The 72,089-nt window shown below is 36.6% G+C and overlaps 3 protein-coding genes across 3 annotated transcripts; 2 read left to right on the top strand and 1 right to left on the bottom strand.

Moving 5' to 3' along the window:
* The first annotated feature begins 32,214 nt into the window (after positions 1–32,214).
* LOC139867351 (double-stranded RNA-binding protein 2) lies at positions 32,215–35,969 on the top strand. Its single transcript, XM_071855722.1, has 3 exons — positions 32,215–32,646; positions 34,832–35,051; positions 35,130–35,969. Exons 1-3 carry the CDS (start codon positions 32,413–32,415, stop codon positions 35,729–35,731), a joined length of 1,056 nt encoding a protein of 351 aa, XP_071711823.1. The 5' UTR covers positions 32,215–32,412; the 3' UTR covers positions 35,732–35,969.
* Positions 35,970–38,624: 2,655 nt separating this feature from the next.
* Positions 38,625–47,882, bottom strand: LOC139892415 (uncharacterized). Its single transcript, XM_071875487.1, has 4 exons — positions 47,800–47,882; positions 46,969–47,059; positions 43,655–45,321; positions 38,625–38,757 (listed from the first exon to the last, which is right to left on the bottom strand). The coding sequence occupies exons 1-4, from the start codon at positions 47,880–47,882 to the stop codon at positions 38,625–38,627; spliced, it is 1,974 nt and encodes a 657-aa protein (XP_071731588.1).
* A 2,260-nt stretch (positions 47,883–50,142) lies between these two features.
* LOC139892406 (uncharacterized) lies at positions 50,143–51,546 on the top strand. Its single transcript, XM_071875473.1, has one exon. The coding sequence runs from the start codon at positions 50,143–50,145 to the stop codon at positions 51,544–51,546; it is 1,404 nt and encodes a 467-aa protein (XP_071731574.1).
* Positions 51,547–72,089: the final 20,543 nt, after the last annotated feature.

Below are 72,089 nucleotides of genomic sequence, written 5' to 3'. Positions count from 1 at the left end.
AGATCTACACTTCCTTCCGTACAATGCTTCGAAAGGTGCAACTTTAATGCTCGTATGGTAGCTGTTGTTATATGAGAACTCAGCTAATGGTAGATACCTATCCCATCCATTTCCGAAATCAACGACACATGCTCGCAACATGTCCTATAGAGTTTGAATAGTTCATTCACTTTGGCCATCTGTCTGGGGGTGATATGCTGTACTCATATCTAAGCGAGCCCCCATTGCTTTCTGTAATGTTTGCCAGAATCTAGAAGTGAATCTACTGTCACTTTGGGATATAATAGTTACAGGCACTCTATGCCTCGAGATGACTTCTTTGATGTAAACCTGTGCTAATTTCTCCATCTTATCAGTTTCTCTTATAGGTAAGAAGTGTGCAGATTAGTGAGACGATCCATGAAAACCCAAATGGTGTCGTAACCTCCCACAGTTTTCGGCAGTTTTGTGATGAAGTCCATTGTAATACATTCCCACTTCCATTGGGGAATCTCTGTTAGAGTCAGTAGTCCTAATGGCTTCTGGTGTTTAGCCTTGACCTTTGTGCAAGTCAAACACTTTCCGACATAAGTAGCAATGTCAGCTTTCAAATTTGGCCACCAATAAAAATGCCTTCAGATCTTGGTACATTTTATCTGATCCAGGATGAATTGAGTACCTCGACTTGTGTGCTTCTTCTAACACCAGTTCCCTCAAACCACCAAACTTTGGTACCCAGATTCTGTTAGCAAAATATCGTGTTCCATCCTCCTTTATGTCAAATTTCTTATCCAATCCTTTGATAAATTCTATATCGACATTCTCTTGGTTCACGGCCTCAATTTGTGCATCACAGATCTGTGATGTAAGGTTCGTACGTACAATTATGTTAAGAGCTTTAACTTTGAGAGGTTTCTCTCTCTCTTTTTTGCTCAAAGCATCCGCTACAACATTCACTTTGCTAGGATGGTATTGAAGTTCACAATCGTAATCATTAAGCAATTCCATCCATCGTCGCTATCTCATGTTGAGCTGCTTCTGATCAAATATGTGCTATAAACTCTTATGGTCGGTGAAGATAGTAAACTTGGTTCCATACAGATAATGTCTCCATATTTTGAGTGCAAAGACCACAGCTCCTAGTTCAAGATCGTGCGTTGTGTAGTTCTACTCGTGAATCTTTAACTGCCGCGATCCATAAGCAATAACCTTGTTTCGTTGCATAAGCGCGTAACCCATTCCTTGATGCAAGGTATCACAATAAATAACAAAATCTTTATTTCCTTCTGGTAGAGATAATACCGATTTAGTTGTTAGCTTCTCCTTCAACAACTGAAATGCAGTTTCTTGTGGTTCTGACCACTCATACTTCTTGCCTTTATGAGTCAATGCGGCTAATGGTTGGGCAATCTTAGCGAATCCTTCAATGAATCTCCTGTAGTAACCAGCTAGACCCAGAAATTGTCGGATCTGTGTTGGTGTCTTTGGGGTTTCTCAATTCTTAACCGTCTCAATCTGTAAGACCCGAATAATTGAAGTGTACATATGTGTATATAAGTGTAATGTGCGGTACTCGAATCGGGGTTGGTAGTATATATTTTAAAAAAAGGCAAAAGAAGCTGGACTGGGAGGATTGCGCGCCGCGCGGATTGGTGGCGCGCCGCGCCATATGACTGTGGCAGATTCTCCCTTTCTTTTAAATTAGATATTTTGTGGGTATTTTGGTAAATTCACCTTGGGGCCGGATTAAAGGCTTGGAGAGCAGATTTGGTAGAGCCATAACTCCACTTTTACCAACCTTATCTTCCCCAAATCAATTTTAGAGAGAGAGCTAAAACCTTGAGAGAGAAAGCTCATTGTGAAGGTGAAGGAGTTCGTTTCGGGTTTTATCGCAAGTCCTAAAGTTGTTCATCTCGTCATTATCTTCGTTTTGGTAGTTGTGGTATGTTCTAATCTTAATTCCTTTGTTTAATTTGATTTAGGGCTAGGGTTTGAGTCAAAGGTGAACATAAAACCCACTTTTGGTTAATTTTGGGTATTCTTGGGTAATTTGGGTCATATAGACTCAATATTGAGTTAACTAGGGTTTTGGAAGTGTTAATTGATGTTAGAGAACCCTAATTAGCTAGTAAGAGGGTTAGAACACCATGATTTATGTAAATGGGTGTAAAAGGGTTAGTGGTTGACCCAAAAATGGGTAGGTTGACTTTGAAAGTGCCAAATGGGTCAAATTGAACTTAAGCTAACTAATATGTGTAGTTGAAGCCTAAAACTAATGTTAAAATGTGTAAAGAACCTACTTTGGTTAATGATAGGGTTTTGTGATGAGTTAACCCGATTTTAGGGTTAAGGGTGCAAATGGGTCGGATTTGCACCATAGGTCAAATTGGCTCTAGGAGTGAGCTTTAGAGTGTTGACCAACTTGAGTTATGATTTTGATATTGTGATAAATGTAATAGGTGCGTTACATTGAAGTGTTCAAGCTCGGTTATCTTTCGACAAGAGATTTTGAGGTGAGTGGAATATCTATATATGTATGTATATGATTTATGTACCGTGTTGATGGTGTCACATAGCCGTTTTGTGACCAAGGTTGTGGGACTTAGCCGTATTAGTCCATGTTTTGTACTAAGGCACATAGCCGTGTTTGTGCATTTAGTGGCGAGTAATAGCCGTGTTTTACTCCCACGTTGTTATTTGAGTTACCCGTACACATAGCCGTGTTGGTGTACGAAAGCGTGAGTAATAGCCGTGTTCTACTCACATTGAGCAAGTGATGCCATAGCCGTTTTTGGAACACTTGAGGGGTGATGCCATAGCCGTTTTTGGAACACCTCGGGGGGTTAGCATGCCATAGCCGTTTTTGGAAGCTAACGAATGTTATGAACATCGATGACTTGTTTCGCGAAGTCGTTCCCTAGCGAAGAGATTGGTTAACCATGATTTATTGTTGTTCATACTAGCATTTGATTATTGTTATGAGTATTTATGCTATGATTATTGCTAGTGATACGTTTGGTGATACTAGCTTGCTTATCGAGATTTGTTATGTGTTATTTAATATCGTGGATGCGTGTGGGTAAGTTGTATATGCATGTATATATATGTTTTACTCACTAAGCTTTGCTTACCCTCTCGTTGTTTACTATTTTTATAGGTTCCGGTGTGGACAAGGGTAAGGGCATCCGGTTGGATTAGAGATCCCGTCTAGTTTAGTGACGCTTTTGGGATGTGATGATTTTGGAGTTTGACCGAGATTTGGGTAGTTTAACCCCAAACACCATGCTCGTTGTATCGTTTGGCAATTAAACTTTTCGTGGTCGAAACTCTAATTTGTATTAAACATTGTATTTTAAACTTAGTGGCGTTTTGGGCACGTGTGGGCCCCACCTTGTAAAACTTGTTCATACCTTAGTTATGTGCTAGTTTTACATATATGAATGTATGGTTGAAAGCGTTTTGGCTAAAAATGTCGAGAACTAGTCAAACATTTTCATTAAATTGACTTCCGGGGACAGCGGGCTGTCCAGGTGGTTTGGCGCGCCGCGCGGCCACCTGGCGCGCCGCGCAGATGGCCTGCACCAGAAATTTTTTTTTGTTGTTTGCAATTTCGTCGTGTTTGGTCGGTTACGGTTTGGGTTGTTACAAGTGGTATCAGAGCATGGTCTAAGGGATTTAGGTGACTTGAGATAGGCGCCTAGACTTAGACTTTGTGTGCGTGTTTATGCGGGACTTGTAGGACTTTGGGTCGGATCGGTATGATTAGTGCATAGGTTTATGTGAACTAATCATGCGCTATTTGTTTGTGTTGTGTTTAGCAATCATCAAGCGAGATGGACGTTGTACTAGCGAGTTAGCGCGACGTGCTTGCGTGGTAATGACTAGCTACCATTACTACGGGTGCAAATCGGGTCAAACAAGCAATGTACGACGATTGTTGAGCAAGATGGGGTAGTGTGGTGTATACGTATGTAATTGGGTATAATTGTCCTTTCGTTTCATGGTTTAACCTAATTCGTTTTATAGAATGAAGACGAGAAACGGTCCTGATCATGAAAACGGGAGTACAAGTGAAGACGCCGAGTTCTCGACCAAGGTCGAGGCCGTCTTTAAGAAGTTGAAATCGGATTTTCTTGCGGATGTCCGAAGGGTCTTCCAAGAGTCGGTCGATGGGCAAGTGACCGAAATGATAAATGAACGATTGAAGGCCACTATTGAAGAGGCCCTTGATGCTAGAAACGTTTATCCTCGAGGTGAAGGGGGTGATGGAAAGAGAGACTTCCACTACAAAAATTTTAAAGATACTCAACCTCCGACGTTTAATGGGGTGAGGGATCCGTTGAAAAGTACTTGTTGGATTTCGGACATCGAGGGGGCCTTCCGTACCGCGGAGTGTCCTCCCGAGAAGAAGGCGAGGTTTGGGTCTAGCATGTTACGTGAAGAAGGCAAGTTGTGGTGGGATGATAAAATCAATTTGTATGGCGAGGAGCAATGCATGGGCTTGACGTGGGAGGAGTTCAAGAAAGAGTTTTTCAAGGAATACCGAACTTCATCCGATCTTGATCGAATTCGGGACGAGTTGCATCATTTGCAACAAGGTTCCATGGATTTAGTTACCCTCAAGTCTACATTCTTGGCAAAGACTCGTTTTTGCCCGGAGTATGTGGGTGATGATCATAAGCTTATGAAAGATTTTTATCGTACTTTGAATGCCGACTACAAGAGCAAGATTAGCCGGGGTATGGCTAAGACTTTCGATGAATTGTTTGAGTTGGCTCGGGGTTTTGAGCCGGAGGTGCCTAGGAAGAGTGATTTTGTTTTCTCGAAAAGGAAGTTTGAAGGTTCGAGCTATTCGAATTTTTCAAACAAGAAGTCTAGGAAAGGCACCGAGAGCGTTAATAGTGTGAAGAAAGGTGGCACGGGTACTTTTGCGCCCACTTGTTTTAATTGTGGGAAGTCGGGTCATTACGCCCGTGAATGCACGGCCAAGACGGTTACGTGTTTTAATTGCGGTAAAGTGGGGCACAAGAGGCCGGAATGCCCCGAGTTGAATAATGATCATGTTAAGAAGATTGAGAAGGCGGCGGGGTCGGCTAGAGGGCGAAACTACTTGATGACGAACGATGAAGCCAAACAATCCAACGAAGTTGTTTCAGGTACTTTCATGGTTAATTCTAATCCGGCAAGGATTCTTTTTGATAGCGGTGCAAATTTGTCGTTTGTGTCTCCTAAATTTGTGCCTAAACTTGATAGTCCGCTAGCTAAGTTAAGTCGTCCGGTAGAAGTCGAAATAGCGGACGGCAAGACGGTGCTAGTGGTTGATGTGTGTAAAAATTGTGATGTTGTTTTTGGTGCCGAAACTTTTAAAATTGATCTTATTCCAATGACCTTGGGCGACTTTGATATCGTTGTTGGTATGGATTGGCTCGATCGTTATAGAGCCAATATTGCATGCCATGATAAGTGTATTCGTGTGAAGACCCCAAGTGGGGGAGAAATGATTATTCATGGCGATAAGAGAAGAAGACCGGTGCCGATATGCACTTTTGCACGGGCACGTCGTTCCGTTGTTACCGGTGGCATGGCTTTCCTTGCTTATGTTGTTGATACTCGTAATGAGCCACCACCTATTCGTGAAATTCCGGTAGTTAATGAGTTTGAAGACGTTTTTCCGGATGAGTTACCGGGTGTTCCGGCGGAAAGACAAGTCGAGTTTCGCATTGAGTTGGTTCCGGGGGCTACTCCCATTGCTAAAACTCCTTATCGTTTAGCACCAACGGAAATGCAAGAGCTATTGAATCAAATTCAAGAGTTGCTAGAGAAGGGTTTTATCCGACCGAGTGCTTCGCCGTGGGGCGCTCCGGTCTTATTCGTGAAAAAGAAAGACGGTAGTATGCGCATGTGCATCGATTACCGTGAGCTAAATAAAGTGACGATCAAGAATCGTTATCCGTTACCTAGGATTGACGATTTGTTTGATCAACTTCAAGGCGCGACGTATTTCTCCAAGATCGATCTACGGTCCGGCTATCATCAAATGCGGGTCCGTGAGGAAGACATTGAGAAAACGGCTTTCCGAACGCGTTATGGGCATTATGAGTTTGTGGTTATGCCTTTTGGTCTTACGAATGCACCGGCGGCATTCATGGATCTTATGAACCGGGTGTGCCAACCTATGTTGGACAAGTCGGTTATTGTGTTCATTGACGACATACTAGTCTACTCGAAAAGTATGCACGAACATGAACGTCACTTGCGCGAAGTTTTGAAGACGTTAAGAAAGGAGAAGTTGTATGCAATATTCTCTAAATGTGAATTTTGGCTAAGAGAGGTCCAATTTCTTGGCCACATTGTGAACGAAGGCGGTATCCAAGTGGATCCGGGGAAGATTGAGACGGTGAAGAGTTGGGGACGACCGACTACGCCTACGGAAATCCGGAGTTTTCTCGGATTGGCCGGTTATTATCGTCGGTTTATCCAAGATTTTTCTAAGATCGCTTCTTCGTTGACGAAATTGACGAGGAAGAATGCGAAGTTTGTTTGGGAGAACGAACAAGAAATTGCTTTTCAATTGTTAAAAGAGAAGTTATGTCAAGCTCCGGTGTTAGTGCTACCGGAAGGTGTTGAAGACATGGTGGTTTATTGTGATGCCTCCTTAAATGGGCTCGGGTGTGTTCTTATGCAAAGGGGTAAAGTCATTGCTTATGCCTCTCGACAACTAAAGGAACATGAAACGAGGTACCCGACTCACGATTTAGAGATGGCGGCGGTAGTGCATGCGTTAAAAATTTGGCGCCATTACTTGTATGGTGTCAAGAGTACGATTTATTCGGATCACAAGAGTTTGAAACACCTTTTCACTCAGAGGGATTTGAATTATCGTCAACGTAGATGGATGGATGTGGTGAAAGACTATGATTGTGAGATACTTTATCATCCGGGTAAGGCGAATGTGGTCGCGGATGCGTTAAGTCGAAAGACTCAACATCCGGCGATCCGTGTAGCAACGTTACGTTTGATTATCACTAACGACTTTCTTGAAAAGATGGGTGAAGACCAAATAGAGGCTTATGTTCACGATAAGCACGCGGAGCGAATTGTTGGCCAATCGGAGTTCATTACTATGGGCCCGCGGGGTTTATTGTCGTTTCAGGGAAGGGTGTGGGTGCCTAAGACGGGTGATTACCGACGGGTGCTACTCGATGAAGCACATAAGTCGAAATACTCCATTCATCCGGGCGCGACGAAAATGTATCATGACTTGAAGAAAGATTATTGGTGGCCGGGCATGAAACGCGATGTTGTAAAATATGTTGAGCGATGTGTTACTTGCTTACAAGTTAAAGCCGAGCACCAAAAGCCGTATGGTAAGTTGCAACCGCTAGAGATCCCGAAGTGGAAGTGGGAGCACATTTCCATGGATTTCATCACTAAGTTACCTAAGACGGCGAGGACTCAATATGATTCGATTTGGGTTATAGTGGATCGGTTGACGAAAAGCGCTTTGTTTCTTCCCATTAAAGAAGCAATATCGTCGGAGACCTTGGCTAAGTTGTTTATCAAGGAAGTGGTCGCTCGTCATGGGGTTCCTATATCTATTATCTCGGATCGAGATACCCGTTTTACATCTCGATTTTGGGAGAAGTTTCATGAAGATATGGGTACACAATTAAAGCTGAGCACGGCGTATCATCCCCAAACGGACGGTCAAACCGAACGTACGAACCAAACTTTGGAAGATATGTTACGGGCGTGCATTATTGATTTTGGTGGTAGTTGGGACGAGCATTTACCCTTGGTGGAATTCTCGTACAATAATAGCTTTCATACTAGTATCGGGATGCCACCTTATGAGATGCTATATGGGCGAAGATGTCGAACTCCCGTCTGTTGGGGAGAAGTGGGTCAAAGGGAAATCGGGAGCACCGATTTGGTTCTTGAAACGAATAACAAGATTGATACTATACGAGAACATTTGAAGAAGGCTCAAGATAGGCAAAAGTCGTATGCCGATAAGCGAAGACGAACGATCGAGTTTCAGGAAGGCGATATGGTGATGCTTAAGGTTTCGCCTTGGAAGGGTATTATTCGATTTCGAAAACGGGGAAAGTTAGCTCCTCGATTTATTGGGCCATTCAAGGTTTTAGCTCGTGTTGGCGAAGTTGCTTATCGATTGGAATTACCCGAAGAGCTTGTGGGGATCCATAATACATTCCATGTTTCCCACCTCCGTAAGTGTCTTGCGGATGATTCCTCATGGATGCCTTTAGACGAGATCGAACTAAACAACAAGTTGGAATATGTTGAAGAACCAGTCGCCATACTCGATGAGAAAGTTAAGAGGTTGAGACATAAAGAAGTGAGGACTTTTAAAGTCCAATGGCGGGGTAGCAAGGGTTCCGAGTTCACTTGGGAGCCCGAAGAGTTCGTATTGGTTTATCTTCCCTCGTGTCATGAAGCTTGGATTGCGAGGACGCAATCCGAATAAGTGGGGGAGAGTTGTAAGACCCGAATAATTGAAGTGTACATATGTGTATATAAGTGTACTGTGCGGTACTCGAATCGGGGTTGGTAGTATATATTTTAAAAAAAGGCAAAAGAAGCTGGACTGGGAGGATTGCGCGCCGCGCGGATTGGTGGCGCGCCGCGCCATATGACTGTGGCAGATTCTCCCTTTCTTTTAAATTAGATATTTTGTGGGTATTTTGGTAAATTCACCTTGGGGCCGGATTAAAGGCTTGGAGAGCAGATTTGGTAGAGCCATAACTCCACTTTTACCAACCTTATCTTCCCCAAATCAATTTTAGAGAGAGAGGTAAAACCTTGAGAGAGAAAGCTCATTGTGAAGGTGAAGGAGTTCGTTTCGGGTTTTATCGCAAGTCCTAAAGTTGTTCATCTCGTCATTATCTTCGTTTTGGTAGTTGTGGTATGCTCTAATCTTAATTCCTTTGTTTAATTTGATTTAGGGCTAGGGTTTGAGTCAAAGGTGAACATAAAACCCACTTTTGGTTAATTTTGGGTATTCTTGGGTAATTTGGGTCATATAGACTCAATATTGAGTTAACTAGGGTTTTGGAAGTGTTAATTGATGTTAGAGAACCCTAATTAGCTAGTAAGAGGGTTAGAACACCATGATTTATGTAAATGGGTGTAAAAGGGTTAGTGGTTGACCCAAAAATGGGTAGGTTGACTTTGAAAGTGCCAAATGGGTCAAATTGAACTTAAGCTAACTAATATGTGTAGTTGAAGCCTAAAACTAATGTTAAAATGTGTAAAGAACCTACTTTGGTTAATGATAGGGTTTTGTGATGAGTTAACCCGATTTTAGGGTTAAGGGTGCAAATGGGTCGGATTTGCACCATAGGTCAAATTGGCTCTAGGAGTGAGCTTTAGAGTGTTGACCAACTTGAGTTATGATTTTGATATTGTGATAAATGTAATAGGTGCGTTACATTGAAGTGTTCAAGCTCGGTTATCTTTCGACAAGAGATTTTGAGGTGAGTGGAATATCTATATATGTATGTATATGATTTATGTACCGTGTTGATGGTGTCACATAGCCGTTTTGTGACCAAGGTTGTGGGACTTAGCCGTATTAGTCCATGTTTTGTACTAAGGCACATAGCCGTGTTTGTGCATTTAGTGGCGAGTAATAGCCGTGTTTTACTCCCACGTTGTTATTTGAGTTACCCGTACACATAGCCGTGTTGGTGTACGAAAGCGTGAGTAATAGCCGTGTTCTACTCACATTGAGCAAGTGATGCCATAGCCGTTTTTGGAACACTTGAGGGGTGATGCCATAGCCGTTTTTGGAACACCTCGGGGGGTTAGCATGCCATAGCCGTTTTTGGAAGCTAACGAATGTTATGAACATCGATGACTTGTTTCGCGAAGTCGTTCCCTAGCGAAGAGATTGGTTAACCATGATTTATTGTTGTTCATACTAGCATTTGATTATTGTTATGAGTATTTATGCTATGATTATTGCTAGTGATACGTTTGGTGATACTAGCTTGCTTATCGAGATTTGTTATGTGTTATTTGATATCGTGGATGCGTGTGGGTAAGTTGTATATGCATGTATATATATGTTTTACTCACTAAGCTTTGCTTACCCTCTCGTTGTTTACTATTTTTATAGGTTCCGGTGTGGACAAGGGTAAGGGCATCCGGTTGGATTAGAGATCCCGTCTAGTTTAGTGACGCTTTTGGGATGTGATGATTTTGGAGTTTGACCGAGATTTGGGTAGTTTAACCCCAAACACCATGCTCGTTGTATCGTTTGGCAATTAAACTTTTCGTGGTCGAAACTCTAATTTGTATTAAACATTGTATTTTAAACTTAGTGGCGTTTTGGGCACGTGTGGGCCCCACCTTGTAAAACTTGTTCATACCTTAGTTATGTGCTAGTTTTACATATATGAATGTATGGTTGAAAGCGTTTTGGCTAAAAATGTCGAGAACTAGTCAAACATTTTCATTAAATTGACTTCCGGGGACAGCGGGCTGTCCAGGTGGTTTGGCGCGCCGCGCGGCCACCTGGCGCGCCGCGCAGATGGCCTGCACCAGAAATTTTTTTTTGTTGTTTGCAATTTCGTCGTGTTTGGTCGGTTACGGTTTGGGTTGTTACACAATCTTCACCGGATCAACTTGTATTCCATTGGCACCTACAACATGACCAAGGAATTGTACTTCTTGTAACTAAAAGTCACACTTTGAGAATTTTGTATACAGTTGCTCTTCTCTAAGCATTGTCAGTATCGAACGTAAATGATGCTCGTGCTCTTCTTTGTTCTTGGAGTACACCAATATATCATCAATGAATACAATGACTAATTTATCTAGGTATGGCTTACACACACGGTTCATGAGGTCCATGTACACTGCTGGTGCGTTTGTCAAACCAAACGGCATCGCTGTAAACTCATAATGTCCATAGCGTGTTCTAAACGCCGTCTTCGGGACATCAACTTCCTTGACCCTTAGTTGGTAATAACCCGATCTCAGGTCAATCTTCGAATAATAGCTAGATCCCTGTAATTGGTCAAATAGGTCATCAATCCTCAGCAGTGGGTACCGATTATTAATTGTCAACTTGTTCAATTCTCTATAGTCAATACATAATCATATCGACCCATCCTTCTTCTTAACGAACAAGACCGGAGCTCCCCAAGGTGAAGAAATCGGTCGTACAAATCTCTTGTCTAACAACTCTTGCAATTGACTACACAAATCTTGAAGCTCTGGGGGTGCAAGTCTATACGGTGCTCGAGCCACTGGTGCCGCTCCTGGCACTAGATCAATCTGAAACTCAACTTCCTGATGCGGTGGGAGACTAGGTAGTTCCTCATGCAAAACTTCAAGAAAATCCTTAACTATAGGAACATCTTCGAGTCTCCTTTCTTCATGTTCAACTTGGCTTACGTGGTCCATAAACGCGATACATCCCTTTCTTACATACTTCTAGACTTTCAAGCAGTTAATGAGATGTAGGTGTGAGCCACTCTTTTCTCCATACACCATCATAAGTTCACCGTTTGCAATAGGAATACGAATAGCCTTTTGGTCACAGACCACCTCGGCTTTGTTGTCAGCTAACCAGTCCATTCCAACCACAAGGTCAAAACTTCCAAGTTTAATAGGTATCACATCAATGTTAAAAGGCTTACCCTCTAACTTCAAAATACAATCACGAATAATCTTATCAGCTCTCATCAAGTTATTGTTCTCAGTTCTATCAAGTACACATTATCTAAGGGAGAGATAGGGTTCTTAACATTGTGACAAATATCCTTAGAGATAAAACTTCTATCAGCACCAGTGTCAAACACAACATAAACATGTTGATCATTGAGTGAAAACGCACCCGTAACTAGCTTCAGATCATCACGAGCTTCATCGGAGTTGATATTAAACACCCTGCCTCGAGCAGTTCCAGTGTTGTTGTTCTTGGGACAATCTTTCTTGAAATGACCCGGCTGTCCGCAACCAAAATGTAGCGACCCGACAAAATCATCATTGACGGCGCCGTCTACTTTGGTCCCATTACGTGGTCATAAGTCTTTAATATCATTTGACCAAAAGTATGTTGTATTCATTTCATAAGTAAAGATGTTTCAAGTTTACAAGTGGTACAATGACTAAATCTGTTACAACGTTTAACGTACAAATGAAACCTATGCTACACGGTTTAGTAAATCAAAAGACGCTTCACGTATGCATGTATACTCGACATCCAAGCAAGAATCAAAAAGTAGAGTGCGGAAGCATGTATCACTTAGCGTTCAAGGACCTGAGAAAACATATAGAAAACTGTCAACGAAAAAAGTTGGTGAAATCATAGGTGTTGTAGTAAACGTTATTTTTGAACCACAAGATTTTGTATTGCCATAACGTTGATTATCTAAACCGTTTCCATTCCAAAGTTGTTATACGTTTGTGGAGCACCCAATTATCAAGACTTAACTGTTCACAAACCACATTATCATAGTGTTAGAACCTACACTATATACTCGAAAATATATTTCATCCGCTAACGGTAGCGAACCGTTCGAATGAGGGCTTGTCAAGCCCATGTGATCACACAACATAAGTTCACGTTTACACCCTACAAGTGTAACTAATGATAATTGAATTGAGGCCTTTTTTTCTAACTCCACGTGGAATATTTGTTTTCGTACTTATGTTCAAAGTATAAAAGTATGATACGCATATGTTTCTCATCCCATAGTTTAAAGCATAAAAGTTGTTGAAAAGGTGGGACTATGATCTCACCTTGAGTGCACGAATGTAAATGTACTTCACAAAGTAAACGTGTGCAAGAATGAATGCTAGTCTTGACCTAAACAAGTAGGTCATATCAATAACGGTAAACACGATTGGTCAAAGTTGTTCAATTAGTCATATGGCTAGTTACGACTCGATTATATATAGCATGTGAATCACGTTTGTCAAGTTTCATGCATGATACAAATATAAAAGCATGTTAGAACAATTGCATAAGTATTCGATTAAGTTTGAACAAAAGTCAACTTTGGTCAAGTCAAAGTCAACGAAAAAGTCAACACATTCAGGTCGGGTCTCAGACAATTTTTATGAGTTTTATAATCATATATGAGCATGTTAGAACAAGTTACATGCTAATCGGAGGTACGTAGCATAGTTGGAATTAAACGAAAAATGACCAAGCAAAGCAGAATCTGGCAGTTCATTTGGACGGCGTCCAGATTGGCTGGACGACGTCCAGATGTGAAGGGTTAGACGGCGTCCAAAGGGTTGGACGGCGTCCAAAGGGTTGGATGGCGTCCAAAGGGTTGGACGCGGTCGAGCTTTCACTAGCTTCACTCGGATGGAGCGAGTCTATACGGTGCACGTGCTACGGGTGCGGCTCCCGAAATAAGATCGATTTGGAATTCTACCGGTCGATGAGGTGGAAGACCCGGAAATTCGTCGGGAAAAACATCGGAAAAGTCACTAAAAATTGGCACATCTTCGATATGCTTCTCATCGGTCTCGACTTTCTTAACGTGGGCTAGAATCGGGAAACAACCTTTGCGAAGCTATTTTTCAACTTTAAGGCACGAGACGAGGTTGAGTCCGGTGCAACTCTTATCGCCATAGAAAATCAAGGGTTCACCATTCTCGATAGGAATTTGAATCGCTTTAAGATCACAAAGGATGTGAGATTTCGTTTTGGCTAACCAATCCATACCAATTATTACATCGAAACTCCCTAGTTCTATAGGTATCAAGTCAATTTCAAACTCTTTACCCATTAAGTTTAACGTACACCCCCGATAAAATTTGTCGGCACTCAATAGTTTCCCGTTGGCTACTTCAATGGTGTAAGTAGTATCTAGTGAAAGTGGTGGAGTGAAAAAAGAATGAGTCAAGGTCTTGGATACAAAACTCTTATCGACACCCGAATCGAATAAGCGAGAGACATAAGAATTGTTGAGAAGAAACATACCCGTGACTAGTTCATTGTCATCTCGAGCTTCCTCGATATTGATGTTGAAATCTCGACCGCGTGTATTGGGGTAAGCTTTCTTCTTTAGGCATGCATTTCTAAAATGACCCGGTTGGCCACATTCGAAACAAACACCCGTCTTTGGTGCATTGGGCCCCTTTTGAGCAACGGGGGCGGCACTTCTACAATCATTGGCCACATGACCACTTCTTTGGCACCGGTGGCAAAATGGCTTGCCACATTCACCATAGTGATTCTTGTGGCATTTATTGTAAAAAGGTTGAGTTCCGGCATAACTCTTCTTGCCGTCGGAGGTGAAAGGCTTTTTGGTGAAGGTGTTGTTGTTGTAGTTGCTTGATTGAGTGGCTTCCCATTTTCTTTTGTTGCCACCCGACTTATCCTTGGCCTTAGGTGACGGTACTACGATTTCGTCCACCGTTTCTATCAATTGGGGGGCTATCTTTAAAGCGTCTTGTAGGTTAGTGGGTTTGGATGACATTACCCCGTGTTTGATGCTCTTAGGAAGGCCATCCATGTAAAGTTCAACTCGTAGAGGCTCGAGATTTACAAGATTGGGACACATTAGAGCTAACTCCGCAAACCATTGATTATAAGTGTTGAGGTCATTTCTGACCGCTTTCAAACTTCTTAGCTCGCTTTCGAGCCTTCGGGTCTCTTCGCGCGGAAAGTATTCGGTGATCATCTTATCTTTTAAATCGGACCAAGAGAGAGTGTGGGCTTCATCGGTACCCACTGTTTGTACATACGTGTTCCACCACGTGAAAGCGATACCGGCAAAAGTGTGGGTGGAGTATTTGACCTTGTCTTGGTCCCGACAACCGCTTATGCTAAAAACAGCTTCCGTTTGCTCAAACCATCGAGTGAGAGCAACCGGTCCTCCGGTCCCATCGAAAGTATGAGGTTTGCACCCCATGAAGGCTTTGTAGGAGCATCCCTCATTTGAATTTCCGGTTCCATTGTTGTTGTTGTTGTGGTTGTTGTTATTGTTGTTGTTGTTGGATGAGTGATCGGACATGGCCGCATCTACAGTGGTGGCTATCATTCGTTGAAGAGCTTGTTCGAGAGTTTCATTGCGTGAAACTCGGTGAGGAGGTATTGTTCCTTCAAGACACAAGAATATCGTTGATTAGTATTCTCAATAATACTAATCGTGATATGGAATAAAGATAGAGAGAAAATTTTCCTTGACTCGCCCTAAATTCTTTATGTTATAATGTCGGAACGACCATATGAGTCACCGTAATATAATCCCGGCAATTATATTACCCTAATTCATATGTGCATTCGACATTATCTCATAAAGTCAAGATGGCGTGTCAATCAAATTAAGCAACGTGAGATTAAGATGAAATAAGAGTTAGATACGAATAGAATAGTTTAAGTATAAATGCACAAGTAGTCAAGCAAGTCCTACTTCAAGTCTATATGCCGGTTGTAGTCTAGACTCACCAATGTACCCTATGAATCGGGGTTGACACCAATGAACTCTAAATCCCTACAACCAACACTCTGATACTATTTGTAGCAACCCGACAAAATCGTCATTGACGACGCCGTCTACTTAGGTCCCGTTACGTGGTCATAAGTCTTTAATATCGTTTGACTAAAGGTATGTCACATTCATTTCATAAGTAAAGATGTTTCAAATTTACAAGTGGTACAATGACTAAATCTGTTACAACATTTAACGTACAAATGAAACCTATGCGACACGGTTTAGTAAATCAAAAGACGCTTCACGTATGCATGTATACTCGACATCCAAGCAAGTACTAAAAAGTAGAGTGCGGAAGAATGTATCACTTAGCGTTCAAGGATCTGAGAAAACATATAGAAAACTGTCAACGAAAAACGTTGGTGAAATCATAGGTGTAGTAGTAAACGTTGTTTTTGAACCACAAGATTTTGTATTGCCATAACGTTGATTATCTAAATCATTTCCATTCCAAAGTTGTTATACGTTTGTGGAGCACCCAATTATCAAGACTTAACTATTCACGAACCCCATTATCATAGTGTTAGAGCCTACACTATATACTCGAAAATATATTTCATCCGCTAACGGTAGCGAACCGTCCGAATGAGGGCTTGTCAAGCCCATGTGATCACACAACATAAGTTCACGTTTACACCCTGCAAGTGTAACTAATAATAATTGAATTGAGGCCTTTTTGTTCTAACTCCACGTGGAATGTTTATTTTCGTACTTGTGTTCAAAGTATAAAAGAATGATATGTATATGTTTCTCATCTCATAGTTTAAAGCATAAAAGTTGTTGAAAAGGTGGGACTATGATCTCACCTTGAGTGCACGAATGTAAATGTACTTCAGAAATTAAACGTGTACAAGAACGAATACTAGTCTTGATCTAAACAATTAGGTCGTATCAATAACGGTAAACACGATTGGTCAAAGTTGTTCAATTAGTCCTATGGCTCGTTACGACTCTATTATATATAGCATGTGAATCACGTTTGTCAAGTTTCATGCATGATACAAATATAAAAGCATGTTAGAACAATTGCATAAGTATTCGGTTAAGTTTGAACAAAAGTCAACTTTGGTCAAGTCAAATTCAACGAAAAAGTCAACACTTTCGGGTCGGGTCTCGGACAATTTTTCTGAGTTTTATAATCATATATGAGCATGTTAGAACAAGTTACATGTTAATCGGAGGTGCGTAGCATAGTTGGAATTAAACAAAAAATGACCAAGCAAAGCAGAATCTGGCAGTTCATTTAGACGGCGTCCAGATTGGCTGGACAGCGTCTAGATGTGAAGGACTGGACGGCGTTCAAAGGGTTGGACGGTGTCCCAATCAGTGTACAGATCCTGCTTGCTGAAATTACACAAGTGCACGAACCAAAACTCAAACAATGCCAATTTATGATCCGCAAACAATCATAACATGTATCTTATATCGTCGGAAAGGTATTTTGACGAGGAAAACAACTAAGCATATTTCATCAATCAATTCAACATTTATAACAACCAAACCGTATTAAATGTTCACCATTAATTGCATCAAAGTTCATGAATGCACATTGATGATTCGGGAATTGAATGCACACATATAATACGCCGTTTCGTAGGTAATTAAGCATACAATACAACTAAACACTTACAACCAACATTGTCAAGCATTAAATGCATCAAAAGTTCATAATTAAGTTTATCAAACCCTAACCAAAATCACAAAACCAATAATTATGTTAGTGAGGCTTTCTTGATCAACCTACACATCAAAGTGAAGCTAGTGATGCTAGTAACACATTTAATACATGCACTTTTAACATCTAACAACATTTAAGCAACTAAATCTCAAGATCAAACACACACTCTTCAAGTTCATGCTAGTTACACTAAAACAACGAGATCGAGCATATAAATCATATATTCATGTTATACTCGAGCCATAGACACTAACTAACACTTTCATAAGTCAAAAACATCAAGAACATGAAATCTAGTGTTTTTAGAAAGTTACCCAAATGAGATGAAGTTGGTATGGATTCGAAGAGGAAGTTGCAAGGATTCCAAATATGCAATTTGTTTTGATGAACGATTGCTAGATCGGATTTAGATAATGATTCTTTATTTTGAGTGTTTGAGAGCAAAAGGTGAAAGTAGGAGAAGATGGGAGGTGGTGAATGAGTGGAGGGGAGAAGGTTGACCATTTGACCTAGTCAAGACTTTAGTCACTTGGCAACTTTAGTCCCTCGAGTTTAAAAGCGGGTGCGTGAATTACCTAAACGAAATATTTAAATACACGTATTAATGGAAGATGTTATAGTTATATAACGGACTTTAAGATAATTAAACGGAAAAAGACGGGATGTTACACAAAACTATTCTTAGTATTGTTAGTAATATTTGCATTGCGCGTAGTGTTGTTGAGGTTAACCTTGCAATTCCTAGTCAAATTGCCAAACTTCTTACACCGGTCACAAATTACAGCAGTACAGGTTCCAGAGTGATGCTTGCCACACCTTTGACATTGTGGCTTCTTAACCTTATACCCAGAGTTAGCTCTAGTGACCCCAGTGTCATTTCTGTAAGTATCCTGCTTTTTGAACGATTGTTGGTTATAGTTCTTGTCTTGCCCACTGTTCCACTTTCTCTTACCATCGTTAGACAAAATCTGAGCAATCTGGTCCAATAGTAAACTTGCCATATCAATAGCTTCTTGCACGGTAGTGGGTTTAGAAGTAGTAACTCCACCTTGAATATTCTCATTTAAACCTTCGATATACTGCTCGATCTTACAAGTCTCAGGAGTGACCATTTCGGGACACATCAAAGCCAACTCGAAAAACCTTTTGTTATAACTAGTGAGATCAGTGCCAACTAACTTCAGCCTACGGAACTCACGTTCCATCTTCTTGATCTCGTTACAAGAACAATACTCCTCTATCATTCTCTGTTTCAAAGTTTTCTATGGAAGAGCATACGCTTGATCATGACCCAGAGACTGTGCATAATTATTCCACCAAGTGAGCGCACTGTCATATAGTGTACCCGTAGCAAATCCCACTCGATCATCATTATTATACCCGCTGATACGGAAAACAGACTCTAACTTCTTGAACCAATGGTTTAGATCAAATGGTCCCTCAGTTCCACTAAAGGAGTGTGGGTTGCAGCTAGTGAATGTCTTATAAGAACATCTACCACGGCCTTGGTTACCATTGTTGTTGTTGCTCGAACCACCACGGTCGTTGTTGGTGCGCATGTTATTGAATTCTATGAGTAGCTCGGCTCTCTCTGTCGCGATACCTTCGTTAACAAGTCTCCTGGTTTGAGCAGCTGTGGATTCCTTCGGAGGCATGATCTTCAACACAGAATAATACACCAGGTAAGTGTCAAAACAACGCTATATAAAAATATACTAGAAACGAGTAGTGAAGACTAGTAAATAATAATAATACGGAGAGATTTCTTAGTAGTGAGAAGTAGTGTTGAGTAGTGCTAGTAGTAGTAAGTAGTAACAACAGTGACAGTAGTGACACTAGTGGTAGTAATGATAGTAGTGACACCAATGATAATCATAGTAGTGTTCCTACAACACATGCAATTATCTATCACATAACATCGGGTATTATAATCATCACGCAATATGCAAATATGTAATATAAGATCACACCACACAAGATAAGGGTAAATAAGCATTCATAAATGATAAAGTAATCCATCATAATCAAAAAGTAATCCAAAAGTAATAATCCAATCAAAATAAACATAAAGTGTTAATAGCACGTAACATCAGCTTCTCTTGATCGAAGAATCTACCCCCAATCAAAATAAAGTAATCCATCAGCTCTCTCTTGATCGAAGAATCTACCCTCAATCTCATATAGATAATCGTTCATAGACCTTATTTTTGCCTGCAATCCCTCGATCACTTCAGGATGTGGGTAAACTCTCATGATGTCACTGAGAGCATTCACACGATCACGTATGAATAGGTTCCTGTTAGTGTGGATTAGATCCATAACGAGAATGTTAACAGGGTGGTTAGGCATTTGGACAGGTGCAGGGCTATCAGGTGCCGGAGTAGGTACAGGTGCTACACTTGAGTTGCTTAAATTCCCTGATGAATGCGACATCTATCTTAGCAGTACAAAAACAGATAGAGAAAGAATGTCAGTTAGTTACAAGTATAATCAATAAGTAATCATGTAGTGACTAAGTTTAGGTCGTAGTCTAGACTCGCTAAAGTGTTCTAATGACTCGATCAGACACACTAATGCAAATCCTAGTTCCCTACGAACCGTTAGCTCTGATACCAACTATAACACCCCGCTAAATTCCCATCTGACGGCGTGTTAATCATAGGTCTCACAGTAACAGTTACGCCCTCTATATGAGACGTTTCAAAAGCATTCGCATCTAATTTTATTAAAACAGTTGACTTTAAAACATAAGTCAATAACCAAAAGTAATACTATTGTGATCGTAACCACAAGCCAACAGTATTAAACAAGTTTAAAAGTTTAAATGCGAAAATAATAAATATCTTTATTAAATCGTGCTGACTCCACGGCCAGACCAAGCATCAAACAGACAGCGGAAGCTATACCTCTTATGGACCTGAGAATAAAACACGCAAAAATAAGTCAACAATATTGTTGGTGAATCTACAAGTTTAAATATTGTAAACAGTGTCCGAAAACAGTATTCAGAAAAAATAGTTTAATTGCATTGACCACGAGATTTCAATAAGTACAACCCAATGTTGCAAAATGTTACATAATTCATGAGCACCTGAATACTAGCATAAAGAGTAAAGACCTGCATATAGTATACACTACACTTATCCTTTACCCCATAAAACATATACACTTGTTCGAGTGTACATACAGTTCAAAGTAAATGCACCACAGTAATAGTAGGGTGAGGTTTGTCTAACCTAACGGATCCGTCCATCTAAATTGTGCTTACCCGAAGGTAATAAAAGTATTCATGTGACGATCGCTCCAAATCCATATGGACGAACACGTCATTCATCGATTTCATTGCGAGGTATTTGACCTCTATATGATACGTTTTGTAATCATTGCATTCTTTTGAAAAGGCACACCATAAATGAATATTTAAATCAAAGGTTTTCGACATCTGATGATTTCTACATATAGACAATCACCGTAAATAATAGTTTACAATAGTACTTTCGTTGACAATGCAGTCAAAATAAGATACATGGTGATGATTTGGTGAATGCAACGTTTCCTTGAAAAATATACCATGTAAGACTCCATGCACATAGCTTGTCTAACATATAAGCAAACAGCGGAAGACTTCTAGGGAACCTGAGAATAAACATGCTAACAAGTGTCAACATAAAGGTTGGTGAGTTCATAGTTTTAATGTTTCGTATAATCTGTATATAAAGGTGGATCACAAGATTTCAGTTGTTTCACCTGAAACGTTTATCAAAAGATTCTACAAGATTGAGCACCCTGGTAACTAAACTTTAATGTTATAATAAGTACCCCTGTTTTAACATACATGCAACCAACATGTACAATACACGCAAACCAACGTGTACTAACCTCAAATAGCATACGTCTGTTTTATAGTTCAGGCTAAGGTTTCTATACATGGAACAGATGGAGATGTCAAGCCCTATGGATCCATATATAATTACTCGCGCCCACCAGTTCTTATAACTGGCAGTTACTAGTTACCAAAGCTAAGGGATTTTCGGTTCAAACTCAGTGTAGAATTTAGTATGTACTTGTATCCATTGCGTTTAAAATAAAGTGCATGTATTCTCAGCCCAAAAATATATATTGCAAAAGCAATTAAAAAGGGAGCAAATGAAACTCACCTTAGCAGCATATAAAGTAGTTCACCAAAATGTGACTGAAACTCGGATTACCAAATAACCATAGATCTCAACCTAGAGAACATATGTTGGTCAATAAATGTTTAACAAGCTAGGTCTGGTCATAGTGTATCACAATCCTAATGCTCGAGATCGACATACAAAAGTTATCCAAAGTCGTTTCAAAAAGTCAATTTTGACAATAGTTCAACAAAACGAGACGTACCTTATTTAAGGATTCATTTACTCGGTCGGTAATATTCAAAAATTCAATTTATCAATCTTACAAACAAGTTGTTTAAATATTAATTGCAAATTCAAAAGCAATTCCAATTAACGTCAATTATAATTCGGTTGACCATATCTTTTGATTCGTTCATCGAAACTATTCGATATCTAAATGAAAAGTTATTGATTTTTCGGCAGCTTTCCAAAAACATGCATATCATATACCTTTTATTAGTAATATATGTATTTAATTCGTGATTCATCATAAACTGTTAAACGACGAAATTTAGCATACAAGCATGCCTAAACATATATACTCGAGTACTAGACATGTATACACTATTAATATATAAAAGATAAGATATGAATGCTCACGTATCAATATTGTGATTCAATATTGCAGGAAAGTACGTAGACGCAACGGAGATGATAAACACTAGGTTTGACTTGCCAATAATACCCATGAACATTACCCATAACCTCCATAGTTATAACCCATAGTTTCCTTAGCTCTATCCCGCTCGAAAACCCATTTTTGAAAGTGACACGCTCATAACCTCGTCATAGTATTTTATGTATAATACTAATAATAATACAACTAATAATAATAATAATAATAATAATAATAATAATAATAATAATAATAATACGATTAATAATAATAATATTAATCTTAATAATGATAATAATAATAATAATAATAATAATAATAATAATAATTATATAATAAATATATATATATATATTTTTGTGAGAGAGTGCGAGAGAAAACAGATGACAAAATGAACCAAAAATCGACTTGCTTTATAGATGTTTTCTGGATCCAGCCTCCATGCGATCGCATGGAGTTTCTTTGGTATGCTCATGCGATCGCATGAGCTTAAATGACAGCTCACATTTGATTTGTTTTGTAGTTCGTCGACATATTTAAATATATTATATATAATATATATAATTTAAATTAATTAATTATATATTATATTATATTCTCGTGTATAGGTGACTTGTAATTTTTATTCCGATAAGTCGTACGTCGTCACTCGACTTATGTCCCGGTTCTGGTTTCTCGAACGCATTTTTGTACGCTTAGAAAACTTGCATTTTACGTTTCGTGACACGTACCTTTGTCAAAATATAGCCTTAAATTATCCATAAACTACACCACTCAAAGTATATCTTAAACTTTCGAGTGTTTTGGTCATTTACTTCTAAATCATCGTCTCGTAGTATATACATATACATATATACATTTTCATTTTGAAATAGTGTTTTACTGTAGCAAAGTTTTTTTTTACTGTAGCAAATATTCATTTTCGAAAACACTGTAGCTTTTCGGGTACTGTAGTAATTCGAAAATACTGTAGCAAATTAGTGTTTTACTGGTTCATCTTAAATGTTTTAGTTAACTTATCTAAATATCAATCGAATCAATAATCGAATGTTACTATCGTTTACTAAATAACTTGAAATCATATATATTCAAATAGATATATAAACTAATAAGTTTAATGTACGATATCATGCAATTAAAACTTTGTTACGTTTTCAGGTTATAGTATATATATGTATCTATTTACATATAATGGTTCGTGAATCGTTGAGAAAAACCGAAGGGTACTTGAATAGTTCAAAAATTTTGAGATTCGGTTTTACAGACTTTGCTTATCGTGTCGGAAACGTTAAATCATTTAAAAAACTCAATATGTATAATAGTACTCGTGTCAAAAGTAAAAGTATTTACAAAAATGTAAAAGTAATCAGCGTGTATTCTCATCCATGAAAATATGTAAAAAGCGGGACTGTAGACTCACCTTTGAAAAAGCTCTGTACGAAAAGTAAGCGAAATAACTTGTACGGTTTACTGCCGAGTAATGAAACCTAGGTATACGTATATAGGTTGGTCAATATTTTTGTCTTATATAATAGTGGTTTCATAGAGTTAGTTGTCATATTGCTCAGACCGACGCGTTTCAAAGTAAAAGTCAACACATAGTCAACTAGTTCAAGCAAGTCAACAAAAGTCAACCAAAGTCAAAACAAAAGTCAAACTTGGTCAAAGTGGTAAATCAAAGTGAACACATCATTAGGTTCATGTCAAATGTTGGTCAAATACTCAAACTTGGTTCATATCATGCATGTCCAGTTTCAGTTTCAAGTTTCATCGTTTTCCGACTTTGTTGTCATTCCGCATGTTAAGTAGTGTGAGATCAAGAAACGTATGAGCATATGACAATCAAGTACCACTTAAGACATGAAAATGATCATTAGTTAACTTATAACCATTCATGAGTTCAAACTTGTAGTCTTAGCATGAAACACATACTCAAATTCACAAAACGCGTTATACGAAATCAGTTTCAATCTGCGCATCAATCTCGAAATGGTCATAACCGGAGCTAGGGACATGAACTTAAAGAAAGGTCAGTGGTCATGGTTCAAGGACAAGTTAAAATACCACATATAAAAAGATGTGACATTTTTGTTTAGCCAATTGGTACAGTTTATTCCGCAAAGTCCGACCTTCTGTTTCAGCTCAAATCAGTAGTTGTCAAAACTATGGCTTTATTGTACTTAATGTATCAGGTTTCAAGGTTTGACATAAACTAGAATTTGGTCAAATATCATACAAATATTAAATATATAGAAGATCAAGTTCTCAAAATATTCACAAGTCAAATTATAGAGCTAAAGGTGCAAGCGTAGCAGATTTGGACAGAATAAATGTTATCGTTTTCGCACGCACATTACGCAAGCTATACCAAACCATACAACATAAGGCCTAGATGAAAAGTTATATAAAACATATGAATTTTCCATATATGCAAAGAATTGATTCAATTTATCATTTCAAATTGCTTTTAGAATTTATTTTAAGTTACCTAACAAATCAGTTTTGTCAAGAACGTTCGTTTAAGCATAACGTGAGATATACAACCCCAAATAGCATGATATCCTAGTCTAAATTGAATGTTTTTGAATTCTATACACATTTATGATTAGTATATAACTCCATTCCATGCACATTTTTCCAAAATTCGAATAAATCGCAGATTCATCAACAAAACTTCATTTAATCATAACTTACGCATACGGTAATGAAAATACGTAAATCCAAAGCCTAAAATTATTAATTTTTTGAGAGGATTCTAAATATACAATAATATTTAACATCTAAAATAGTTAAGTTTCTGTAATCATGCAAAACAAATTCGGAATTAACCCTAATCACATCAAACAATCGAATTAACGTAAGCAATTAACATAAACGCGTATAGACTTGAGCAATAGACATCTTACACTATCAAACATCATTAAAATAAGATTTATATCAATTAGGGTTTAGAGAATCATACCTTAGATCACTAAATTGCTTATACCAACGCGTAGCTATCGACGTGAATTGCAACGTTTGTGTTGAAGGTTTTATCTAACGATCAATTTTTGATGGTGTTGTATGTGTGTGTGTGTTCGACGAGCAGGAGAGGACAGGGAGGAGAGGGAGTCAACTAAATTAGGGTTATGGGATATAATGATCAGTTTAATTTTAATCTAGTAATTTAAATCAAGGCCCTAAAACATTCCCTAGTTACTTATCAAGCCCATAATAGAAAATAAAAGGGGATGGGGTGGGGGTTCGGCCGTAGCCCACTAGGGAGGGGTTCCCGGGCTCTCGTTGTTCAATACAGTGTAATCGTGGTCCGTGTCAAGTGCCGTTTAAATGTACCGAAGGCCCAGAACGCTAACCCGATCGTTAAAACGCAACCAATCGTTTAATTTATTAAAATACCAATAAATTAAATATTTTACAAAGTTAATAATTATAAAAATAATTATTAAAAATAAACCCGAGCGTTTCGTTACTCGAAAAGTAGTTTTTGCAGTTATTCAAACCGTTCCGTTTTATTGTATTTCATTAACCGAAATAAGTTTATCAATTAATATTAACCCATATTAATTCACGTAACCCTCCAAGGATCAAGTATGCATTTATTACACGTAAACACATATAAAATCCAGTAATCATCGTTAAAATGATTAACAGACAGTTAATGGTAGTAACGGAAAAAGTAAGGTTGTTACAGGTGAGTCTTGTACTTTGTAATTAGAGGGTTCCATTGGGGATTAATACTTGTCCAAGGTGAAGACAAGTTGATCTAAGTTAGAGGTAATCTTTTGAAGAGAATAGAAGGATTAGGTTTGTTGTCTACAAAGGAGTACAAGACTTGTAAATTGGATCTCCATCGGATTTGGAGAAAGAGGCTTAGTGAAGCAAAACTCCTGATTAGTGAATCGAAGAGTGAATTAAGGTGGATTAGTTAACATCTAAGACCCTGGATTTATGCAGAAGAAAGTGTTCTTGAAAGTGTCAGTATATATGTGCAGCAGAATCAGAATTTACATCAGAAAACTGTGCTGCCTTCCTTTTTAGTTATAGTGCGCGTTTATATGCGTGGCACACAAAAGTAGCTGACAACAAGTTTCATTTTTTTAGGGGGTTTAAAGGGGCAAAGTAGTCTTTTCAATTGTAGGACGGATTTGGAGCCTCAAAACTGATCCAAGGCTTATCTTATCCTCATTCTTCACCTACCTCAATCACTTATCTTCATTCTTAGAGAGAGAGAGAGAGATAAGAACAAGAGAAAGTGCTAGATCAAATGAAGGATATGGAATCTTCACGAAGTGGAAGAATTAAAGTTGTTCCCTTGTTCTTAGCTATGTTTGGGGGTAGTGGTGGTAAGTCCTAACTTCGATTTTCTTTACTTTGAGTTGGGGTTAGGGTTTGTGCTAGTTGGGTTTATAAACCCCATTTCTCATGAAATTGGGGGTTTTGTTGTATGTATTGTGTAAGTAAACCCGATTATTGTGGGTTTAGGGTTTGATGACGAATTTGGAAGTATTTGTCATGGTTTGGGTGTTAAATCACTAGATTGTAAGTTTATTAGTGATTTTGGTGTTCTCAGGAACATGTTGTTGGTTAAAATGGGTGTTGACTTTAATTTAGTGTCAAACTAAGATTTAAGTCAAGTATTGGTGAATCAAGTATGTAAATACTTGGTTTAGGTGTTAATTGGTGTGTTAGAAATATAATCACTAGTCGTTAATGATTATGAGAGTTTTTGTGACTTGTGTCAAAATAGGTAAATTGAATTGGGTCAAATTTGATGATGACAATAGTTTTGGTCAATGGATGCTAAAATACTTGTGTTAAGTGTTAATGGCGTTTTTGGAAGTAATCGCACATGAGAGGTGATTTTGAGTCAAAGTGATGTTTTAACAAGTCAAACGTGATCAAACGCGATATGGGTCAATATTGCACGTGCTGTGGTTTTGGTGTAAATAACGGTTTGAAATGGTCACTACCTAAGTAGTAATCTAGTGTCGGGACCTTGGTTGGTCTAATTGGTGTAAAGTATAATTTGGGTTAAGTTGTACCTTGTAGTGTGGGTTTGAATTACCACCTGAAGTGGTAATTGGATTGTGTCCATTAGGTGTCAAATGGGCGGGTTTTGGCGAGCAAGGTGTGATCCCTCGACTAAGGAATGATTGTGTCGGATTCTCTTTTAGAGAATGTACATTTATGTGTATATTGTGCCTATGTGTGATATAGGAGTTTGCTTGCTCGGATATGAGGACGGAGATCATGTTATACATGACTTGTGCGGGCGTTCCAAGGTGAGTGGAATAATTATACGTGTATGTATATGATGTATTTACTTGTGTAGCGTGAGATGTGAAGTGTCGACGTGTTAAGACACCACATTTCACGTAACGAGTGAAGTGTTGACGTGTTAAGACACCACTCCAGGAAGAATGATGGGTGAAGTGTCGACGTGTTAAGACACCACCCGGGGGGGGGGGGGGGGGGGTTAGTGATACGACGTGTTAAGTACACTAACGGATGTTGTGAGCACCGATGGTCTTTCGCTAGCACCATTCTCTTGTACTATTGGTTAACCATGGTTGTGTGATTTTTGTATTAGCATATTAAATTGTGAACTATATGCTATTGGCGATGCTAGCTTATTGTGAATTGCGGATATTTAGTTTATGCATGGTGATTGCATGGTTGTTGAATTACTAGCTCGTATGCGGCATGTGTGTAAGTGTTTGCAAGTAAGTGGATTATATATGTATATGTATAATTATTGCATTCACTAAGCTTTATGCTTACCCCTCTCGTTGTTACATTTTTACAGGTATTGTGATTGTGAAGCTAGCTAGTTGTTAGACTAGATGCGTAGGAGCGCTTGGGCTCGATGGGGGTAACTTTTGGATTTTTGGACGCGGATTGGGGATTTGGTAGTCCCCGGGATTATACTCTTGGTATCGAGTTGGGTTAAAGAGTCCTAACTCGTCTAAATGTACATTTGGGTCGAAATTACACCGTTTGGTTGTATGGGTTGTTGAGACCGTTTTGTAAACTTATATACAATTGTTGTACGTTGACTTTGTACGTCGGTAAATAGGTATTGGTAAAATGGAATTTACTTTGTTGGAAAATTTGGCGTTTACCATAAAAATTGTTGATCCTGTTTTGTGTTACAAAGCGCGCCGCGCGGATTTATTGTCTGGTCACAAACTACCTTTAAAAAAAAAAGAAACGTGTGTTTTCTCGTGTTACGTTTTGGGGTCGTTACATAACATCCACCCAGGCCACTATAAATCCTTGTGTTTATGTTCTTTATTTTACATTCCGCATTACTACAAACATAAACACTACACACATTGGGTTTGAGTTGATTAAGTTGATCAAGGACTGTTCAAATCTTGTTGATCATCGAAAAAATTTTAAAAATCGTATTAAGTAACTATTCACCCCCAATCTAGTTACTTACACTACATACATACATACATACATACATACATTCATACATACATGCATGCAATACATACATACATAAATTCGTACCTAAACATACATACATGGAACATACGAGCGTACATGCATCACATATACATACGAACATTCACGCCTACATACATACATACTAACATACCTACATACACATACATACATACATACATACATACATACATACATACATACAAAAACATACGTACATACTCCAAACACCTGCATAGATAAAAAGCTAAAAGCTACTATAACCTGCATTTAGCTTATAGCTTTTTGTCATTTTATTATTTATTTAACATATTCAGCTACTTTACCAAACACCAAAATATGTTTTCAACTACCAACTAAAAGCTAAAAAATACAAACTACCAGCTAGTTTTGCCAAACATACCTTAATATTTCTACCTTCAGAATATAGTGGATTCAAATTACTTTAAAAAGAATGTCATAGATGACACGAATTTAGTGTTTCTTCGGTCCGAGAATTTTGTAAAGAAGCCATGATGTGTCAGTTAAGGTATGGGCAGAAAGTACGTCGTGATTAGGTGTGATCTCACGTATAACATATATATCCTTAATGGCTCGTCACGTGTGGCCCAATCAACAATGACGAATATTTTTCTAAAAAATCATGGAAAAACACCAATATTATTGATTATAATAACTTTGGTGAGATTGAGAAGAGTACCGGGCCGACCAAACCCGGTTGGGTTAACCAAAACAGACTTGACCCAGTTGACCCAGCCCGACCTTTTTTTTTTTTGAAAAACTTTTTTTCCATTGCGTTTTCTTTACAACTTTTTTTACTCATTTTTTTCCTTCCTTTTTTCCTTCCTTTTTTTTCCTTCAATTTAAAACGTTTAGTGAATCTGTCGTTTTATGACTTTCTTTTACATCCTTTTTCCTTCATTTTTCATTTCTTTATTTTTTTATTGTTTAATTGTCCGGCCGTTAACTCTTTTGTTCAAAATGTTCAATTAACTGAGTGGTAGCTGACGAGAAACCAACCGCACCGAAGCACGAGCTTTTTATAATCGTTTATATCACAGAGCAAAGTTATTTGAATTTTGGCATCTAAGATGTATATAGAGAATGAAAATGGGTATATGTGAATATATACTGATCGAGAACCCAAGTTGTGATCAAAAGTCCAAAAGATAGTGATTGATGGTTGGCGTTGATCAAGTATTAGGTATTTGGTCAAAGTCAACATGATTAAATAGTGATTAGTCTATTTGTTAACTCCATTGTATGTGCTTATATCATTTATCTGGAACACATTTGTCTTCTACCGAAGTTTAACAACTGTTGATGTTTTTTTTTAACAAAATCAACACGGTTAGAGATTTCGATATTGACACTTAATGTTAAATTTTGGAAATTACGAAAAGGATTGAAAATATTTAAACATATATGAAAAAATAGTCGTTTATTATGTCATCCTCTTCGTACGGATATTAATTATCAATGAATTTAAAAATCCAATTAACAAAATAATATATTTATCCCTTATGTATTGTCTTATATTCCGTTGTTACAAATTAATTATTCAATTTTATAAATAGATAAGAATAAAAATGTAATATTCAGTTATACTTTTAATGTATGCAAATAAAAAATAGATAAAAATTAAGAGATAAAACTATAAAATAAGAAATACATTGTGATTTGACTAATTGTACCGGTTTCAATTGGGGGCGTGACCAATCTTACGTCGCAAGCAAACAACACCAATTTATGGTGTATTGGGGTATTGTTTGGGACATTGTTTGGGGCATTGTTGGGGCATGCGTTGCCCTGCAACCGAAGAAGCAAAGGCATTGTTGTAAATTTTTACTTTTTATTTAATTTAACAATATTATTTTTATTCCTTTTTAATACTTAATCTAATTATATTTTTACACATCATCACAATACTTCTAACTCATACCATAAACCCACAGCACCACCACTTCACACAAACAACCCACAAATCCTAATTATCAAAAAACAACTCACGCCCTCAACCCACGCTCCCAACCACTACAAATGTTCTTATAATATTTCTAAAGCTATGTATCTTTTGTATGAAGACAATAAAATTAGGAGGAATGAACGGATGGAGCAGCAGTTTTAAGGAAATTAAGATTATAGTAGAACATAAGATATTGTTTGCTTTGTATACAAATCTTATATATCACAAGTTAGAGTATATTGAAATATTAGTGGGTTAGTCAAATTTTATTAGGTTTTTGTTTGTGAGTGGGAAATATTGGTTAAAACATGTCAAAAAGTTTTGTGAATATTGTTACGTAGTATTTTTGTTGAGGTAGTGAAAGTATGCTGGTAATATGGACACACCTTAAAAATGAAGACAAATTTCGGGAGTTGGGAAGCATCCAATGAAATTTATGCTTTACAGACCCCACACATTTGCACCAATATATCCAAAGAAAAACAATTTGAGTTTCTTTTTGTTAGTGGTGCTTCATTTCATCATTACTTCCCCACTCAAATATTGCATAATTCACCTCTTTTTAACCCAAAATCTTGGCTTTTCAACACTCCTAATCACATTATATAGTCTTAAATTGTTCATTAAACTTTTTATTTGAATTATTTTAACAACTATATATTTTTGAAATGCCGAGTAATAAATATAACAAAAGAAAACTAGCTAGAAGCTATTAAATACAACAACATCAAACGACCATCAGTATATCAACTCTAACATATATAATAAGTATAACGATACCAAATAACCCTTACCAAAATACCTTACACCACAAACCGCAATATAAGCACCTCAAAATCACACCATAAAAACAACTTAACCCCAACTACATTACCACGTAAAAACATAAAGAGAAGCGAAAATGAATATAAAACCCTAGATCAAAAACATGAGGATTCAAACTTTGGATCAAAAAACTCATAAAGTCTTATTTGAAGATGAGAAATCTTCATCATTGTCTTCTTCTTTCATGCTCTCTATCAAATCAATGGTGACAACGTCTATATTTATGTGACATCCTTAAAGTAATAAACTACAGTATATGGTTTTTAAAACGTCCGTATTTAAATTTAAAAGGTTTTATTAATTACAAATAATGTTCTTTTATTTTACCTATTTCATTCTTCAACGAAATGCAATTTCTGTATATTACGAAGTAAATGTTGTTATAATAACTAAACAAAAATTTGTTTTATAAAATTGACGGACTATAATTATAGTTAGTATTCTTTTAACGATATTCTTTAAGGATGTTGTAAGTTAGTATTCTTTTAACGATATTCTTTAAGGATGTTGTAATTGTGTTTAAAGTGCTGTACTGAGCAGTTAGTTACTCACTTGATAATATGATTGCAAACAACGTCTGTTGCGGCATTCACTGCAAAGTTATGGTGACTAGTCCATTTCGACTTCTTCTCATCGTCTAATAAGTCGGTGAACGTTCAAAAGTCGGGTCAAAGGTGAGAAATGTCGGGTCAACGCCGGTCAAAAGTCGAAAACTCAGTCCAATATCGATCAAATCAATCAAAATTAACATAGTTAGTGTTACTTTAAGATGTGTGGTAATACCGATTATTGGTAGAAACTTGTCAACGAAAGTGTTTTAGCTTTAAAAAATGTGTGTATATATATTTATATATAGCTAAAAGTCGACGTCAGTCAACGTTCATCTCAACTCTCGTCTTAACCTTTTAAATTCTCGATAGTCTCGACTATGCCTTACCCTTTTTCAATGTTGCTTGAAAAATGACACCTTTTAAATTGTACAAATATTTAGCAAAATCTTTATCTTTATCTTTATAGTTATAACTTAGGAGTTATAAATAAATAAATAAATAAATAATCTAAAAATTCATAATTTATCATATCATATCATCTCCCATTAAACGAAATTTCCCCCACAACAACCCAAAACACCCAAATTTCATCTCTCCCAAAATCAAACCCATTTTCCTCCGGGTAACCCATTTTCCGGTCCGGCAAATTCATCTTATATTCACACCCAAAAACACACACTAACTGATTAACTAACACAAAATATGTATAAGAATCAGTTACAAGAACTAGCACAAAGAAGCTGTTTCAATCTTCCTTCTTATACCTGTATTCGTGAAGGTCCTGATCACGCCCCACGGTTTAAAGCCGTCGTTAACTTTAACGGCGATTCATTTGAAAGCCCTAATTATTTCACTACTCTCCGTCAAGCTGAACATGCCGCCGCTGAAGTCGCTCTTTCTTCCCTCTCTTCTCACTCCCTTGCCGCCAGAATCCTCGTAAGTTTTCTTTCCTCCGGTTGCCGGAATTTTACTAACGTGCGCCGTTTTTTCAACAATGTGCTAGCGTGCGCCGTATCTGTATATTTCCTTGCTAATTATCAACTAGAATATACCATTTTAGCTGTATTTTTTAACATGTTATTGAAGGATTGTTAGAATTAGATTATAGAGTATTGCATTTAGGGTTTATGGGGTTGTACCGTACAAGCTGAATGCAATTTCTTGTCAGGGGGGTAAGTCAGTTTTAGGTGTTTATGTAAGTTAATTGAATATTATAAATTTTGAATTAACTTATTTTAGCTGCTTTATAAGCTTATCAAATTGAGCTTGTATAATTCATAACCTTAAAGTTGCTAATTTAGTAATGGATTAGAGTATTTTGGCTAATTTTGTACTAAATTGTAATCTACTATGAACAATGCTTGAGAATGCAAGTTTTGGTTATGGTACAAGTAGTTGATGCATGGAGCATTTAAGGCAACATAATTGATACTTTGATAGGTGTTAGTGGGTGACTAAGATTGAACTTTTTGGTGGTTGAAATATTCAAAGTTTGTTAATGACTTGTAGTTAATACGTGTTACTTTATACAATACAACTTAATGTGATAAGGTAATCAAGGTTACATCAATTAAACCAAACTTTAGGGTAGTCAAAACAAGGAGATTGTGACACATGGCGGTTGTGCAACTCGCATTCGTCCAAAATTTGATGCCCAATGGCTATTTACCGTCGCCTTTTTACTACTACTTCTTGTTCTTATGATCGTTGACAATAGATTTCTCATATAATCACTGAACATATTTGTTAGGTTAGTTTGATAGTTAACTTGTTTTTAGTGTAAAATGAACGGACGACAATATAATAAATATCGCACATTGTTATCGTTGGTAAAAGCTTAAAGATAAGCTATTTTGGGGTAAAGAAGAAGTGCAAAGTTGACTTTTTTTTATTTTTTTTTAATGGATGAATGGTTGTATTAAAATAAAATCAAAAAGTCAACATAGGTATGAACACATTGAAATATTGAAAATTTGGTAAAAGTTTGAAATTGTCTTTGATTTGTTGTCATACATTTTAACAATGTGGCACATCAATGGGTGGTCTAGCTAATTCATTAATTTCAAACATATTAAAAAACTAACAATGATGATTAATATAGTAATAAAGTATAATATTTTTGAGAAAATTGCACATGGGAAGTTATTGATTGATCAGGAGTTATTGTATTTGTCTACCCAAATTAACTTCTGGTATATGCTTATAAATGCTTTGTGCAGTATGCATGTGCCTGCTGCCCCATTTTATGTAGGGGTCCTATTTAATTGCTATCACTGATGTTGACCTTCATAGTTTGACTTGAACAGTATGTCACTACCAGTGCTACTATAGTTAGAGGTAGTGGCAAAATGGACAGGTTTTGTGTTGGTTGAAACCGGTCATCATTGTTTACTATGAGCTGAGGACCTGAATAAAATCTAGGTTGACCTGCAAGCACATTTTTGAAATATTTGTATAGATATTTATTGTGTTAATAGTCGCTGTATCTATATCTTAAACAAAACAAAAAGGTAAGGATGTAGTGTGCACAAGGTTGCGAAAAATTGCTACTCGAGGAGTTCTCGGTCGGGACTTTTCAGAGAGTTTCCATGGGGAATCCTCGGATGTTGACAAAGTTTGACTTTAACCAATTTTGACCAAGTTGACTGATTTTGACCGAGTTTTGACTGATTTTGACCGTGTTTTGACCGTTTTTGAGTAATCCCGAGCTTTGGCCTAGTTTCGCCCGATTTTCTGAGTAATCCCGAGTATTAGCCAAGTTTGACCAAGTTTTGACCGAGTAGTCGTCGAGTACTCCCTAAGTTGCAAAAACTGAGTACTCGTCGAGTAATTCCGAGTTCTGCAACACACAATGTGCATAAAATTTTAAAATTTTAGTCTTTGGCTGACTTTTAACCCTTCAGGCCTGTTTCCTTTTATGCTTAACACAACTTTATATAATCCATCTGAGATCAAACACAACCCAAATTGACCCTTTCGTAGGTAAATGAACTGATATTCATATCTCTCGTTATTATGTAAACCGGGATTCCGGCCCAATTCATCTGAACCTTGTGGTATTTTTTTTTCTTCCCCTAGATGCATGAATATCGATGGTTTATTAAAATGTACTGATTTATAGGATGAGACTGGAGTTTACAAGAATCTTTTACAAGAGATATCACAACGGGTCGGTTCACCGTTGCCTCGGTATACTACTTACAGGTCGGGTCTTGGGCACCTACCCGTCTTTACGGGCGTAGTCGAACTCGCTGGAATCACATTCACCGGAGAACCAGCTAAAAACAAGAAACAAGCTGAAAAAAATGCTGCCATGTCAGCCTGGTCATCTCTCAAACACTGTAAGTCCACCTACTCTGACTTACAGTTAGACTTTCAAAGTCAAACAATCTGTTAATTTGATTTGGTTATCTGTGCAGTGGCAAAGCAAGATGCAAGTTCGTCAAGTGGACCTGAGAACAATGACGAACAAGAACAAATTAGAATCGCAAGGGCACTTTTGAATTATAAATCGAAACAAAAAATTGGAACCGCAAATCCCGGCTACAGAGACCTTCCGATACCTTTCCAAAAGAAGTTTACAACACCAGCACCACGAGCACCAAGCCCTCAACGACCTCCATTAACCACATCGAAAATTCTTCCTCTTTTTTACCCGACCCGACCTGTATCTCCAATACCACATGACCCGTCACCATCACAATTTTCACCTCATCAAACCCGACCCAATCGCCCAAATTTCTCACCGTATACACCTTTCCGGCCACATTACAGGACACCACACCATGGTGGGCTTGCAGCGCCAGTCACAATGAGAACTGCAGTGCCTGTTTTTTCAGCACCACCGTTGCCGCCTTCGCCTAGTCATCAGATGATGCAACCACGACCTATAAAGATCGCGCCACCTGTATGTGTAAGGCAAGTTTTGCCTGCCTTTTCTGTTCCTCCGATTACGATAGACGAACCGTCTATCTCAAACGAATCTGAAGCTGTTAAAAGTTTACAAAATCTTAAATTATGAATGTGATGTGCCAACAGGAAGTCGATATGAAACCTTCCTATGAGATGAGGTATGATCAGTTCTGTAGTGTTGTTTAATTGCATATGTTCTATATTCCACTTTGAAACTATAGTAAAAAGGAAAAGGAAAAAAATAGTTGTTCTAGCAGTTCAAATAGTTGCAGGTGTATCAAATTTTGGTTAATGTATGAGTAGCTTTTGGTAATATGTTTTCAATATAATTGTTATTGTTATTGTTATTGTTATTGTTATGTTATATAATATTTGCTAATTTCATAGGAGTCAGGCCCAATATTTGAATTGAATAATTTAACATTGAATGCTTATTTTGTGCTACAGCCCTTCATATCCCCTTCCTATCTAATAGAAAAGGATCCCATGATTTTACCTGGGATCGCAAATCCCAAATTTGTCTATGAAGAGCGGATCTAATTGTATTAGTATCTTTAATTGATTTCTTCTATGTAATACTAATCGCTAGGGGCCTCATTGGTAATTGCTACAAGATCTCGTGCATTGGAACCCATGGTATGGACCCGAATCCATTAGTATGGAATCTTTATCAAGTGTAATCCCCTGGTATATGAAAGAGTGATAAAGTGCTTAACCTTTTAACATTTAATGTGTTTGTTTGACAAATGGTGCTCTAGACCGTTTAGCAATTTGTGACGCACCATCAAAAGTTAATATTCTCTTAACTATTCGGTACCTCAATTTCCTCCTTAAATTGTTATAATCTCTTATTTATTTCATCTATAAGGTCAACACCTTGATTTTACATCGTTTATGTAGTATATTGAGAATGATTATTATACAGATTATTGTCATTCAAAACAAAGTTCATTTAGAATTTTTTCAGTCATTCAGATTTTAAACTAGTAAGCACTTCATCGCTAAATTTTATCACACACTTCATCATTCTTTTCTGTCAAATGCAACCTTAGTCATTGTAAACACAAGTTTTTCTTTTTCTTATATTCGGCCTAATTTTGGACTGAAATGACCCAAAGCAAATACATCTTGTTTATACTTTAATTTTCATTCTTTTCCTTTTTACTTAAATAAAATAAAATAGTCACGAATGACTTGTGTCTTCTTTTATTTTGATATCATTTTTCCGTTAAAAAAAAAAAAAACTGAGAATGCAGTCTAACTAGTTAAATATGGTTGCAAAAAAGGGTGTCACGCAATATCTTTTCGGGGTTACGAAATAGTAATAAACGTTCTTATGAAAATCTGCAGTCTTGTGTAATTCTAGATCACCAATAATAATAATACCTGTGCTACACTAATACAGTATTACCAATATTAGTGCGTTCTAGATTCTAGAATGGCTCAAGTTAGTGCATTCTAGTTATGTTTGGTGCCTAGAATGGCCTCAAGTTTTTTGGGTTGGGCCAAGGCCCATTTGCTTCATTAGTATAGCATCAAATCATAAAATTTTATATGGAGTACTTGAAATAGGACGATTTGTTTCTATGATGCTCCGTATGTTATGTCAAAAGGTGTACCTCCGACCATGTATTTTCTTTTGAAACTTACCAGATCCACTTCGAAAGAGTCTGATGCTGGAAAAGTACCTCAATTGGATCGCCACACATGTGACAAGAGCAATCATCATATCACTGCCTTAAGAGTTATAAATTTTTGCCGCGAATTGAATATACGTCTATTTTATGTCAAAGCTTTTAAATGACGGATCCCAGTTTTAAAGTATCAAGTACCAATGAACTATTGCTATATTGGTTGATACTACGTATGTTGCAAGACACTTGTGTATAGTAGATTAGTAGATGCTCTCCTATTGGATAATGTGGTTTGTGCATTAATGGAGTAATAATGATATGTTGATCTTCACTTATTTCAATAACGGGATTTTGTATAATAAACGGTATAGAAATGAACGATCCTTGATCATCGACATTTCGTAGTTTCGTAACATGCATTGCGACCCATTTATATAATAGTACGTGATTAATCATTGTATCGCTCTTTCGATAAGGAGTAGTCTTTCTTGAAAGAAAAAAACGAGTAGTCGTTGTAACATGTTTCAAAGAATAATTGTCCTTAGACTATTGATCAAATACAAAACATTTTCTACCTTCACATTTGCAAATATTGTACCAACATCGATTTTGCCAACTCTTGCATTGTCAAAAAGAAGAGATAAGTCAGGTAAAAAAGTAAAAAATCAGTGGTGATATGAAAGTATAATGAAAGGGTGATGATTCGTACACCACCAAATTTTAGCCATACACCACTAGTTGTGCTTTATAGTACTGTATTGTACAACTGTCTGATGCACGTTTAGTGGTGTATGGCTAAAAATAGTGGTGTACGAATCTGCTCCCATAATAATGAAAGGAACAATCTATAGTTTGTTATTGCCACAGGGTTTGTAGCCATATCCAAAATGAGCACAGGCAAATATAGATGGAACAACACTCCCTGATCTACATTGAAGGGTCCCTATCCAACTACTAGTCATAAATTGATGTGACCAATGTACACATATTATACCACATGTTACAACCACACACGTGCATATATACCTTTTTTAGGGATTATTGATTTGACATTTCAAAATCCCCAAATTAAATGCAAAAAACCCATGAGCCCAAACATATAACCATAACCATAAATGACCCTTGCCCTTTGAAAGAATTATACGTAGTACCAATTTATTTCTTCATATTCATGTACCTTTTGCTATTTTATAACATTACATTTGTCCTATATCTTCTATTATTCCTTTGCCCAAAAAGATTTTTGATGTAGTTGGAATATACAGATGTGACCATTAAATTAGCTGCCTACGTCTTAATCGATACAGCTCTGAAAAACATACATTTTGACGTAAAACTTTTGTCGAATGATAAGCATGTTCAAGGATTCTATTGCTTCGTGTTGGCTCCTTCTCTACTGAATAAAGCTTTGACTTGATATGTCGTTATACGCGTACCTTTAAACATCCACAGCTCGAACATATCACGTTGCTTAAATGATGAAAACACATCATATTCCATCCTGATATCATTATAAGATGTCTTATGTTCAACGTCATTAGTAGAACATTTTAGATTATTGTAGAAAAAGTCAGAAACGATCATGGAATACTTAGACCGCATACACTTGAGTAAAAATAATCAACCTGCCAAAGTAACCTGAGCAGGAACAGAGTCTGTTTTTTTTATGTTATACGCCAAATATAGACGACAGACAACGTGCTCCCCCATAAGTACTTATAAGGACCTTTTTTTAAGATTGACAAAAAAAACCTATAGGTTCTATATAAATCAGTAGGCGCAAGTCCATTTTCAATGTTCTTCCTATAAAACCTATATTATATCTTTATCTATTTTCATGTTCGAGTCATAACTTTTAAAGATTGATGCATCATAAATTTTAAACTGTTATGATTTTCTTTAAAAGAAGTTAATACCGTTACCGTGTGAGTCTGTTACATAAAATCTACTAATTGCTTTAAGATATGGCATGATTGACTCTTTAAAGCAATTTAAAAAGTACGATGTTCTTCTCACTTTATGCTAGCTCATCACTTTGAGAAACGCAAAAAATCTGACATGTATGTTACTGCTTATATATATACCCCTTCGTAAATGTGGAATCACAAAGGATGTGATATTACATATTACCTTTGTATATAACCCAAAGAGTTAGTATATGCAAGGGCGGACCTATATAATATTCAGTGGTGTCACGTGACACCGCTGAAATACGCGATGTAGTGAAATTTTTTTGGGTTTTTAACTAATGACACCACTGGACAGTGTACATTTTTTTGGGTGACACCATTGAAATAAGACATCTAGTAGAAAATTTTTAAGGGTTTTAACCGGTGACACTAGTGACTACGAATCATAGATCCGCCACTGAGTATATGTTAGAACTTATACCTTTGTACGTAAGAAACTCCATTTTAATGAGATGCATCTTACTTTTAAGAACAAAATCAAACGCGAAGTCTCATATTATGATGGCCAATTATTTTAATTCGCTTGGGTTAGATAAATAACTTTGATGAAGAGGGAGATCCAGGATGTTGGAGATCGCGAATGATTTTGATGGTTTTTTAATTGATTCTTGGCCCACCTACGGTTTTAGGAGAAATCGTGGGTCCTCAAAGGCCTCCAAGTTCGATTCGCCCAATATGTACTCGTAAGCAGAAGCAGAACATAGTGCAACCAAAGGGGTATCTGCCCCGACACGAGTTTAGAAAAAAACATTAAAAAAATATTATTGAAAAATAAGTTTTTTTTTTTTTTTTTTACCCCCTTTTAATAGTTTCACCTCATCTCACGTCAGGTTCAATATGCGTCCCTTTCAGGAAAAGCGGAGTCCTTGAAAAAGGTTGAAGGGAAGGCTTTCAAAGTCGAGGTCAAGAGGAAAGAAGGCTTCGCTTGCTTCGGATGATCTTTGTTGCACTTGATGTGAAGTCAGTTTGTTTAGTCTATTTTGTGATCCCACATCGCTCAAGTATAGAATTGGGTGATGGCTTATAAGCTTGGGTGTCACCTCTTCCTTCAAGCTAGCTTTTGGAAGTGAGTTCTACACTTAGACTTATGGCTAGTTTGGGCTCACATCCGGTCCGTCCTTGGGTGAGAATCTAAGTCTTCTCCAGTTCGTCCTCGGAAGATCATGATAATTGGTATCAGAGCTAGCCCTACCTTTTGGGACCCGACACTCGGAGTGGTGGCCTATGAAGTGGTGGCTTGGACCCGAAGAGAGGGTGCCAACCGTGACCAACATAGTCGTGACCAACAAGGGCGTCGGCTCTTTAAGGGTGGGGTGTTGTTACTATCTCTCATCGCCCAAGTATGGGATTGGGTGATGACTTATAAGCTTGAGTGTCCCCTCCTCCTTCAAACTAGCTTTTCGGAGTGACTTTTACACTTAGGCTTTTGGATAGTCCGGGCTCACCTCCGGTCCGTCCTCGGGTGAGATTCCGGGTCTTCTCCGGTTCATCCTTGAAAGACCCAAAGAGAGGGTGCCACGTGTGACCAACATAACCGTGACCAACGAGGGTGTTGGCTCTTTAAGGGTGGGGTATTGTTTCCATCCCACATCGCCTAAGTAAGGGATTGGGTGATGGCTTATAAGCTTGAGTGTCCCATCCTCCTTCAAACTAGCTTTTCGGAGTGAGTTTTACACTTAAGCTTTTGGCTAGTCCGGGATCAACTCCGGTCCGTCCTAGGGTGAGAATTCGGGTCTTCTTCGGTCCTTCCTCGAAAGACCATGACATTATGTTTGATACTAGTTTGTTTATCTTTGGATTTTTATCGAGTTTGTTACTTTAGACCTTACTTTCGTTACTTGGTTGTTTTGTGGTGCCATTTTATTGGTCTTGTGGTTATGTAGTTTGTTAGCCTCTCTTTTTTTTTTTGGTCCGGATCGCCTTTGGTATTTTCCAGGTTTTTGTTGTTTAGGTTTTCTTTCTAGTAGCGAGGTTGTTGGGGTTTATTTCTTATAATCATTTTGATTGATTCTTTTATTAATTGATAAACTTCATGGTTCTAAAGCTTAAATTTTTTTGGAAAGAACAAACCCCTTTGTATATAACTCAAAGAGCTACAGAGTACTACACAAAAGGAGGTTCAAGTGTGACATATAAGCAAAGGTTGAATAAGAAACAAAACACAGTTTTGTGTGTGGTTGGCTCACATTCACATCCCACGAATGGACCCAACTCTCCACTTAAACATACAAGTCCATCAGATCCTAAATACAGATACAACAACAACAACAATACCCAATCCAACGAAAGTGGGGTATGGGGAAGGTGAGTGTAGACAATCATTCCTCGTACCCTAGATTAGAAGGAAGTCACTACTCCACCCGCGGGTATAGAACCCGCGCCTAGATAAGGTCGTCCCTCCCTCTACTCTAGCGCAAAAGAGATTGCTTCCCAAAGGACCTCCGGCCCGAAGAGCTCATAAGAACGAAATAGAGAGGGCAAATGATACGTACCTGTACGAGTAATGAGCGCCTAGCAAGAAGCAACCATACACAGTAACCATAAAAGGGACACATATAGCAGTAATGCACAACAGTAGGGCAAAGAGCATGAATAAAATAGTGCACATAACCATTTAGTTTTAGGTAGACATACAGACAAACAAGATATATACATATACATATATATATACATATACATATACATATACATATACGCACCCACACAGACACACACATCGATATATATATATATACCACACGAAAGCATGAAAAAAAAAAAAAAAAAAACTCATGCTTAAACATAAATACATATAGATACATTCGTAGATATATATACCTAGGTACAGATACAAGACAGACAAACCTACATACACCAATACATGCACTTAGATACATAGATACATATATATATAGATACAAACATATACATCGGTACATATATATAGCCTAAAAACATATACATAGATACAAAGGCATATAAACCATGTAGAGGGGTATAAATAGTGTGGTTATTGAATATCTGGTTATAGTTATATATGTAGTTGTATAATAAAAGTAACTAACACAATGAAAAAAAAAAAAAAAAAAAAAAACCTACTCAATAATTCTAATTCTACTCCTCCACAGGCTCCTATCAGAAGTCATGTCCTCCGTCAGTAGGAGCTCTTTCATGTCAAGCTTCAATCTATCCTCCATCCTACGTCTAGGTCTACCCCTTCTCCTTACGCCGCCAACGGCGAGGGTCTCGACTCTCCTAACTGGGGCTAAAAGTGGGCGCCTCCTAACATGCCCAAACCATCTAAGTCGTCCTTCCCTAAGTTTGTTGGTGATGTTTCCAACTTCCAATTTCTCCCTAAAAACTCCATTTGGTATCATATCTAGCATGGTCTTACCACACGTCCATCTAAGCATCCTCATTTCTGCCACCTCCATCCTCCTCTCTTGGGCCTTCGTCATTGGCCAACACTCTGATCCGTACAACATGGCTGGTCTAATTGCCACCTTAAAGAATTTACCTTTCAGTTTAAGTGGGACCTTCTTGTCGCACAACACCCCTTTCGCAGCCCTCCACTTCAACCATCCTACTCGTATACGATGCGTCACATCCTCATCTATCCTTCCCGAAATGTGAAGCATCGAGCCTAAATATCTAAAGGACTCTTGCGGGGGTAGAATCTGATCCCTAATTCTGATATCCACTATATCGTCGTGTTCCTCTTCGCCCCCCTTGAAATCGCATCTAAGGTACTCCGATTTAAGTCTGCTAATCCGTAGGCCATTTGATTCTAAGGCGATCCTCCATTGCTCTAGCCTCCTGTTAAGCTCATCCTGAGAAACCGAAACTAATACAATATCGTCGGCGAAAATCAGGCACCATGGGATGTTGCCTTGTATCCTATGAGTCAACTCGTCTAGGATCAAAGCGAAAAGATAAGGGCTAAGGGCAGATCCCTGATGTAAACCAACCTCTACCGGGAAAAACTCTGTGATTCCTACCGTCGTACGTACACGAGTCTTCGCCCCCTCGTACATATCTCTAATAGATCTTATATATCTACTTGGGACTCCTCTAGCATTAAGAGTCTTCCAAATCAGCTCACACGGGACACAGTCATAAGCTTTTTCCAAGTCTAAGAACGCCATGTGTAGGTTCTTTTGCTTTTCCCTATACTTCTCCATAAGGCTTCTAACTATGTGAATCGCTTCCATCGACGAGCGTCCTGGCATGAAGCCGAATTGGTTCTCTGAAACCTTTGTCTCGCGTCTGAGCCTCGTCTCGATCACTCTTTCCCAAAGCTTCATAGTATGACTGAGTAACTTTATGCCTCTATAGTTACTACATAATTGCGCATCTCCCGTGTTCTTGTAAATGGGAATAACCTCACTGAGTCTCCATTCCATAGGCATATTTGCGCTTCTAAACGTCGTGTTGAAAAGGTTTGTCAACCATCTAACCCCGTCACCTCCTAGGCACTTCCACGCCTCAATCGGAATTTGGTCTGGTCCTACTGCTTTGTTCCTCCCCATCTTTCGTAGGGCCAATCTAACTTCCTCCTGATTAATCATCGTGCAGAAACAGTTGTTTTGAAACTCCTGGACCTCGTGGGGTTCACCGTTCCGCTCCGGTCTTCCCCTACCGAAAAGGGAAGCAAAATATTCTTCCCATCTTTTCCTAATAAGGTCTCCTCTCACTATACTTTGCCCTGCTACATCCTTGATATATTTGATGTTACCTAAGTCCCTCCTTCCTCGCTCCCTAGCTTTGGCTATCCTATATATGTCATTAGCTCCCTCTTTAGAGTCTAGTTTTCTATACAAGTCTTCATATGCTTTGTCTTTTGCAATTGCTACGGCCTTCTTAGCTTCTCTTTTAGCTTCTTTATATCTTTCTTCTACCCTAGTTCTCTCTTCAGGTGTCCCTTCTTCAAGAGTAATGAGCTCCCTAAACCTCGTCTGCTTTAACGCGACTTTCGATTGGACATCGTCACTAAGCCACCACGACTCTCTTCTACTCTTATGGGCTCTCGATGTCCCTATAGCCACTCCTAAGGTCTCTTTTGCCACATCTCTGATAGTGGACGCCATGCGATTCCATATCTGGTCTGCGTCCATAGGGGCAACGTAATCCTCTTCTGCACTCAATCTATTAACAACAATCGCTCTAAAAGTCTCCGCATTCGCTCCATAGAGGTTCTTCCAAAGGATTCTAGGTTGTACAGCCCTAGCCCTCCTGCCAACTCTTCCCCTAGTGACTAGGTCCATGACCAGCAATCTGTGCTGGGAGGAGCACGTCAAAGCTGGAAGGACCTTACAGTCCTTACATGTTCTAAGTTCCCCTTTACGAAGAAGCAAAAAGTCAATCTGGGTGCTGCGACCCCCGCTATGGAATGTGGCTAACTGAGCATCCCTCTTCTTGAAGAAAGAGTTTGCTACCACCAACTCGTGGGCAATGGCAAACTCAAGAATTGAGCGCCCCTCTTCATTTCTAGGACCAAACCCAAAGCCACCATGGGCTCCCTCATAACCTTCTGCCTCCACTCCTATATGTCCATTCAGATCACCACCTATAATCAGTCGATGGTCGGCTGGGCACCCCCTCACCACCTCATCTAACAATTCCCAAAATCTCTTCTTTTCCGCATCACCTAAACCCGCATGAGGTGCGTATGCACTAATGACCGTGAAAGTCTCCTCCTTAATAATTAAACTAACCGACATAATCCTATCGCTAAACCTGCCCACGTCAACAACGTTATCTTTATGTAGTTTTCCTAAAAAGATACCTACCCCGTTTCGTGCTGTCCTAGAACCCGAGTACCACAAATTATAGTCCTGAATCTCTATCGCCTCTTCACCCTTCCATCTAGTCTCTTGAACACACACTATGTCTACCTTACTCTTAAGAAAGGTATCAACGAGCTCAATCCTCTTACCAGTCAAGGTTCCTATATTCCAACTACCCACTCTAATCCTACCAACGGTGGCTACCCTACAACCTCCTCTAACCCCTCTAGGCCTACCCGCCCCTAAAACCGGAGAACATGACCTCAAGTGACCATAACTATGCGAAGGATCTATATTACTTTGTGCACTAAAAAGATGACCAAGTACAAGCTAAACAATATGAATAAGATAAATTCGTATAAATTGTAAATTATAATATTTAGAACTAAAAAAGGATATATAAATGTAAGTTATACTATAATATAAATTACAACTAGGCGGTATATCAATAAAAGAATAACATATAATCCAATATAGTCAAATAGGAGAGAAAAAAAGGAAAAAAAAAATATATATATGTATATATAAGAAGAATTTATACCCAATGGAAAATACTTAATAAATTTATAAAAAAATCTATTAGATGGAAACTTAATATACTATAGCTACAAAAATATTACTCTTAATTCGGGGAAAGCACAGGTTGTAAAGGCGTAAAAAAAAAGAAAAAGACAAACAGCATAAAAGTTTAAGTTATGAAAACCAAATAGAAATTGTACAGTAAGGTTGGCTACAGAAAAGTTAGGTTATGGAGAAGAGAAATTTAAGGGTCAGAGAAAACAAACACAGCCTTATGAGGATGAAAGAGTTCCGGCAGCAGCGGCTCCCGACGGCAAAGAGGTAGCAGCAAACAGCGACTTAGCTAGGTTTCTGGATCGCGAGGACTTTTGTTACAGGCTCCGTTATATTACCTGCGAAAAAAAAAAAAAAAACGGGAACTATTCCGGCGACCTGAGAGGCGGCGCGTGGTGGCGCGTTACGAGAGGTTTGCCGGCGAAAGTTATACTCTCAGGTTCGGAAAATTGCTGCGATTTTGATGGTGCCGGTGGCGGCTTCTAATTTGATCCAAGCTAAGAGCAATTTAAGTTTAAATGTAATAGGTGGTTGTTTGCTTTTTGGGTGGAGCAAGGCAGAGAGAAAGAGACGTTAGAAGATTATCATATCATTAGATATTTGCTTGTTTTTAAGAGTTAGACCACTCTCTATTTTAACATCTTTTAGCAAAACTTCTTTCATCTAAATCAGTATAAAAAATTTCAAAATTTCTTTAATTAATCCCTTCATATCTCACACTCCACCAAACTTTAACCAATTTTAAATTATTAATTTAATACTATAAAAAACACTTAACAAAATAAAAAATAAACATTACATTTTCTCAAACATTAAATAAGTAAATAAAAAAACATTACAAAAAAACATTACACCCCGAATAAAAAAACAATATGCTTTAAATAATATGAAACTTATTATTATAATAAACAAAACTAGTCGAGAGGCATCGGTTCATCTTGTTGGTCTTCGTGTTTGTCTTCATCTTCGTCCGGTACCAATACCGATTTCATACTCTCGCGATATGCGAGAAGGATTTTTTGGTCTCTTTTATGCAACGCCGATTGATAATTGTGTTTAAAATTCTGAAGGCGTGACTCATCGTTTCATTTCTGACGCTTGGCGCTTTTCTTGTTGGGTTATAAAAATTTCTTTTTGAGCTATCATGGTTTGAGAACGAACATCATCCGAGTACGTGAGGAAGCGGCGTCGGACGAACTCTAACTTTTACAAATTCTTAGACCAGCTAGTCGACTGAGTGGATGCCTGATCGGGCCGTCCTCGAATAAATTCGCGTGATCTCGGTTTGGATCAACTCGTAAAGAATTCTCGTCTCGCAAAGTGATCATTGGTTCGGGTAGTAGACGTCCGCGAGTATATCATTACGCCTTATGAGAAATAAAATATTGGACACTCACGAAGTACTTTCCATGCTTCTTCGTGCATAAAAGCAACTCCTTGACGTTGCCGATATTGTACACGCGCAACTTCAATGATATTCGTGTCACTAGCTCCACTACGTCAATGCTTTTTGAATTCATTGTAAATACCAATAAAAAGTTTGCTATCTTTTTCCATTTTCGCCCATTTTTCATTTACTTGATCATTGTTTCTTTTGCGATCAACGACACGATTATAGTTAGCTACAATTGTATTCCAAAACGAATCGTACGTTTGTGATGTTTCGATTTTCGGTTTTTTCGTAGCATTGAGCCAACGTTCCGTCAATATTTTTTCTTCGTCCGGAATCCACTGCGTAATTTGACGTTTTGGTCATTCACTTGGTTGGCATGTTTTTTTCTTTCATTTTCTATTATTTTTTTGATTTCTGATTTCGGGTTGTGTTTCGGGTACGCTTTCAAGAATCGGCTGTGTTGAAGGTTGTGGCATGTATGAAAGTTGTTGTGAATAGAATTGTTGTTGTTGGTTAAAGAGAAATTGTTGTTGTTGTTGTTGTTGTTGTTGTTGTTGTTGTGAATAATATTGGTTGTTTTGAAATTGTAATTGTAATTGTTGTTAAGTTGGTAATTGTTGTTGTGGTGGTGGTTGAACAAATTGTTGGCGTGGTGGTTGAAAAAATTGTGGTTGTTGGTAGAAGGCGTTTTGATTTGGTGCGAATTGTGAAAAATTCGCTTAACTAAAATATTATTTATATATTGTTTAAATAAATATATAAGTCTCCAGGCCAAAATTTCTCTTAAAAAAATAACCACGCCAAGACTTGAACCCCTAACTGCTAGGTTAATGAGTGCTTACCTGACCTCTCCTCCAATGAAGCTTTTGTGTTGTATGAAAGCTTTTGTGTCAATATCGATTTTCAAATTGTAATCACTGTTCATGATCTTAAAAAAGTCAATTTTAAAAATTCTTCTAAAAATTAAATGCCACCAGGACTCGAACCTTTGACTTCTCGGTTTAAAAGGACTCCCCTAACCACTACTCTAAAGTTGCTTTTATGTTATAACCACCACACTATGTATTTGTTATTTAACAATATTGTTTCATTTGTTCATGATGTTTCTAATTATATATGTTGGTTAGTAATCCAATATTAATATTCAAATGTTAAACACTTTATTTTAATGATGACACCAAGTCTCGTGTGCTTACACCAAGGTATAGAACAACACACGTTCATAAGCCTACACTATCTCTAGCAAACGACCAATACACAAAACCAATAAGTCAAAAGATTCATTTGAAAATACACTGAAGGAGCACGGTCGGTCCACGGTCGACCGTAGGCCAGACCGTGGATACCCTGTACCTTTGTTCTTCGAAACAAGGTATACGTTCGACTCCACGGTCAGCCGTGGGTCTACCGCAGAAACCCACTGTCCGATTTTTGATCGAAAAATGTTTGACTACTTCAGGGTATCTATAATTTACAAAACTTGTTTAAACATACTTAGAGTAGTTGCCTCCTTCATATGCAAATGAGTTTTGGTCACTAAAACACTAATTTTAGTTAATCACACTTAATAACACTTTAATGACACGTTTAGCCTATGATTAAGATTAAACATTCAAGTATGACTAAAAGTTCTTTTTCAAAATGTATTTTTATAAATCTAAATAAAAATAATAAAACTTAAAGATGGTCATTAAGTCCCAATTAAAGAGATGCTCTCCACTTGATTAACCATTAAACACTAATTATGTGTTTAATACGAGTTTAGTGTAAACTCCCAAATGTCTTAACATAAAAACAAAGTAGTCTAAATTGGAAGCTTGCAAGTAACCAATAAGAGCACATACTTGCAAAACTAGTAGTGACAAAAGAGTTGAAGACTTGTGACTTGAAATTTGGAAGCATATGGTTGTCATGGGATCAAAATTCTGCATTTGCCTTAAAAGGAAATCAATGACATCCTTCTAGTACAAAGTGATTTACCCTTTTCAAGCTAAGGTCAACTTTAAAGAATACCTCCAAGACAAAAGGGGTAATGCAGGTCTTTTTAGATATTTTTAGCAGCAGCCATCTAATAAGGGAAAAAGATAAAAAAAAAAAAAAAAAAGATCTCAAACGGCTATAAAATTCAGAGGACAGAGCTGCACGGTCGACCCACAGTCGACCGTGGGGTGAGCCGCAGTTATCCGGGTTTGAATTTATCTTGCCTATAAAATCCAAACCTTGGAGCACTTGAAGACTCACCTATTGCACTTACATTTCAATATATTTACTAATATCATTCAAATCTCATTGTAATCAATTTAGAGTGATTCAAGCAAGAGTGTGTGTAAACTTAGTTGTGAGTTTACTTGTAAATTATCTTCTTAAAGGGATCTAGAAGATAAGTGAGGTTTTACTTAGTGATAGCATAAGGATCTTGTAGTAAGAGCTTTTGGTGATTGTGAATTCTTCAATAGGACGTAAGGCTTCATGAGTTGTGGCTTATCAAGGAGCTAGTGTTGTATCCAGACACTCCACCGAGTTTGGAGCGTCATAGTGAAACTAACTCTCACTTCGTTAGAATTGAGGAGTGGATTAAGGAAGATTAGTTAACATCTTCCCGAACCACTATAAATCTCCGTGTTTGTTCTCTCATCCCTTATATACTTATTTATTATACTTGTAAACAAACTATTCAAATCGCATTATAGCAATCTCAAGTTCTAAATCGAAAAAGTTTTAAAAAATTACACTAAGTAATTATTCACGCCCCTCTAGTTACTTACAATTGGTATCAGAGCAGTTGCTCTAAATGTTTTGCTAAAATTACTATTTTTGAGATAAAAATTAATTTTTGCAAACTTTTGAGTTAAAGATCATGAACAAAAATCTGAGAACAAAAATCCGAGAACTTGAGCTATAGTGAAGGTTCCTCTATGCAAAGACCTCCACTACTTGAGAGTGAAGAATTTTTCTATTGGAAACAAAGATTTGAAACGTATGTCCGTGCTAAAAAAATTGACGTTTAGAACATTATTACTAAGGGCGATTATGTCCCATTCACTCTAAGTGAGGATAGGAAAACTAGAATAATTGTGCCCGAAGAAAATTGGTCCAAAGAACATAAAACGGATGCAGGAAAAAATTACCAAGCTAAACTAGTCATATATAACGCTTTGCCTAGAAAAGAATATGAAAGAGTCTTTATGCTTAAGAATGCAAAGGAAATATGGGATAGTTTAATAGTTACTCATCAAGGAAATGTGCAAGTCACTGAAAATAAAATTGAACTACTAGTAGCTCAATATGAACAGTTTGTTATATCGGATGATGAGAAAATTGATATTGCCTATTCTAGATTTAGCAATATTTGTTCAAGTTTGAAAGCTTTAGGTACTATCTACACGAACAAGCAATATGTTCGTAAATTCTTAAGAGCATTACCTTCCAAATGGAGACCTAAAGTGACGGCAATAGATGAGTCAAAGGACTTAGAAAAATTGTCACTTGATGAACTCATTGGAAATCTCAAAGTCCATGAGGTCATCCTAGACAAAGATGAAGAAGCAGACAAAGTCAAGAAAGAAAAGAATAAGTCAATTGCTTTGAAAGCTAAAGTAAGTGAAGAAGGTGAATACAAAGAGGATGAAGATGATATCCTAAATGACGATGAACAACTTGCATTTATTGTTCGATCGTTCAAGAAGTTCTACCGAAGACTCGGGAATCATGTCCGAACTCCAATGGACTCAAAGAAGGCACCCTTTGATTCCAAGAAGAAGTTCGTAAGGAAATGTTTTGGATTCGGTGATCCAAATCAATTGATAAGTGAATGTCCCCAAAGAAAGAACGAGAAGGCGTTTCTAAGAGGTGCTTGGGACGGTGAAGAAAATGAGACACAAGAAGAAGGAAAGGAAACATGTCTCATGGCCATCGATGCACCAAGCTCGGAAAGAGATGATGAAGCTTACCTAGTCGGAAAAATCGACAATGAGGTTCTTCCAGACTCTTTTGAATTCAATTTTGATAATTTCGTTAAGCTTTGTGATCTATGTAGTAGAGTTAGCACTAGTAATATCAACTTAAAAGAAGAAATTAACTCACTTAAGCTTGAAGTGTCTAGGCTAAAGGAAAGAATAGCTAACTCACATGAATGCCTTACTTGTGATGATCTAAAGCATGAAAATAGAACACTTAACAAAACCGTCAAACTACTTGAGAATAAAATCAAGTTTTCAATATTTAATAAAAGTGAAAAACTACTAGAAGACATCTTAAGTGTTCAACGACCTAGCGATAACAAACATGGGTTAGGGTTTAAAAAAAGCACCCTCAAAATTAAACCATCAAAACAACAACCTATAGTGTTTCTTAAGTCTCAAGAAAATCAAAATGTTACAGGAAGTGTCCGGTCGAAGCACGGTCCGACTGTGAAGCCGATCGCAGGTCCTTTTTCAAAAACTAGACCACCAAAAAGGGTAGAATCTAAAGGGAATTTCTTAGAAAATAAGACTAATCACTCTAGAAATTCTAGGAAGAAAATCGTTGAAACAAGGGCTCAACCAAAAGGAAACTACAATGCTAAAGTAGTAAAAGATGGGTTAGAGTAGGAGTTTTCAATGCTAATAATCCCGGACCCAATAAACATTGGGTACCAAAGTCATTAATCAACCAAATATAGGTTTTCCTAAATGGTGTTGTACAAGAAAAAGATTGGATTATTGATAGTAGATGTACAACGCACATGACGGGGAACAAAGACTTATTCACAAGGTACAAAGTTCATAATGAAGGTGACGTAATCTTTGGCGGCGACGTACGAGGTAAAATCGTCGGTAAAGGTAACATCACTAACTCTAAAATTACACTTGAAGATGCCTTGCATATTAAGAACCTAAGTTTTAATTTGCTAAGTGTTGGTAAAATATGTGATAAAGGGTATAACATGACATTCACTAAGTTATCTTCACATATAACCAAAGATGGTAAAAATGTTATAAACAGAATTAGGAAAAAGGGCCTTTACACATGTAAACTAAATGACTTTAAACATTTAGATATTTGTCTCACTTTCATTCATGACACTACCACTTTGTGGCATAGGAGACTTGGGCATGCTAATATGAAATTAATTCACTATATATTTTCTAAAGAAATAGTTAAAGATTCACCTAAGCTAAAATGTAAAGTAGGAAAACAAGTCCATGCTAGTCATAAACCTAAGAACTTCATTTCAACTAAACGATATCTAGAACTCTTACACATGGATTTATTTGGTCCATCATCCGTTCAAAGCTATGGTGGGAATTTCTACACCCTAGTAATTGTTAATGATTTTTCAAGATATACTTGGACACTTTTTCTAAATCACAAAAATGAAGCTTTTGAAAGATTTTTAATTTTTGCTACAAAAATACAGAACTTGCTTGGGTGTACAATTGTCACCATACGAACGGATCATGGAAGAGAATTTGATAATGATTCCTAATTTGGAGTCTTTTGTGATTTACATGGAATTTCTCATAATTTCTCGGCTCCTCGCACTCCTCAATCTAATGGGGTTGTTGAAAGAAAAAACCGAACTCTTCAAGAAATGAGTAGAACAATGTTAAATGAACAATCAATCCCTCAAAATTTTTGGTGTGAAGCAGTCGCAACCTCTACGTATATTCAAAATAGAGTCCTAATTAGACCTTCAATGTATCAAACACCCTATGAAATTCTAAATGGTAGGAAACCTACCGTGAGTCATTTTATTGTATTTGGATGTAAATGTTTCATCTTGAACAAAAAGGAATACTTAACCAAGTTTAAACTTAAAGCCTATGGAGTATTTCTAGGATATTCGTTAGAGAGCAAAGCCTATAGGGTTATAAACAAATACACTAATGTCATAGAAGAGTCATTAGATGTCACCTTTGATGAGACTCCTCCACCTAAGTCTAAACCACTTTTAGATGATGATGTGATTGAACAAGAAGCCATTGTGACTAGCACAAACCAAAATGAGTCCAAAGAAGTCGAAGAAACTAATGAGAGAGAATCTCAATTGGAAAACAACCCTAGTAAAGACAACTTAGAAGCCATAACCGACCTTAAAAATATTAAGGATCATCCAATAGAACAAGTCATAGGAGACATCAACACTAGAACCACACGATCACAAATCTTCAATCTAGTTACAAACTATGCATTCATCTCCCAAATAAAACCCAAAAATGTCAAGGAAGCATTATTAGATGAAAGTTGGGTAGAAGCCATGCAAGAGGAACTAAACCAATTCCAAATGAGTGATGTATGGGATTTGGTTCCCTTACCAAGTGAGCAAAATATTATAGGAACCAAATGGGTATATAGAAACAAACTAGATGAAGATGGAAAGGTTGTTAGAAAGAAAGCTAGGTTGGTTGCACAAGGATATAGTCAACAAGAAGGAATCGATTATGATGAAACCTTTGCCCTCGTAGCTAGACTAGAGTCCATTAGAATATTCCTTGCATATGCGTGTGCTAACAACTTAAAACTATATCAAATGGATGTTAAAAGTGCTTTTCTAAATGGGGTCATAAACGAGGAAGTATATGTGTCACAACCCCTGGCTTTGAAGACTTTGAAAAACCGTATCATGTGTTTAAACTTAAGAAAGCCCTATATGGACTCAAACAAGCACCTAGAGCTTGGTATGAGAGACTTAAAACCTTCCTTATTGATCATGGATATGAAATGGGAAAAATTGATAATACATTATTTGTCAAAAAGCATGAAAATGAATTGGTTATTGTTCAAATATATGTTGATGATATTGTATTTGGTTCTACTAACAAATCTCTTAGCAATGAGTTTTATAAGCTAATGCCTGATGAGTTTGAAATGTGCATGATGGGTGAACTCAAGTTCTTTCTCGGACTTCAAATTAAGCAACTAGAAGATGAACGTTCATCAATCAACAAAAGTATATACACGATATGCTCAAAAAGTTTGGAATGGAGAACTCAAAACCTATGGCCACTCCTATAGCCACCAATGTCAAGCTTACTCTTGAAGGAGAAAGAGATTCATTCGATAGCATGAAGTATAGAGGAATGATTGGATCTCTTCTATACTTAACGGCAAGCCGACCCGATATCATGTATAGTGTGTGCTTATGTGCAAGATTCCAAGAGAATCCCAAAATGTCTCATGTAGGAGCAGTCAAACGAATCTTTAGATATTTTAAAGGTACCATGTGAAAGGACCCGTCCTAATCCATCCGGACAAAGTCCATATCGATTATAAACGATGCACAACAGTTGATTACATCGCGAGGTACTTGACCTCTATATGATACATTTTACAAACATTGTATTCACTTTTGAAAAGACAATCTTTCAATACATCGGAAGCTGACGGCATGTATACCATTTCATAATATATCTAACTATAATTGACTTTATAATAATCTTGATAACCCAACGACTCGAATGTAACGTCTTTTGAAATATGTCATGAATGACTCCAAGTAATATCTTTAAAATGAGCAAATGCACAGCGGAAGATTTCTTTCATACCTGAGAATAAACATGCTTTAAAGTGTCAACCAAAAGGTTGGTGAGTTCATTAGTTTAACATAAATAACCATTATCAACATTTTAATAGACCACAAGATTTCCATATTCAGTTCTCATAAATATACGTCCCATGCATAGAGACAAAATATCATTCATATGGATTGAACACCTGGTAATCGACATTCACAATATGTATATAAGAATATCCCCATCATTCCGGGATCCTCCTTCGGACATGATATAAATTTTGAAGTACTAAAGCATCCGGTACTTTGGATGGGGCTTGTTGGGCCCGATAGATCTATCTTTAGAGTTCGCGTCAATTAGGGTTTCTGTTCCCTAATTCTTAGATTACCAGACTATATAGGGTGATATTCGATTTGATAATCCAACCATAGAATGTAGTTTCGATCACTTGTGTCTATTTCGTAAAGCATTTATAAAAGCAGCGCATGTATTCTCAGTCCCAAAAATATATATTGCAAAAGTATTTAAAAAGGGAATAATGAAACTCACCTATTGTATTTTGTAGTAAAAATACATATGACTAAACTGAACAATGCAGGGTTGGCCTCGGATTCACGAACCTATATCAAGTATATATATTAACACATATAATCGTAATCAAATAAGTTTATATATTAATATTTGTAATATATTTTATATTTTCATTTTCTATCTTGTTAATAAATAATTAATACCTATTTTTTAACTTAAGTAAGTTCTTAATATTAATATATCAAATAATTATTAAATTAATTTAATTAATTAATTTATTGATAATTGATATATATATATAATAAATATAATACATATAACTTAATATTTGTTTGGTAAAAATAATAATAATAATACTAAATAAAAAAATTGTATTATTTTTACAATAAAAACAATAATAGTGATAATAATATATTAATGATAATGATAATGATAATAATAATAATACTACTAATAATAATTATTATAAAAGTAATAATTTTACTACTAATATTAATACTAACATTTATTTTAGTAACTATAATACTAATGATGATAAGTAAATAAATTAAATAACTACCTCACTAGCTTTTTCTAAAAAAATATTGTCACGAGCAGGGCTTGAACCCGCAACCTCTCGCTACCCCGAAACACACTCAAACCACTCCTCTGCTAGTTCATTTCTGATTAAATTGAGCATTGAATTTTCTTAACCCTTAATTCAAATATTGTATCTCTCCATTTAATCGTTATCATTTGCTTCGGCCCAATAGTAGATCACAAGCCCAAATAGCAAATTCATATATTGAATTTAATAAGCCCAACAGCTTCTCTTGATAATAAAAAGGAATATTGTAGTGGCCTGGGTTCGATCTCAGGACCTCTCGTACAACAGAAACACCCTGAACCATCTGTCTGCCTTTGTTTTTCTGTTATTCTTACCCTCACTAATTTATCTAACTCGTATGGACTGTTTTCCCTAGTCTTCTTCTTAATCAAACATCATCATCTTCGGTTACTCCATGTATCACCCTCATCATCATGTCATCATCATTAATCATCATCCTTCATCATTAATTAAAGTATCATTTATCGTAATACATCATCTTCATCATCGACACATAATTATTATAATGATTATCAATTTCATTAACATAACTATCAAACTAATCAATAACATAATCTAACCATAATCATAATCATGCAAACTGTCATCGTTATCATCATCAATCCCTTTACTTTACCACCTTTGTAATGTTACTCGTATAGCATTTCATCATCTTCGATCATCACAGGATCGTAATCTACAGAACCCCATCTATTTGTGTATCGATTCGATCCTCATTTTTCAGCCCAAAATATAACATAAGCCCAATACTTAAAACTAATTCACTGTCCAACCTATTTACAGCCCAACAACTAAATTGAGGTTTACGGCCCACTAACCTATTTTAATCTTGTACGCTAGGTTGAGGTGGTGGGGACTTCGATTTATACAACAGTAAAAGAATAAGGAAATTGTTTCAATTAAGTCGTTGGATTAGGAAGCCAACACACGTCCCTATCTTGAACCCCACTACATATTCCACTATCTATTTTATACAGGAAATTACCAGCTGGAAAGGAAAAAAAATACCACCTTCATTACCGTGTTTTCAATTATCATAATCATATCATTCTTCGTTAGTCGTGGTTTTCTTGACAGGAACATAAAAATTTGGTTGGTATTGCGAATAAGACAGAAAACAGCAAGTAGTAACAGTGACATGTTTATGGTGGGTGTTTGATCGAGCTGCAAGAATAGCAAAAAGTTCAAGCCAAAATAGAAGAGAGAAAGGATGAGAGAGAGAGAGGTGATGGTAGTGTTGTGGTGACGGTTTTTGGGTAAAACAGAAACAATAGTAGAGAATAGCAGTGTAGTAGTTTGAATAATTGGTCTATTTGGTGGTCGCTAAGGTGGTTGTTTGGGTTGCACTATTGAACGAGTGGAATGGTTTTATTGATAGTGTCAAGTATCATAAGCAAGAGAAATGGAATAGAGATAGATATCAATTAATTAACAAGTGTTGATATGGGTGAGTTTAGTCGAATAGAAAGGAAACAATAATAGTATTCGAGCATGGTTTCAATGGTCTAAACTAAATGGTTTACCTGGGTGTGTGTCGAAGAGCTGTAGTCAAAAACTTGATAATTGTTGGGTCTTAGTCGAGTAATAGTCCAAGATTAGCAATCCCTTGACATAGAATAAGGGTGACCGGTCGGCTAAGTTAGTGATGATGATTAACATAACAGTAACATGCAATCAACATGTTCGGTTTGTAATCTTTCAAACTTCAGTAGCATGAAATCAATGGGTGTTCATTGGTGGATGGTTAGGTGTTCGAAATAGATAAAAACAGATGTAATAATTAGTTCGAGAATTTTTGAGGCAAGAATTTGCATACAATAGCACGGAAGATGATTTATAAAAACGAAGTGGTAGTGACAAGTAATACATATAATTATAGATGATATTTTACTTTATGTGAGTGGAGATTGAAACAAGTTTCTTTCTATATTAGAATTTGGCCATAAAACAAAACCCGTGATTTAAAGTAGCCGACACTTTTGATCTTACATATGCACTAACATAAAGTTACAATAATTACATGTCATTTAACCGATTGATTTTATTTATTAACGTTGCACCTCATATGTAAAGTATAAATAAGATATGCATTCACCTATCAAATGAATCTAGCTTTATATTTTACTTTGTCAACACTAAATCACGAGAAAGAAGGAAAAATTGACAGTTGAAAAGATGTCTAATGAAATTCGTTGAGTTACTTGTTTTTTTTATGTTTATTATTATTTTTAATAATTAATTAATATAATAATGATACTATTAATACTAATATTAATAACTATCATAATAATAATAATAATATTACTATTAATATAACAAAGTACGCGTATCAAATTTCATATCTACATATATCTAACTCATATAGAGTTAATAATGATTAATAATAATAATAATATAATTATAATAATAATAATTTAACAATACTAATAGTAATCGAGTGTTATTGTGAATTGAGATGATTAGTGAGTATAGATGTCTATTATCTATTTTTATATATATAATTATATATAAAACTATGTTAGTGGTATACATTGAAAAAGAACAAAGTAAAATATAATAACATGTTTTATCACATAAATATATATATTATAGTATATTTTTAAACAAATAGATTTAATATTATTTTATATATTTACAAGTACTATTTATATACATATATATTTTTGTAATAGTGGTTTTCATTAAATCGCATATTATTTTATATAATTATTTCCCACAATTAAATCATATATTATTTTAAATAATATTTCAAATTATTATATATATATATATATATATATATATATATATATATATATATATATATATGTATCTATTTACAATTTGTTGTTCGTGAATCGTTGAAAACAGTCGAAGGGTAATTGATTGGATGAACATAGATTTCAAAACTTTCGAGACTCAACATTACAGATTTTTGCTTATCATTTTGGAAACATATAAAGATTAAAATTTAAATTCGATCGGAAATTTCCGGGTCATCACACCATGCACCTCGGTCTATGTTATCCAAAGTTCACCGGTGTTGACATTATGTGCTTTGTGGATTCCAACCATGGAGGATCGTTGATTGATTGAAAGAGCACACGTGGTGAATGTTCATTTGTCAGGCTTAGCTTAACATCATGGTTCTCTAAGAAGTAAATATCTGTTGCACTATCTACTACCGAAGCGGAATATGTTGCCATAGGGAGAGCATGTGCGCAAATGCTATGGATGAAACAAACCTTCATCGATTACGGTATCATCTCTTCTGAAATACCTATTTGTTGTGATAATAAGAGTGCTATAGACCTATGTTAAAATCAAATATTACACTCTAGGACTGTAACGACCCGACTTTTTCGACTTGCTTTTGTGCTTTGTGCTTTCATGAAACTGCGTATTTGTGCGTACTGAGCTATATTATACTATGGTATCTTACTGCATGTGGATTACTTTCGTTTATATGTTAAAATGTGTCATTAAGTACGTAGGTTACTTAACTTGATCCCCGGAAGCCTTTACGACTGTTAGTGTCATTTAACGTTTAGAACTAGCTATGTTTTTCGGTACACGTTTAACTTTGGTCATAATCGGAATATTATGTCTACGAAATACTAATTGTTATTTTATAATAACAATTACTTGGGTTTTTGGATTCTTAATTACGCTTAGTAATTTACTAGAACACACTAGTTAGTCTTGTTGGACTTTCTACCTTGTTGGACTTTAGCCCACCCTACTCTAGTTAGTGGACTATTTAATTAGCCCAATTATTAATGACTAGTAACCCAATTATATGTAAGACAAATGCTCATTTATTAGAGGGAACATACTAGCATTTTTGTTAACCATAATCCATAATGTTGCATGAGATCCTAACATAAGCACCAACTTTAGACAACCATTAACCAAAAAGTAAAAGTTATCCCCCTTGTCCCCTCCCCAAGCCCACGGTCACCACCACCTCCCTACACCCTCACCTCTTATAAATACCAAGCTAATTCCATGCATTTCACACTTGATCTCATTCACAATTTACACACACTTACTCTCTAATTCTCTCTCTAGTCTTTCTCACTCTAAAAAGTGTAAGTTTTAAACTTTCTTCTTCTTCTTCTTCCCTTCTCATTCACGACATCATCATCATCAAAGGGTCTTGCTCTTTAGCTATTAGATCTTGTTATATCTTGTAGATTCAAACTTGGATTTGAATCCTTCAAGAACATGGAAGATTCAAGCTTTCTAGCTTTGAATCTTCACTTACTTTTTTAGATCTAAATCTTTTAGCTTATAATCTTTGTATTTTGTTGTAAAGATTCAAACTTGTGTTTGTAATCTTCATGTAACTTGAAGATCTAGCTTCATGCTTCAAGGATCTTCAAGAACAATCAAGATTCAAGCTTTCTAGCTTTGAATCTTCATTTCTTTTGTTGGATCTAAGTTTTCTAACTTATGATCTCATTATTTTGTTATAAAGATCAAAACTTGTGTTTATGATCTTCATGTTGAAATGTCCCGTTCATATTGATTATAAACGTTCCATATTAATTGATTTCGTCGCGAGGTTTTGACCTCTATATGAGACATTTTTCAAAGACTGCATTCATTTTTAAAACAACCATAACCTTTATTTTATCTATAAAGGTTTAAAAAGCATTACGTAGATTATCAAATAATGATAATCTAAAATATACCGTTTACACACGACCATTACATAATGGTTTATAATAAGAATATATTACATCAAAAATAAGTTTCTTGAATGCAGTTTTTACATAATATCATACAAGCATGGACTCTAAATCTTGTCCTTATTTTAGTATGCAACAGCGGAAGCTCTTAATAATCACCTGAGAATAAACATGCTTAAAACGTCAACAAAAATGTTGGTGAGTTATAGGTTTAACCTATATATTATCAAATCATAATAATAGACCACAAGATTTCATATTTCAATATACATCCCATACATAGAGATAAAATTCATTCATATAGTGAACACCTGGTAACCGACATTAACAAGATGCATATATAAGAATATCCCCATCATTCCGGGACACCCTTCGGATATGATATAAATTTCGAAGTACTAAAGCATCCGGTACTTTGGATGGGGTTTGTTAGGCCCAATAGATCTATCTTTAGGATTCGCGTCAATTAGGGTGTCTGTTCCCTAATTCTTAGATTACCAGACTTAATAAAAAGGGGCATATTCGATTTCGATAATTCAACCATAGAATGTAGTTTCACGTACTTGTGTCTATTTTGTAAATCATTTATAAAACCGGCATGTATTCTCATCCCAAAAATATTAGATTTTAAAAGTGGGACTATAACTCACTTTCACAGATTTTTTACTTCGTCGGGAAGTAAGACTTGGCCACTGGTCGATTCACGAACCTATAACAAATATGTACATATATATCAAAGTATGTTCAAAATATATTTACAACACTTTTAATACATTTTGATGTTTTAAGTTTATTAAGTCAGCTGTCCTCGTTAGTAACCTACAACTAGTTGTCCACAGTTAGATGTACAGAAATAAATCGATATATATTATCTTGAATCAATCCACGACCCAGTGTATACATATCTCAGTATTGATCACAACTCAAACTATATATATTTTGGAATCAACCTCAATCCTGTATAGCTAACTCCAACATTCACATATAGAGTGTCTATGGTTGTTCCGAAATATATATAGATGTGTTGACATGATAGGTCGAAACATTGTATACGTGTCTATGGTATCTCAAGATTACATAATATACAATACAAGTTGATTAAGTTATGGTTGGAATAGATTTGTTACCAATTTTCACGTAGCTAAAATGAGTATTTTTTACCAATTTTGTTTTACTCGCCATTTCTTCGTTTCTAATCCGTTTTGAGTGATTTAAGCTGCCACGGTTTCGTATTGAACTTGAATTTATGAAACTAAACAGAAAAGGTATAGGTTTATAGTCAGAAATACAAGTTACAAGTCGTTTTTGAAAGAGGTAGTCATTTCCGTCGAAAGAACGACATCTTGATGACTGTTTTGAAAAACATACTTTCACTTTGAGTTTAACCATGATTTTTGGATATGGTTTCATGTTCATAAGAAAAATAATTTTCCCAGAAATATAGCTTTTAAATCAAAGTTTTTCATAGTTTTTAATTATCCAAACCAAAACCGCCCTCGGTTGTAACTACGACGGCGTAAATCCGGGTTTATGGTGTTTATCGTGTTTCTGGGTTTTAAATCATTAAGTTAGCATATCATATAGATATAGATCATGTGTATAGTTGATTTTAAAAGTGTAGTTATAAGGATTAACTTTATTTGCAAACAAGTTTAGAATTAACTAAACTATGTTCTAGTGATTACTAGTTTACCACTTCGAATATGATAGCTTTTTATGTATGAATCGAATGATGTTATGAACATCATTACTACCTTAAGTTCCTTGGATAAACCTACCGGAAAAGAGAAAAATGGATCTAGCTTCAACGGATCCTTGGATGGCTCGAAGTTCTTGAAGCAGAATCATGACACGAAAACAAGTTCAAGTAAGATCATCACTTGAAATAAGATTGTTATAGTTATAGAAATTGAACCAAAGTTTGAATATGATTATTACCTTGTATTAGACTGATAACCTACTGTAAGAAACAAAGATTTCTTGAGGTTGGATGATCACCTTACAAGATTGGAAGTGAGCTAGAAACTTGAAAGTATTCTTGATTTTATGAAACTAGAACTTGTAGAATTTATGAAGAACACTTACAACTTGAAGATAGAACTTGAGAGAGATCAATTAGATGAAGAAAATTGAAGAATGAAAGTGTTTTTAGGTGTTTTTGGTCGTTGGTGTATGGATTAGATATAAAGGATATGTAATTTTGTTTTCATGTAAATAAGTCATGAATGATTACTCATATTTTTGTAATTTTATGAGATATTTCATGCTAGTTTTCAAATGATGGTTCCTACATGTGTTAGGTGACTCACATGGGCTGCTAAGAGCTGATCATTGGAGTGTATATACCAATAGTACATACATCTAAAAGCTGTGTATGGTACGAGTACGAATACGGGTGCATACGAGTAGAATTGTTGATGAAACTGAATGAGGATGTAATTGTAAGCATTTTTGTTAAGTAGAAGTATTTTGATAATTGTCTTGAAGTCTTTAAAAAGTGTATGAATACATATTAATACACTACATGTATATACATTTTAACTGAGTCGTTAAGTCATCGTTAGTCGTTACATGTAAGTGTTGTTTTGAAACCTTTAGGTTAACGATCTTGTTAAATGTTGTTAGCCCAATGTTTATAATATCAAATGAGATTTTAAATTATTATATTATCATGATATTATGATATATTAATATATCTTAATATGATATATACATTTAAATGTCGTTACAACGATAATCGTTACATATATGTCTCGTTTCGAAATCCTTAAGTTAGTAGTCTTGTTTTTACTTATGTAGTTCATTGTTAATACACTTAATGATATATTTAATTATCATATTATCATGTTATATATAATATAACAATGTATTAATATGCTTCATATATATTTAGTAAGACGTGGTTATAACGATAATCGTTATATGTATCGTTTCGAGTTTCATACGTCAATAGTCTCCTTTTTAAGTATATAACTTATTGTTACTATTTTTAATGAGATACTTGATGATCATTATATCATGTTAAACATATATATATTTATTCATTTATGTATCATCATGTCATATACAACTTATAGCGTTCGTGAATCATTGGTCAAACTGGGTAATCAGACGTTTACAAAATTTCCGTTTTAATTAACCAAGTCTTAACAAGTTTGATTGCTTAACATGTTGGAAATATTTAATCATGTAAATATAGTTTTCATTAAACATATAATCATAGAAAGGTTCGGAAAAGTTCGGGTCACTACAGTACCTACCCGTTAAATAAATTTCGTCCCGAAATTTTAAGCGATTGGAGGTGTTGGCTCATCTTCTGGAAATAAGTGTGGGTACTTCTTCTTCATCTGATCTTCTCATTCCCAGGTGAACTCGGGTCCTCTACGAGCATTCCATCGAACCTTAACAATCGGTATCTTGTTTTGTTTAAGTCTCTTAACCTCACGATCCATTATTTCAACGGGTTCTTCAATGAATTGAAGTTTTTCATTGATTTCGATTTCGTCCAACGGAATAGCGAGATCTTCTTTAGCAAAATATTTCTTCAAATTCGAGACGTGGAAAGTGTTATGTACAGCCGCGAGTTGTTGAGGTAACTCAAGTCGGTAAGCTACTGGTCCGACACGATCAATAATCTTGAATGGTCCAATATACCTTGGATTTAATTTCCCTCGTTTACCAAATCGAACAACACCTTTCTAAGGTGCAACCTTAAGCATGACCATCTCTCCAATTTCAAATTCTATATCTTTTCTTTTAATGTCGGCGTAGCTCTTTTGTTGACTTTGGGCGGTTTTCAACCGTTATTGAATTTGGATGATCTTCTCAGTAGTTTCTTGTATTATCTCCGGACCCGTAATCTGTCTATCCCCCACTTCACTCCAACAAATTGGAGACCTGCACTTTCTACCATAAAGTGCTTCAAATGGCGCCATCTCAATGCTTGAATGGTAGCTGTTGTTGTAGGAAAATTCTGCTAACGGTAGATGTCGATCCCAACTGTTTCCGAAATTAATTACACATGCTCGTAGCATGTCTTCAAGCATTTGTATCGTCCTTTCGCTCTGCCCATCAGTTTGTGGATGATAGGCAGTACTCATGTCTAGACGAGTTCCTAATGCTTGCTGTAATGTCTGCCAGAATCTTGAAATAAATCTGCCATCCCTATCAGAGATAATATAGATTGGTATTCCATGTCTGGAGATGACTTCCTTCAAATACAGTCGTGCTAACTTCTCCATCTTGTCATCTTCTCTTATTGGCAGGAAGTGTGCTGATTTGGTGAGATGATAAACTATTACCCAAATAGTATCAAAACCACTTGCAGTCCTTGGCAATTTAGTGATGAAATCCATGGTAATGTTTTCCCATTTCCATTCCGGGATTTCGGGTTGTTGAAGTAGACCTGATGGTTTCTGATGCTCAGCTTTGACCTTAGAACACGTCAAACAATCTCCTACGTATTTAGCAACATCGGCTTTCATACCCGGCCACCAAAAATGTTTCTTGAGATCCTTGTACATCTTCCCCGTTCCAGGATGTATTGAGTATCTGGTTTTATGAGCTTCTCTAAGTACCATTTCTCTCATATTTCCAAATTTTGGTACCCAAATCCTTTCAGCCCTATACCGGGTTTCGTCTTCCCGAATATTAAGATGCTTCTCTGATCCTTTGGGTATTTCATCCTTTAAATTTCCCTCTTTTAAAACTCCTTGTTGTGCCTCCTTTATTTGAGTAGTAAGGTTATTGTGAATCATAATATTCATAGATTTTACTCGAATGGGTTCTCTGTCCTTCCTGCTCAAGGCGTCGGCTACCACATTTGCCTTCCCCGGGTGGTAACGAATCTCAAAGTCGTAATCATTAACAATTCAATCCACCTACGCTACCTCATATTCAGTTGTTTCTAATTAAATATGTGTTGAAGACTTTTGCGGTCGATATATATAATACTTTTGACCCCATATAAGTAGTGCCTCCAAGTCTTTAATGCAAAAATAACCGCGCCTAATTCCAAATCATGCGTCGTATAATTCTGTTCGTGAATCTTCAATTGTCTAGACGCATAAGCAATTACTTTCATTCGTTGCATTAATACACAACCGAGACCTTGCTTTGAGGCGTCACAATATATCACAAAATCATCATTCCCTTCAGGTAATGACAATATAGGTGCCGTAGTTAACTTTTTCTTTAACAATTGAAACGCTTTCTCTTGTTCATTTTTCCATTCAAATTTCTTCCCTTTATGCGTTAATGCAGTCAAGGGTTTTGCTATTCTGGAAAAGTCTTGGATGAACCTTCTTTAGTAACCCGCTAGTCCTAAAAACTGGCGTATGTGTTTCGGAGTTTTCGGGGGTTTCCACTTTTCAACGGTTTCGATCTTTGCTGGATCCACCTGAATACCTTCTTTGTTCACTTTGTGACTGAGGAATTGAACTTCTTCCAACCAAAATGCACACTTTGAAAACTTAGCGTACAGTTTTTCTTTTCTCAGCAACTCTAGCACTTTTCTCAAATGTTCTTCGTGCTCTTGATCATTCTTCGAGTAAATAAGTATGTCATCGATGAAAACAATGACAAACTTTTCAAGATATGGCCCACACACTCGGTTCATGAGGTCCATGAACACAGCTGGTGTGTTAGTCAATCCAAACAGCATAACCATAAACTCGTAATGACCGTAACGCGTCCTAAAAGCAGTCTTTGGAATATCATCCTCCTTCACCCGAATTTGATGATATCCAGAACGTAAATCGATCTTCGAATAATCAGACGAGCCTTGTAGTTGATCAAATAAGTCGTCGATTCTCGGTAGTGGGTAGCGGTTCTTGATGGTAAGTTTGTTCAACTCTATATAGTCGATACACAACCTGAATGTACCATCTTTCTTCTTGACAAACAAAACAGGAGCTCCCCACGGTGATGTGCTTGGTCGAATGAAACCACGCTCTAAAAGTTCTTGTAATTGGCTCTGAAGTTCCTTCATTTCACTAGGTGCGAGTCTGTATGGAGCACGAGCTATTGGTGCAGCTCCCGGTACAAGGTCTATTTGAAATTCAACGGATCGGTGTGGAGGTAGTCCCGGTAATTCTTTCGGAAATACATCGAGAAATTATTTTGTGACGGGAATATCATTGATGTTCTTTTCTTCAGAATTCACTTTCTCGACGTGTGCTAGTACAGCATAGCAACCTTTTCTTATTAGTTTTTGTGCCTTCAGGTTACTAATAAGATTTAACTTCGCGTTGCTCTTTTCTCCGTACACCATTAAGGGTTTTCCTTTTCCTCGTATAATGCGAATTGCATTTTTGTAACAAACGATCTCTGCTTTCACTTCTCTCAACCAGTCCATACCGATTATCACATCAAAACTCCCTAACTCTACTGGTATCAAGTCAATCTTAAATGTTTCGCTAACCAGTTTAATTTCTCGATTCCGACATATATTATCTGCTGAAATTAATTTACCATTTGCTAATTCGAGTAAAAATTTACTATCCAAAGGCGCCAATGGGCAACTTAATTTAGCACAAAATTCTCTACTCATATAGCTTCTATACGCACCCGAATCAAATAAAACATAAGCAGATTTATCGTCAATAATAAACGTACCCGTAACAAGCTCCGGGTCTTCCTGTGCCTCTGCCGCATTAATATTGAAAACTCTTCCGCGGCCTTGTCCATTCGTGTTCTCCTGGTTCGAGCAATTTCTAATAATGTGGCCCAGTTTTCCACATTTATAACAAACTACATTGGCATAACTTGCTCCGACACTACTTGCTCTACCATTACTCGTTCCGACACCATTTGTTCCTTTCGTTCTGTTAACCCCTAGTCCGTAGACCTCACACTTCGCCGTGCTATGACCATTTCTTTTACACTTGTTGCAAAATTTGGTGCAGAACCCCGAGTGATACTTTTCACACCTTTGGCATAGCTGCTTCTGATTATTGTTGTTGTTGCGGTTGTTATTGTTGTTGGGATGATTGTTATAGTTGCTGTTGTTGTTGTTGTTGTTATTGTTGGGCCGTTTGTTGTAGTTACGATTGATGTTGCGATTGTTGGGATAGTTGTTGCGATTATTATTGTAATTGCTGTTGTTGTTGTATTGGTGATTCTTATCACCATTTTCCTCCCACTTTCTTTTGACTTGCTTCACATTGGCCTCTTCAGCCGCCTGTTCTTTAATTCTTTCCTCAATCTGGTTCACTAGTTTGCGAGCCATTCTACATGCCTGTTGTATGGAGGCGGGCTCGTGTGAACTTATATCTTCTTGGATTCTTTCCGATAATCCTTTCACAATCGCGTCGATCTTCTCTTCCTCATCTTCGAACGCTCCCGGACACAATAGGCACAATTCTGTGAATCGTCTTTCATACGTGGTAATATCAAATCCTTGGGTTCGTAACCCTCTAAGTTCTGTCTTGAGCTTATTGATCTCGGTTCTGGGACGGTACTTCTCGTTCATCAAGTGCTTGAATGCTGACCACGGTAGTGTGTAAGCATCATCTTGTCCCACTTGCTCTAGATAGGTATTCCACCATGTTAACGCAGTACATGTGAAGGTATGCGTAGCGTACTTCACTTTGTCCTCTTCAGTACACTTACTTATGGCAAACACCGATTCGACCTTCTCGGTCCACCGTTTCAATCCGATCGGTCCTTCGGTTCCATCAAATTCCAAAGGTTTGCAGGCAGTGAATTCTTTGTAGGTGCATCCTACACGATTTCCTGTACTGCTAGATCCAAGGTTATTGTTGGTATGTAGCGCAGCCTGTACTGTGGCTATGTTTGCTGCAAGAAAGGTACGAAATTCCTCTTCGCTCATAATCATGGTTTGTCGAGTAGTCGGTGCCATTTCCTTCAAATAGTCAAATGAAACAAGTTAATCATATAGAATATTAAGAGTAGTCAATAGTATCTCGTAGCATAATATGAACTCATTTATAAAAGCTTTTTCTTCATATTAGCGTTTTATAAGTTTAAATTCAGGTAGTACCTACCCGTTAAGTTCATACTTAGTAGCTAATATACAATTCAACTACTACAATTCTATATGAAAAATTGATTATAATAATATTTCGCGTTCAATCTTTTTCACAATATTTTACAAACTTACAATACCGCTTATTTTACATATAACATGAAATATAGCACACAATAACTTTGATACAAGATAGTTGTGAAGATAATTCTAGCTAGTACACAAGTCGTTCAGCAAAGGCAATAAAGACACGTAATTCATACGTCCAGAAACAAGTCATGCATTCTGGTTTTACTAGGACTACTTCCCATCCTTGGTCTTGTGGAACATAACCGTTATGGCCGTTGATAAGACAGCGTGTTGTAACGTCGTCAAAGGGACGAGGGTTACGTAATGTCCAACAGTCCTGTAACAATCTAAAAACCTTGTTTCTCACCCCAACTACTGAGTCCATCACTTGTGGGAACGTTTTGTTTAATAGTTGTAGCCCGATGTTCTTGTTCTCACTTTGGTGAGAAGTGAACATTACTAACCCGTAAGCATAACATGCTTCTTTATGTTGCATGTTAGCCGCTTTTTCTAAATCACGAAGTCCTATATTCGGATATATTGAGTCAAAATAATTTCTTAACCCGTTGCGTAAAATAGCATTTGGGTTCCCCGCAATATATGCGTCAAAGTAAACTCATCGTAATTTATGGATTTCCCAAAGTGATATCCCCCATCTTTCGAACGAAAGCCTTTTATAAACCAAGGCATTCTTGGAACGTTCTTCGAATGTCTTACAAACTGATCTCGCCTTAAATAGTTGTGCCGAGGAATTCTGACTGACTCTAGACAAGATTTCATCAATCATGTCTCCGGGTAGGTCTCTTAAAATATTGGGTTGTCTATCCATTTTGTGTTTTTATACTGTAAAATAGACAAGAGTTAGATTCATAAAAAAAATACTTATTAATACAAGCAATTTTTACATATATCATAAAGCATAAGCACACTATATTACATATATTACACCACACGAATACAACTATCTTATTCCGACTTGCTCGTTTCTTCTTCTTCGGTTTTGGTTCGTTTTGCCAAGTTTCTAGGGATATATGATGTTCCCCTAATACGAGCCGTCATTTTCCACATTGGTTTAGAAAAACCTGGCGGTTTAGAGGTTCCCGGGTTATTGTCACAACTTAAGAAATACGGGTGTTGACGATACATATAAAGTTCATCGGGTTTGGAATCAAATTTCTCTATTTTTATGCCCTTACCCTTATTGTTCTCTTTTGCCTTATTAAATTGTGTTGGGGTAATTTCTATAACATCATCGGAATCCTTGTCGGGATCCGATTCATCGGAGAATTGGTAATCCTCCCAATACTTTGCTTCCTTGGCGGAAACACCATTGACCATAATTAACTTTGGTCGGTTGGTTGAGGATTTTCTTCTACTTAACCGTTTTATTATTTCCCAAACTGGTTCTATTTCTTCTTCCGGTTCCGATTCTTCTTCCGGTTCCGACTCTTCTTCCGGTTCCTCTTCGGGAACTTGTGAATCAGTCCACGAATCATTCCAATTTATATTTGACTCTTCATTATTATTAAGTGAGTCAATGGGACTTGTTCTAGAGGTAGACATCTATCACATAATATCAAACATGTTAAGAGATTAACATATCACATAATATTCACATGTTAAAAATATATAGTTTCCAACAAAATTTGTTAAGCAATCATTTTTCAAGTAAACACGGTCGAAGTCCAGACTCACTAATGCATCCTAACAAACTCAATAAGTCACATTAATGCAAAATTCTGGTCCTCTAAGACCAACGCTCTGATACCAACTGAAATGTCCTGTTCATATTGATTATAAACGTTCCATATTAATTGATTTCGTCGCGAGGTTTTGACCTCTATATGAGACATTTTTCAAAGACTGCATTCATTTTTAAAATAACCATAACCTTTATTTTATCTATAAAGGTTTAAAAAGCATTACGTAGATTATCAAATAATGATAATCTAAAATATACCGTTTACACACGACCATTACATAATGGTTTACAATAAGAATATATTACATCAAAAATAAGTTTCTTGAATGCAGTTTTTACATAATATCATACAAGCATGGACTCCAAATCTTGTCCTTATTTTAGTATGCAACAGCGGAAGCTCTTAATAATTGATGTCGTAGGGGGTGTATACAGAATAGTATTATTTTTAGAGCGAAATACTATTAAATATGCTATAATTTTACACAAGATATTTATTTATTTATAGAATGGATATACTTAAACCTTGCTACAACACTTATAGGCAGTGTACCTAATCGTACAGTAGTGTAGTTTTTAGTAAGTCCGGTTCGTTCCACAGGGAATCTTTTTTAAACAAAGCTCAACGCTATATTAGTTTACTTTTATAAAAATATATATATAAGTAATATTATTATTATAAAGGGGGGTTTTTACCGTTTAATGACCGGTTTGTCGATTTTAAAACTTTAGTCGCAGTTAAAACCAAATGTAAAATATTAAAAATAAATACAAGACTTAAATTAAAGCATGAAGTAAATAACGATAAATAAAAATGCGATAATTAGAAGTGCAATTAAATATAAAATAAAGGAAATTAAATATGAAATAAAAGAATTATGCTTATTTAAACTTCCGTAATCATGATGTCTGACGTGTTGATTTTTGCTTTATGCCCATGGGTTAATTGTCCTTTGTCCTGGATTATTTAATATGTCCGTCTGGTTTTTGTCCATAACAGTCCATCAGTCATAAATATAAAGTGCGAGTGTCCTCGTCAAATTATTCTTATACCCGAAGTTAAATATTCCAACTAATTGGGGATTTAAACTGTAACAAGATTTTAATACTTTGTTTAATAATTACACCAGGATGTCGACTGAGTGTAACCCAAGGTTTTAATATTTTGTTATCAATTATACAAAGTGTCCTTTGTACATAATTTCACCCCTGTTTTAATTATTCTAGTGGCTATTAATCCATTCCCGTGTCCGGTTAAATGAACGATTATTCGTACATATAAATACCCCGCCCATCGTGTCCGATTGAGTGTATATGGTAATTTATAGGGACGCCCAATTGTAAATCTTTATATTAACATTAACAAACTATCATTTAGTTAAACAAATATAAAGCCCATTAATAGCCCATAGTCTAATTTCCACAAGTGTCGTTCTTTTGTCCAAACCCCAATTATGGTACAAAGCCCAATTACCCAATTTTAGTAATTAGCCCAACATCATGATTACTTCATTTTAAATAAGCATAATAATAACTTAGCTACGAGACATTAATGTAAAAAGGTTGAACATAACTTACAATGATTAAAAATAGTGTAGCGTTACACGGACAGAGTTTCGACTTACACCCTTACAATATTCGCTAACATACCCTTATTATTAGAATTATAATTAAAATTAAAATTAAAATATAAATTATAAATATAAATATATCGTATGAATGAGGAGAAAATAGATGATGATTTGCGATCAGAATTCGGTTGCTTTTATAGGAAAAGTCGACTTTTGGGGCTCCGCGACTCGCGGCATTTTTGCCTTCAAACTCCGCGAGTCGCGGAGAATGAAATTACAGCTCAGTCCCTTTGGAGTCTTTCTTGCCGACGGTTTTTATTATTTATTATAATATATAAATAATTATAAGAATTATTTAAATATTATATTATATTTATGTGCATAGTTGACTTGTAATTTTTAGTCCGTTGCGTCGAGCGTTGAGAGTTGACTCTGGTCCAGGTTCCGGATTTTCGAACGTCCTTGCGTACAATTTTATATTTTGTACTTTACGTTTTGA

Source organism: Rutidosis leptorrhynchoides, chromosome 1 (genome assembly GCF_046630445.1).
Source record: "Rutidosis leptorrhynchoides isolate AG116_Rl617_1_P2 chromosome 1, CSIRO_AGI_Rlap_v1, whole genome shotgun sequence".
Classification (NCBI taxonomy): domain Eukaryota; kingdom Viridiplantae; phylum Streptophyta; class Magnoliopsida; order Asterales; family Asteraceae; genus Rutidosis; species Rutidosis leptorrhynchoides.
This window is presented reverse-complemented; position numbering and strand designations above follow the sequence as displayed.

Coding starts and splice junctions, on each gene's coding strand:
- LOC139867351 (XM_071855722.1), top strand. CDS start 32,413: ATGTATAAGAATCAGTTACAAGAACTAGCACAAAGAAGCTGTTTCAAT. Junction 32,647..34,831: donor CCCTTGCCGCCAGAATCCTC/GTAAGTTTTCTT, acceptor ACTGATTTATAG/GATGAGACTGGAGTTTACAA. Junction 35,052..35,129: donor CTGGTCATCTCTCAAACACT/GTAAGTCCACCT, acceptor TTATCTGTGCAG/TGGCAAAGCAAGATGCAAGT.
- LOC139892415 (XM_071875487.1), bottom strand. CDS start 47,882: ATGAACAGTGATTACAATTTGAAAATCGATATTGACACAAAAGCTTTC. Junction 47,060..47,799: donor TTCATTGGAGGAGAGGTCAG/GTAAGCACTCAT, acceptor GCATTGACGTAG/TGGAGCTAGTGACACGAATA. Junction 38,758..43,654: donor GGAGGTGACGGGGTTAGATG/GTTGACAAACCT, acceptor TAATGATATCAG/GATGGAATATGATGTGTTTT.
- LOC139892406 (XM_071875473.1), top strand. CDS start 50,143: ATGCTTAAGAATGCAAAGGAAATATGGGATAGTTTAATAGTTACTCAT.